At 44.2% G+C, this 72,089-nt stretch overlaps 2 protein-coding genes across 5 annotated transcripts; one reads left to right on the top strand and one right to left on the bottom strand.

Annotated features, from left to right (window-relative positions):
• Positions 1-43,103: 43,103 nt before the first annotated feature.
• LOC123061763 (60S ribosomal protein L28-1) lies at positions 43,104-45,020 on the top strand. 3 transcript variants are annotated; one of them, XM_044485017.1, is made up of 4 exons: positions 43,104-43,264; positions 43,672-43,829; positions 43,930-44,096; positions 44,679-45,020. In XM_044485017.1, exons 2-4 carry the CDS (start codon positions 43,682-43,684, stop codon positions 44,793-44,795), a joined length of 432 nt encoding a protein of 143 aa, XP_044340952.1. In that variant the 5' UTR covers positions 43,104-43,264; positions 43,672-43,681; the 3' UTR covers positions 44,796-45,020. The 3 variants fall into 3 exon arrangements, with proteins under 3 accessions (XP_044340952.1, XP_044340953.1, XP_044340954.1); XM_044485018.1 differs by having other exon boundaries at positions 43,118-43,264; positions 43,677-43,829; XM_044485019.1 differs by having other exon boundaries at positions 43,217-43,264; positions 43,664-43,829.
• Positions 45,021-48,930: 3,910 nt separating this feature from the next.
• LOC123061761 (anoctamin-like protein Os01g0706700) lies at positions 48,931-58,193 on the bottom strand. Of its 2 annotated transcripts, none has more exons than XM_044485015.1 (16): positions 57,601-58,193; positions 57,382-57,451; positions 57,179-57,294; positions 56,164-56,290; positions 55,990-56,090; positions 55,780-55,871; positions 55,577-55,681; positions 55,208-55,477; positions 50,691-50,823; positions 50,507-50,620; positions 50,332-50,402; positions 50,105-50,235; positions 49,871-49,953; positions 49,667-49,774; positions 49,428-49,586; positions 48,931-49,306 (listed from the first exon to the last, which is right to left on the bottom strand). In XM_044485015.1, exons 1-16 carry the CDS (start codon positions 57,811-57,813, stop codon positions 49,196-49,198), a joined length of 2,004 nt encoding a protein of 667 aa, XP_044340950.1. In that variant the 5' UTR covers positions 57,814-58,193; the 3' UTR covers positions 48,931-49,195. The 2 variants fall into 2 exon arrangements, with proteins under 2 accessions (XP_044340950.1, XP_044340951.1); XM_044485016.1 differs by having other exon boundaries at positions 57,382-57,479; positions 57,601-57,743.
• Between the last annotated feature and the right edge of the window lie 13,896 nt (positions 58,194-72,089).

Below are 72,089 nucleotides of genomic sequence, written 5' to 3'. Positions count from 1 at the left end.
AATAACTCCAAGTGGAACGTGGTAGCAGCCTCTACGATATGACATAAAGTTTTTTGAAATACATAGGGATCTGAATATTGCAGACCCGTTGACTACAACCTCTCTCACAAGCATAACATGATCAAACCCAGAACTCATTGAGTGTTAATCACATAGTGATGTGAACTAGATTATTGAGTCTAGTAAACTCTTTGGATGTTGGTCACATGGCGATGTGACCTGTGAGTGTTAATCACATGGCGATGTGAACTAGATTATTGACTCTAGTGCAAGTGGGAGACTGTTGGAAATATGCCCTAGAGGCAATAATAAATTATTTATTATTATATTATATTTAATTGTTCATGATAATCATTTATTATCCATGCTAGAATTGTATTGATAGGAAACTCAGATACATGTGTGGATACATAGACAACACCATGTCCCTAGTAAGCCTCTAGTTGACTAGCTCGTTGATCAATAGATGGTTACGGTTTCCTGACCATGGACATTGGATGTCGTTGATAACGGGATCACATCATTAGGAGAATGATGTGATGGACAAGACCCAATCCTAAGCCTAGCACAAGATCGTGTAGTTCGTATGCTAAAGCTTTTCTAATGTCAAGTATCATTTCCTTAGACCATGAGATTGTGCAACTCCCGGATACCGTAGGAGTGCTTTGGGTGTGCCAAACGTCACAACGTAACTGGGTGGCTATAAAGGTTGCACTACGGGTATCTCCGAAAGTGTCTGTTGGGTTGGCACGAATCGAGACTGGGATTTGTCACTCCGTGTAACGGAGAGGTATCTCTGGGCCCACTCGGTAGGACATCATCATAATGTGCACAATGTGACCAAGGAGTTGATCACGGGATGATGTGTTACGGAACGAGTAAAGAGACTTGCCGGTAACGAGATTGAACAAGGTATCGGGATACCGACGATCGAATCTCGGGCAAGTATCGTACCGATAGACAAAGGGAATTGTATACGGGATTGATTGAATCCTTGACATCGTGGTTCATCCGATGAGATCATCGTGGAGCATGTGGGAGCCAACATGGGTATCCAGATCCCGCTGTTGGTTATTGACCGGAGAGTTGTCTCGGCCATGTCTGCATGACTCCCGAACCCGTAGGGTCTACACACTTAAGGTTCGATGACGCTAGGGTTATAGGGAAAGTATGTACGCGGTTACCGAATGTTGTTCGGAGTCCCGGATGAGATCCCGGACGTCACGAGGAGTTCCGGAATGGTCCGGAGGTAAAGATTGATATATAGGAAGTATGGTTTTGGCCACCGGAAGTGTTCCGGGCATCACCGGTAGTGTACCGGGACCACCGGAGGGGTCCGGGGGTCCACCGGGAGGGGCCACGGGCCCCGGAGGCATACATGGGCCAAGTGTGAGAAGGGACCAGCCCCTAGGTGGGCTGGGGCGCCTCCCCACCAAGGCCCATGCGCCTAGAGAGAAGAGGGGGCAAACCCTAAGGGCAGATGGGCCCTAAGGCCCATGCCTGGTGCGCCTCCCTCTCCCCCCACTTGGCCGCCACCCCAGATGGGGATTGGGGCTGCCGCCACCCCTAGGGTGGAAACCCTAGGTGTGGGCGCAGCCCTCCCTCTCCCCCTATATATAGTGGAGGCAAAGGGGCATCCCATAACACGAAGTTCTTCCCCTGTTGGCGCAGCCTTACCTCTCTCCCTCCTCGTCTCTCGTAGTGCTTGGCGAAGCCCTGCTGGAGTTCCGCGCTCCTCCACCACCACCACGCCGTCGTGCTGCTGCTAGACGGAGTCTTCCCCAACCTCTCCTTCTCCCCTTTCTGGATCAAGGCGTAGGAGACGTCACCGGGCTGCACGTGTGTTGAACGCGGAGGCGCCGTTGTTCGGTGCTTAGATTGGAATCAACCGCGATCTGAATCGCTACGAGTACGACTCCTTCATCCGCGTTCTTGCAACACTTCCGCTTAGCGATCTACAAGGGTATGTAGATGCACTCCCCTTCCCCTTGTTGCTAGATTACTCCATAGATTGATCTTGGTGATGCGTAGAAATTTTTTAATTTCTGCTACGATCCCCAACAAAATAAACCCGGGGGCCATAGGTTTCACTAGTGGCTTCTCTCAAGAGCATAAGTATTTACGGTGGGTGAACAAATTATTGTTGAGCAATTGACAGAATTGAGCATAGTTATGAGAATATCTAGGTATGATCATGTATATAGGCATCACGTCCGAGACAAGTAGACCGACTCCTGCCTGCATCTACTACTATTACTCCACACATCGACCGCTATCCAGCATGCATCTAGAGTATTAAGTTCATAAGAACAAAGTAACGCTTTAAGCAAGATGACATGATGTAGAGGGATAAATTCATGCAATATGATATAAACCCCATCTTGTTATCCTCGATGGCGACAATACAATACGTGCCTTGCTTCCCCTACTGTCACTGGGAAAGGACACCGCAAGATTGAACCCAAAGCTAAGCGCTTCTCCCATTGCAAGAAAGATCAATCTAGTAGGCCAAACCAAACTAATAATTCGAAGAGACTTGCAAAGATAGCCAATCATACATAAAAGAATTCAGAAGATTCAAATATTTTTCATAGATAAACTTGATCATAAACCCACAATTCATCGGTCTCAACAAACACACCGCAAAATAAGATTACATCGAATAGATCTCCACGAGAGAGGGGGAGAACATTGTATTGAGATCCAAAAAGAGAGAAGAAGCCATCTAGCTAATAACTATGGACCCTAAGGTCTGAGGTAAACTACTCACACATCATCGGAGAGGCTACGGTGTTGATGTAGAAGCCCTCCGTGATCGATGCCCCCTCCGACGATGCTCCGGAACAGGCCCCAAGATGGGATCTCACGGATACAGAAGGTTGCGGCGGTGGAATTAGGTTTTTGGCTCCGTATCTGGTAGTTTGGGGGTACGTAGGTATATATAGGAGGAAGGAGTACGTCGGTGGAGCAATAGGGGGCCCACGAGGGCGAAGGGCGTGCCTGGGGGGGTAGACGCGCCCCCCTACCTCGTGCCCTCCTGGTTGATGTCTTGGCATAGGGTCCAAGTCCTCTGGATCACGTTCGTTCCGAAAATCACGTTCCCGAAGGTTTCATTCCGCTTGGATTCCGTTTGATATTCTTTTTCTGCGAAACTCTGAAATAGGCAAAAAAAGCAATTCTGGGCTAGGCCTCCGATTAATAGGTTAGTCCCAAAAATAATATAAAAGTGTATAATAAAGCCCAATAATGTCCAAAATGGAATATAATATAGCATGGAACAATCAAAAATTATAGATACGTTGGAGACGTATCAAGCATCCCCAAGCTTAATTCCTGCTCGTCCTCGAGTAGGTAAATGATAAAAATAGAATTTTTGATGTGGAATGCTACTTGGCATAATTTCAATATAATTCTTCTTATTGAGGCATGAATGTTCATATTTGATATGATTCAAGATAAAAGTTTAATGTTGACATAAAAACAATAATACTTCAAGCATACTATCTAAGAAATTATGTCTTATCAAAATAACATAGCCAAAGCAAGTTATCCCTACAAAATCATATAGTCTGGCTATGCTCCATCTTTCCCACACAAAATATTCATATCATGTACGACCCTGGTTTTGGCCAAGCATTTGGTTCATACTTTTAACGCGCTTCAGCCTTTTCAACTCTTACGCAATACATGAGCGCAAGCCATGGATATAGCACTATGGTGGAATAAGGTATAATGGTAGGGGTTGTGTGGGAAGACAAAAAAGGAGAAAGTCTCACATCAACGAGGCTAATCAACGGGCTATGGAGATGCCCATCAATTGATGTTAATGTGAGGAGTAGGGATTGCCATGCAACGGATGCACTAGAGCTATAAGTGTCTGAAAGCTCAAAAAGAAACTAAGTGGGTGCGCATCCAACTTGCTTGCTCATGAAGACCTCGGGCATTTGAGGAAGCCCATCATTGGAATATACAAGCCAAGTTCTATAATGAAATTTCCACTAGTATATGAAAGTGACAATATGAGAGACTCTCTATTAGGAAGATCACGGTGCTACTTTGAAGCACAAATGTGGTAAAAGGATAGTAACATTGTCCCTTCTCTCTTTTTCTCTCATTTTTTTATTTGGGCCTTTTCTCTCTTTTTTTGGCCTCTTTTTTTTAGTCCGGAGTCTCATCTTGACTTGTGGGGGAATCATAGTCTCCATCATACTTTCCTCACTTGGGACAATGCTCTAATAATGATGGTCATCACACTTTTATTTACTTACAACTCATGAATTACAACTCAATACTTAGAACAAAATATGACTCTATATGAATGCCTCCGGCGGTGTACCGGGATATGCAATGAATCAAGAGCGACATGTATGAAAGAATTATGAACAGTGGCTTTGCCACAAATACTATGTCAACTACATGATCATGCAAAGCAATATCACAATAATGGAGTATGTCATGATAAATGAAACGGTGGAAAGTTGCATGGCAATGTATCTCGGAATGGCTATGGAAATGCCATGATAGGTAGGTATGGTGGCTGTTTTGAGGAAGATATAAGGAGGTTTATGTGTGATAGAGCATATCATATCACGGGGTTTGGATGCACCGGCGAAGTTTGCACCGACTCTCAAGGTGAGAAAGGGCAATGCACGGTACCGAAGAGGCTAGAAAATTGCGGAAAGGTAAGTGTGCGTATAATCCATGGAGTCACATTAGTCATAAAGAAATCATATACTTATTGCAAAAATTTATTAGCCCTCGAAGCAAAGTACTACTACGCATGCTCCTAGGGGAAGGGTTGGTAGGAGTTAACCATCGCGCGATCCCGACCGCCACACAAAGGAAGACAATCAACAAATACTTCATGCTCCGACTTTGTTACATAACGGTTCACCATACGTGCATGCTACGGGAATCACAAACTCCAACACATGTATTCTTCAATTCCACAATTACTCAACTAGCACAACTATGATATTACTACCTTTATATCTCAAAACAATTATCAAGCATCAAATTTCTCATGATATTAATTAAAGCAAATTGCCATGCTATTTTAAGACTCTCAAAATAATATAAGTGAAGCATGAGAGATCAATAGTTTCTATAAAACAAATCCACCACCGAGCTCTAAAAGATATAAGTGAAGCACTAGAGCAAAAACTATAAAGCTCAAAAAATATAAGTGAAGCACATAGAGTATTCTAATAAATTCTGAATCAAGTGTGACTCTCTCAAAAGGTGTGTACATCAAGGATGATTGTGGTAAACTAACAAATAAATACTCAAATAATACAAGACGCTCCTAGCAAAACACATATCATGTGGTGAATAAAAATATAGCTCCAAGTAAAGTTACCGATGGAAGTAGACGAAAGAGGGGATGCCTTCTAGGGCATCCCCAAGCTTTGGCTTTTAGGTGTACTTAGATTATCTTGGGGTGAAATGGGCATCCCCAAGCTTAGGCTCTTTCCACTCCTTGTTCCATGATCCATCAAATCTTTCACCCAAAACTTGAAAACTTCACAACACAAAACTCAGCAGAAAATCTCGTGAGCTCCGTTAGCGAAAGAAAACAAAAGACCACTTCAAGGTACTGTAATTAACTCATTCTTTATTTATATTGGTGTTAAACCTACTGTATTCCAACTTCTCTATGGTTTATAAACTATTTTACTAGCCATAGATTCATCAAAATAAGCAAACAACACACGAAAAACAGAATCTGTCAAAAACAGAACAGTCTGTAGTAATCTGTAGCTAACGCAAGATCTGGAACCCGAAAAATTCTAAAATAAATTGCTGGACTTTAGAAATTTATCTATTAATCATATTAAAAAATAATTATCTAAATTTCACTTTCCAAATAAAAATGGAAGCAGTTCTCGTGAGCGCTAAAGTTTCTGTTTTTTACAGCAAGATTAAAAAGACTTTCCCCAAGTCTTCCCAGCGGTTCTACTTGGCACAGACACTAATTTAACACAAAAAACACAACCAAAACAGAATATAGATAAATTATTTATTATTAAACAGGAGCAAAAAGCAAGGAATAAAAATAAAATTGGGTTGCCTCCCAACAAGCGCTATCGTTTAACGCCCCTAGCTTGGCATAAAAGCGAAGATAGATCTAGGTATTGCCATCTTTGGTAGGCAGTTCTTCAATAAGACATTTATCATCCTTAGGAGTTTCTTTATTTTTATTAAATATCAAACTTCTAGCCACATAACCGAAAAATTAATTTGTAGCAAATGGTTCCTTAATGATAGCAAAAAGATTGGGGTGAATACTTATAGATTTGAGATCCGCAGTTTCCTTACTAGAGGATTCACCCTTATTTTTAGGAACATACATAAGCTTGGAAATTTTAGTTGGAGGACTTGGAGTATTCTTTACAGAATAAAAAGCGGTTCCCAAGTTGGTAATCATACCCTCAATTTTATCGATTCTAGTGGAATCATGATTTATTCTTTCGTTAACTATGGGTTCCTTCTCCTTAATATTTTTCAAGGTGACTCCTACTTTAGATCCATATTGGGTAATTTGGTTGTGGATCTTTTTATCCAAATTTTCAATTAACTCTACGGTATCAACTTTATTTTCAATAATTTCAAGTCTTTGCATTACATGCTCCAAAGTTAATATAGTTCCATTAACCAAAAGAGGTGGTGAGCCAAACAAATCTATCATAGCATTATAAGAATCAAAATTATGGCTACCTAAGAAATTCCCTCCGGTAATGGTATCAAGGATATATCTGTACCAAGGACTAGCGCCTACATAAAAATTGTGGAGAAGAACGGAAGTAGATTGCTTCCTGGTAGATCTATTTTGAGCATTGCAAATTCTATACCAAGCATCTTTTAGATTTTCTCCCTCCCTTTGCTTAAAATTAAGAACTTCATTCTTGGGAGACAACAGAGAAGATAAGGAACTAGCCATAACGACAAGGCAAGCAAAAAAGAGAGGGCAAATAAAACGGCAAGGGTGAAGTGGGGGAGAGGAAAATGAGAGGCAAATGGCAAATAATGTAATGCGGGAGATAAGGGTTTGTGATGGGTACTTGGTATGTTGGCTTTTGCGTAGACTCCCCGGCAACGACGCCAGAAATCCTTCTTGCTACCTCTTGAGCACTGCGTTGGTTTTCCCTTGAAGAGGAAAGGGTGATGCAGCAAAGTAGCGTAAGTATTTCCCTCAGTTTTTGAGAAGCAAGGTATCAATCCAGTAGGAGGCCACGCACGAGTCCCTCGCACCTACACAAACAAATAAATCCTCGAAACCAACGCGATAAGGGGTTGTCAATCCCGCCACGGTCACTTACGAGAGTGAGATATGATGGATATGATAAGATAATATTTTTGGTATTTTTATGATAAAGATGCAAAGTAAAATAAAGGCAACGGAAATAGCTAAGTGTTGGAAGATTAATATGATGGAAAATAAACCCGGGGGCCATAGGTTTCACTAGTGACTTCTCTCGAGAGCATAAGTATTTATGGTGGGTGAAAAAATTACTGTTGAGCAATTGACAGAATTGAGCATAGTTATGAGAATATCTAGGTATGATCATGTATATAGGCATCACGTCAGAGACAAGTAGACCGACTCCTGCCTGCATCTACTACTATCACTCCACACATCGACCGCTATCCAGCATGCATCTAGAGTATTAAGTTCATAAGAAAAGAGTAACGCTTTAAGCAAGATGACATGATGTAGAGGGATAAATTCATGCAATATGATATAAACCCCATCGTGTTATCCTCGATGGCAACAATACAATACGTGCCTTGCTACCCCTACTGTCACTGGGAAAGGACACCGCAAGACTGAATCCAAATCTAAGAACTTCTCCCATTGCAAGAAAGATCAATCTAGTAGGCCAAACCAAACTAATAATTCAAAGAGACTTGCAAAGATAACCAATCATACATAAAAGAATTCAGAAGATTCAAATACTGTTCATAGATAAACTTGATCATAAACCCACAATTCATCAGTCTCAACAAACAAACCGCAAAAGAAGATTACATCGAATAGATCTCCACGAGAGAGGGGGAGAACATTGTATTGAGATCCAAAAAGAGAGAAGAAGCCCTCTAGCTAATAACTATGGACCCGAAGGTCTGAGGTAAACTACTCACACATCATCGAAGAGGCTATGGTGTTGATGTAGAAGCCCTCCGTGATCGATGCCCCCTCCGGCGGAGCTCCGGAACAGGCCCCAAGATGGGATCTCATGGATACAGAAGGTTGCGGCGGTGGAATTAGGTTTTTGGCTTCGTATCTGGTAGTTTGGGGGTACGCAGGTATATATAGGAGGAACGAGTACGTTGGTGGAGCAACAGGGGGCCCACGAGGGTGGAGGGTGCGCCTGGGGGGTAGGCACGCCCTCCTACCTCGTGCCCTCCTGGTTGATGTCTTGACGTAGGGTCCAAGTCCTTTGGATCACGTTCGTTCCGAAAATCACGTTCCCGAAGGTTTCATTCCGTTTGGACTCCGTTTGATATTCTTTTTCTGTGAAACTCTGAAATAGGCAAAAAATAGCAATTCTGGGTTGGGCCTCCGGTTAATAGGTTAGTCCCAAAAATAATATAAAAGTGTATAATAAAGCCCAATAATGTCCAAAACAGAATATAATATAGCATGGAACAATCAAAAATTATAGATACGTTGGAGACGTATCACCAGCGTTGAGCATGAACATTATATCTGGATCTTGTTTAGTGCGAGACGGATATTCATTTAAATCAGAGAATAATGGTTATTCTATTTATATGAGTAATATCTTTTATGGTCATGCACCCTTGATGAGTGGTCTATTTTTACTAAATCTTGATAGTAGTGATACACATGTTCATATTACTGAAGCCAAAAGATGCAGAGTTGATAATGATAGTGCAACTTATTTGTGGCACTGTCGTTTAGGTCATATTGGTGTAAAGCGCATGAAGAAACTCCATTCTGATGGACTTCTGGAATCACTTGGTACTTGCGAACCATGCCTCGTGGGCAAGATGACTAAACTCTGTTCTCCGGAACAATGGAGCGAGCAACAAAGTTATTAGAAATCATACATACTGATGTATGTGGTCCAATGAACATTGAAGCTCGTGGTGCATATCGTTATTTTCTCACCTTCATAGATGATTTGAGCAGATATGGGTATATCTACTTGATGAAACATAAGTCTGAAACATTTGAAAAGTTCAAAGAATTTCATAGTGAAGTGGAAAATCATCATAACAAGAAAATCAAGTTTCTGCGATCTGATCGTGGAGGTGAGTATTTGAGTTATGAGTTTGGACTTCATTTGAAACAATGCGGAATAGTTTCTCAACTCACGCCACCTGGAACACCACAACGTAATGGTGTGTCAGAACATCGTAACCGCACTTTATTAGATATGGTGCGATCTATGATGTCTCTCACTGATTTACCGCTATCGTTTTGGGGTTATGCTTTAGAGACGGATGCATTCACGTTAAATAGGGCACCATCTAAATCCGTCGAGACGACACCTTATGAACTGTGGTTTGGCAAGAAACCCAAGTTGTCGTTTCTTAAAGTTTGGGGTTGCGATGCTTACGTGAAAAAGCTTCAACCTGATAAGCTCGAACCCAAATTGGAGAAATGTGTCTTCATAGGATACCCAAAGGAGACTGTTGGGTACACCTTCTATCACAGATCCGAAGGCAAGATATTCATTGCTAAGAATGGAACCTTTGTAGAGAAGGAGTTTCTCTTGAAAGAAGTGAGTGGGAGGAAAGTAGAACTTGACGAGGTAATTGTACCTTCTCCCTTATTGGAAAGTAGTTCATCATTGAAATCAGTTCCAGTGATTCCTACACCAGTAAGTGAGGAAGCTAATGATGATGATCATGAAACTTCTGATCAAGTTACTACCGAACCTCGTAGGTCAACCAGAGTAAGATCCACACCAGAGTGGTACGGTAATCCTGTTCTGGAAGTCATGTTACTTGACCATGACGAACCTACGAACTATGAGGAAGCGATGATGAGCCCAGATTTTGCAAAATGGCTTAAGGCCATGAAATCTGAGATGGGATCCATGTATGAGAACAAAGTATGGACTTTGGTTGACTTGCTCGATGATCGGCAGGCCATAGAGAATAAATGGATCTTCAAGAAGAAGACTGACGTTGATGGTAATATTACTGTCTACAAAGCTCGACTTGTTGCAAAAGGTTTTCGACAAGTTCAAGGAGTTGACTACGACGAGACCTTCTCACCCGTAGCGATGCTTAAGTCCATCCGAATCATGTTAGCAATTGCCGCATTTTATGATTATGAAATCTGGCAAATGGATGTCAAAATTGCATTCCTTAATGGATACCTCAAAGAAGAGTTGTATATGATGCAACTAGAAGGTTTTGTCGATCCAAAAGGTGCTAACAAATTGTGCAAGCTCCAACGATCCATTTATGAACTGGTGCAAGCCTCTCGGAATTGGAATACACGCTTTGATAGTGTGATCAAAGCATATGGTTTTGTACAGACTTTTGGAGAAGCCTGTATTTACAAGAAAGTGAGTGGGAGCACCGTAGCATTTCTGATATTATATGTAGATGACATATTGTTGATCGGAAATGATACTGAATTTCTGAATAGCATAAAAGGATACTTGAATAAGAATTTTTCAATGAAAGACCTCGGTGAAGCTGCTTATATATTGGGCATCAAGATCTATAGAGATAGATCAAGACGCTTGAATGGACTTTCACAAAGCACATACCTTGATAAACTTTTGAAGAAGTTCAAAATGGATCAGGGAAAGAAAGGGTTCTTGTCTGTATTACAAGGTGTGAAGTTGAGTCAGACTCAATGCCCGACCACTGCAGAAGATAGAGAGAAAATGAAAGGTGCTCCCTATGCTTCAGCCATAGGCTCTATCATGTATGCAATGTTGTGTACTATACCTGATGTGTGCCTTGCTATAAGTTTAGCAGGGAGGTACCAAAGTAATCCAGGGGTGGATCACTGGACAGCGGTCAAGAACATCCTAAAATACCTGAAAAGGACTAAGGATATGTTTCTCGTATATGGAGGTGACAAAGAGCTCGTCGTAAATGGTTACGTCGATGCAAGCTTTGACACTGATCTGGATGACTCTAAGTCACAAACCGGATACGTGTTTTTATTGAATAGTGGAGCTGTCAGTTGGTGCAGTTCCAAGCAGAGCGTCGTGGCGGGATCTACGTGTGAAGCGGAATACATAGCTGCTTCGGAAGCAGCAAATGAAGGAGTCTGGATGAAGGAGTTCATATCTGATCTAGGTGTCATACGTAGTGCATCGAGTCCAATGAAAATCTTTTATGACAATACTGGTGCAATTGCCTTGGCAAAGGAATCCATATTTCACAAGAGAACCAAGCACATCAAGAGACGCTTCAATTCCATCCGCAATCAAGTCAAGGAGGGAGACATAATGATTTGCAAGATACATACGGATCTGAATGTTGCAGACCCATTAACTAAGCCTCTCTCACGAGCAAAACATGATCAGCACCAAGACTCCATGGGTGTTAGAATCATTATAATGTAATCTAGATTATTGACTCTAGTGCAAGTGGGAGACTAAAGGAAATATGCCCTAGAGGCAATAATAAAGTTGTTATTTATATTTCCTTATATCATGATAAATATTTATTATTCATGCTAGAATTGTATTAACCGAAAACTTAGTACATGTGTGAATACATAGACAAACAGAGTGTCACTAGTTTGCCTATACTTAACTAGCTCGTTGAATCAATGATGGTTATGTTTCATAACCATGGACATGAGTTGTCATTCGATTAATGGTATCACATCATTAGAGAATGATGTGATTGACTTGACCCATCCGTTAGCTTAGCACGATGATCGTTTAGTTTGTTGCTATTGCTTTCTCCATAACTATACATGTTCCTATGACTATGAGATCATGCAACTCCTGAATACCGGAGGAACACTTTGTGTGCTACCAAACGTCACAACGTAACTGGGTGATTATAGAGGTGCTCTACAGGTTTCTCCGATGGTGTTTGTTGAGTTGGCATGGATCAAGATTAGGATTTGTCACTCCGACTGTCAGAGAGGTATCTCTGGGCCCTCTCGGTAATGTACATCACTATAAGCCTTGCAAGCAATGTAGCTAATGAGTTAGTTACGGGGTGTAGCATTACGAAACAAGTAAAGAGACTTGCCGGTAACGAGATTGAACTAGGTATTGAGATACCGACGATCGAATCTCGGGCAAGTAACATACCGATGACAAAGGGAACAACGTATATCGTTATGCGGTTTGACCGATAAAGATCTTCGTCGAATATGTAGGAGCCAATATGAGCATCTAGGTTCCGCTATTGGTTATTGACCGGAGATGTGTCTCGGTCATGTCTACATAGTTCTCGAACCCGTAGGGTCCGCACGCTTAACGTTCGATGACGATCGATATTACGAGTTTATGTGTTTTGATGTAGCAAAGGTAGTTCAGAGTCCCGGATTTGATCATGGACATGATGAGGAGTCTCGAAATGGTAGAGACGTAAAGATCGATATATTGGAAGCCTATGTTTGGACATCAAAATGGTTCTGGATGAAATCAGGAGTATACCGGAGCACCGGGAGGTTACCGGAACCCTCCGGGAGGTATATGGGCCTTAGTGGAAGAGAGGGAAAAGAAGCAAAGGAGGGGGAACCCCCCCAAGCCCAATCTGAATTGGGAGGGGGCCCCCTTTCCTTCCTTCTTCCTCCTCCTTCCTTCTCTCCTATACCCAACAATGGGAAGGGGGAATCCTACTCCCGGTGGGAGTAGGACTCTCTTGCGGCGCGCCTAGAGAGGCCGGGCCCCTCCCCCTCCTCCACTCCTTTATATACGGGGGAGGGGGCACCCCATGGACACACAAGTTGATCATTGATCTTTAGCCATGTGCGGTGCCCCCCTCCACCATAATCCACCTCGGTAATATCGTAGCGGTGCTTAGGCGAAGCCCTGTTTCGGTAGCAACATCATCACCATCGTCACGCCGTCGTGCTGACAAATCTCTCCCTCGAAGCTCTACTGGATCGTGAGTTCGCGGGACGTCACCGAGCCGAACGTCTGCAGATCGTGGAGGTGCCGTATCTTTGGTACTAGATCAGTCGATCGTGAAGACGTACGACTACAACAACCGTGTTGTCATAATGCTTCCGCTTACATACTTAGACGATACTCTCCCCTCTCGTTGCTATGCATCACCATGATCTTGCGTGTGCGTATGAATTTTTTTGAAATTACCGCGTTCCCCAACAGTAGGAACCAATATGGGCATCCAGGTTCTGCTGTTGGTTATTGACCGCAGATGTGTCTCGGTCATGTCTACATAGTTCTCGAACCCATAGGGTCCGCACGCTTAACGTTCGATGACGATTTGTATTATGAGTTATGTGTTTTGGTGACCGAAGATTTTTTTGAAGTCCCGGATGAGATCACGGACATGATGAGGAGTCTTGCAATGGTCAAGAGGTAAAGATTGATATATTGGACGATAGTATTTGGACACCGGAATGGTTCCGGAATGTTTCAGGTATTTTTCGGAGTACCAGGAGGTTACCGGACCCCCCTGGGGAAGTAATGGGCCTACATGTGCCATAGGGGAGAGAGAGGGGAGCCCGCAAGGGGTGGCGCCCCCCATGGGAGTCAAAATTGGACAAGGGGGAGGGGCGCGACCCCCTTTCCTTCTCCCTCTCCTTCCCCCCCTCCGAATGAAAGGAAAGGGGGGCAACTAGGACTAGGAGTCCTAGTTGTTTTCCTGCCCCCCATGGCGCGCCCCCTGTGGCCGGCCTCCTCCCTCTCCTCCTTTATATACGGGGGTAGGGGCACCCCAAAGCACAATAGTTGTTTCTTAGCCGTGTGCGGTGCCCCCTCCACAGTTTACGCCTCCGGTCATATTGTCGTAGTGCTTAGGCGAAGCCCTGCGCGGATCACTTCACCATCACTGTCACCACGCCGTCGTGCTGATGAAACTCTCCCTCGACACTTTGTTGGATCAAGAGTTCGAGGGACGTCATTGAGCTGAACATGTCCAGAACTCGGAGGTGTCGTACGTTCGGTGCTTGATCGGTCGGAACGAGAAGAAGTTCGACTACATCAACCGTGTTGTCAAACGCGCTTTTGGTTTACGAGGGTACGTTGACACACTCTCCCCCTCTCATTCCTATGCATCTCCTAGATAGATCTTGCTTGTTTGTAGCAATTTTTTTTGAAATTGCATGCTACGTTCCCTAACAATAACATAAGTCTTTTTTAAAGATTTCAATATGTATTACGTACGAATGAATATAGACATATTTTAGAGTGCATTAGCGCATCTGTTTTCTTGCTTGATTTTTATACGATTTTCTGAAGTGATTTGTCCAACTAAGTAGAAAAGGACACTAGAGTGTGGCTACACATGGTATAGGGCTGCTCGTCCCCCCTGGTGTTGAGGGAGCTAAAGTGGAACTCTCGCATACATGTTCCTTAAGTTTTTAGCTCGCTAAATGATACAGTCCTCGCTGATGGATCGAGAAGAGGCACCAGTGGGAACATCTCTACTGACGAACCATTTCAATAGTACGAGTGCTGCCGTGCCACGGGGCACGACCATGGAAGTAATGAAAAAGAAAAAGTTCTGTAGTTGGACCATCTGCTCTATCCGTCCGGGTGTCGGCAGCTTATTCAAGTGCCCCCGAACCGTGCGAAATGGTCGCCTATTACACGGCTCACAAACTCTGCTTGGGGTGGGTGACGGTGTCCTGGACTAGGGGTACTCACCACGTCATCTCCCGATCTGTTAGATTGGGCCGAGGACCCCCATGGCCGTATACTCATGGGCCAGTTTGGACAGCTACCGCATACAAGGAAGATTCCACAAGACTTGGCGATCAAGACAAGGACTCCTCCCCACCGGCGTATTCGGCTAGGACTCTTGCTATCCTAGGCCTCTGGTGCATTATATAAACCGAGGCCAGGCTAGTCGATAGATCATATACAACAACAATCATACCATAGGCTAGCTTCTAGGGTTTAGCCTATGCGATCTCGTGGTAGATCAACTCTTATAATACTCATATCATCAATATCAATCAAGCAGGACGTAGGGTTTTACCTCCATCAAGAGGGCCCGAACCTGGGTAAAATATCGTGTCTCCTGCCTCCTGTTACCATCCGCCTTAGACGCACAGTTCGGGACCCCTTACCCGAGATCCGCCAGTTTTGACACCGACATTGGTGCTTTCATTGAGAGTTCCGCTGTGTGTTCGACAAAAGGTTGATGGCTCGCGTGCAGATCAACTGCGACTTCGACATCTTCGTCACCAGCTCGACTGGTCACCTTGGTTTGACCAAGGACCGCGCCCTACCTCCGATCGTCATGTTCGAATGAGGGCCTTTATAAACATCAACTCCGATCTCTATCAAGATCATGGAGGAATCATCCATGGAGCCCGGGGGCTCAACGTCAACATTGCCCTCGGGCGACCGTGTTGTTTTTCTGGACAGTAAACTTGTGTCCGCCGCCATCGCCTCCTCAAGTGTCTTTTTAACGATCGCTTTGATGGAATTGTGCGGAATTGAGTCTACAACAACCCTGGAAAATTTCGTCGAGTTCCGATGGAGAAATCTCTGGCAATCCACGATATACCGGAGCCCTGTCAAATCTGGATGGGAATCTGGATGAGTTTAGGGCGTGGTGTCCAGCTTCTAGCTCGGACGTCCTTTGGAAGATCCAACCGTTGATCGGCTGCGGAATTCCTATATCTACCACCTCTCAAAATTTCAGCTCGATCCGACCGTCCAAACTCCGGGAACCTTCCGATTAGTGCATCACTTTTTGGATCTGTTTTCTGCGTGAAAACGAATCCGACCCGAGTTCGTCTTTTTTATGAATGGGATTTCGGACATCCCTTTTGAAGGAAGTTTTGTATGGGGTATTGTGTTTTGTTCCCGAACACATCCCACTAACTTTAAGATCTTTTGAACATGATCTTCAACATCATGCTAGTGTCAAACCAGTCCGGCAATATTGCTCCACGGCAGCCGACCTACGCTAGACACGTCGTCACTTTGTTGAGCCGAGCTCAACTTCTTCGGATCATCATCTCGGCAAGCCGAACAAGAGTCCGGCATCGCGAAGGATAAATCATCACCAACATCGCCGCCCCACGGATTACACGGAGTGAGCATACCGGAATCGCCACACGGTCACTTCATCAAGCCGGCATCGGCCACGTCACGACCTGCATCGGCAGGGCCGCACTATTGCTTCTTCAAGCTGGTGTCCATCACGCCGACCTACTTCGACTCATCGGCTGACATCGAGGCTTCGACATCCCGGCTAGACCGGGGGCTTCGCCATCTCTTCATCAACCTACTCCGGACCGAGGGATTTGCCTCGGTGAGCCAACCTTTGCTAGCATTGTCGTGCCGTCGTTTTATCGCCCATAAGGCAATGGGTGTGCGGATCGAGTCCCAATTTTGGGAATCACCTTCCTTCGGATTGCTACAACAAATAAACCAGGTCCTATTAATCCCAGTATTTTTTGCTTGTTTGGTTCATTTTTCCCAAGGAATTATTACTCTGGTTTGTCCATCATATGCACACAGGTCTATCAAATGGTGGCCGCATTAACGACAGTCGCATGGTGGTTCGGTCAGTTTCCGTACATAGTCCGGCGAACGCCGCATTCGGAGCTCGGACCGACCTGTGAATTCAGGCTTTGTCACGCCTTCACCGCATCATGCCGACGCCCTGCACCGACATTGACTTCGGCGCCAGGCCATATTTATTTTATTACTCACTTTGCATAAATTATTTATTATGCAATATTTTTTTAATTATCATTATTACTATTATCTCCGGTTTGCACTATTTTTGTGCACAGAAAAATGATTCGGGGACTTCGGCGTCACTCTGCTGGTCTGCATTGACCGTGCTATGTCACCACTTCGACGTGTCGAGCTCTCCGCTCCGCCACCTTGGGACCGGCTTTGGGGATGGAACCTTACCCCGCATCAAGCTCGGACCGCGTCATCAATACCGAACACACTAACCAGCTAAGTCGCTTTCATGCTCAAAGCTTTAATTTCTAACTTACGTTCGGTTCGACCAAGCTGTAACGCCCTCGATGCGGCTATATCTCTCACGTGTCGAAGCACGACTTAGAGGCATAACAGCATTGAAAGCAATGTCGCAAGTGAGGTAATCTTCACACAACCCATGTAATACATAAGGGAAAGAGATACATAGTTGGCTTACAAACGCCACTTCACACAAAACATGAATAAAGCATTACATCACCCAGATACAATCAAGGTCCGACTACGGAACCAAAATAAAATAAGACTACCCCAAATGCTACACAGATCCCCGATCGACCCCAACTGGGCTCCACTACTGATCAACTAGAACGAAACAACACCAAGGGCAAGATCTTCATCAAGCTCCTCCTTGAGCTTGGTTGCGTCATCTGCACAGTTCAACGGCACCTGCAAGATGGTTTTGGAAGTATCTGTGAGTCACGGGGACTCAGCAATCTCGCACCCTCGCGATCAAGACTATTTAAGCTTATAGGTAAGGCAAAGGTATGATGTGGAGCTGCAGCAAGCGACTAGCATATATGGTGGCTAACTTACGCAAATGAGAGCGAGAAGAGAAGGCAAGGCGCGGTCGATAAAACTATGATCAAGAAGTGATCCTAGAACAACCTACGTCAAACATAACTCCAACACCGTGTTCACTTCCCGGACTCCGCCGAGAAGAGACCATCGCGGTTACACACGCGGTTGGTGCATTTTAATTAAGATCAACTTCAGGTTTCCATAACCGCGGGAACGGCTTTCGAAAGTTCAAATCCCTGCAGGGGTGTCCCAACTTAGCCCATCACAAGCTCTCACGGTCAACGAAGGATATTCCTTCTAGCGGGAAGACCCGATCAGACTCGGAATCCCGGTTACAAGACATTTCAACAATGGTAAAACAAGACCAGCAAAGCCGCCCGATGCACCGACAAATCCCGATAGGAGCTGCACATATCTTGTTCTCAGGGCACACCGGATAGGTCAAGCTACGAGTAAAACCAACCCTCGAGTTGCCCCGAGGTGGCCCTGTAGGCTGCCCGTTTTGGACCAACACTCAGAGGAGCACTGGCCCGGGGGGGTTTAAAATAAAGATGACCCTCGGGCTCGCAAAAACCCAAGGGAAGGTTATAGGTTGTTAGTGCAAATGGTAAAACCAAGGTTGGGCCTTGCTGGAGGAGTTTTATTCAAGGCGAACTGTCAAGGGGTTCCCATTATAATCCAACCGCGTAAGGAACGCAAAATCCGGGAACATAACACTGGTATGACAGAAACTAGGGCGGCAAGAGTGGAACAAAACACCAGGCATAAGGCCGAGCCTTCCACCCTTTACCAAGTATATAGATGCATTAATTAAATAAGAGATATTGTGATATCCCAACAAGTAAACATGTTCCAACAAGGAACAACATCTCCATGTTCCAACAAGGAACAAACTTCGATCTTCACCTGCACTAACAACGCTATAAGAGGGGCTGAGCAAAGCAGTAACATAGCCAAACAACGGTTTGCTAGGACAAGGTGGGTTAGAGGCTTGGTTCAACAAAATGGGAGGCATGATAAGCAAGTGGTAGGTATCGCAGCATAGGCATAGCAAAAGAGCGAGCATCTAGCAAGCAAAGATAGAAGTGATTTCGAGGGTATGGTCATCTTGCCTGAAATCCCGCAAGGAAGAAGAACGAGTCCATGAAGAAGACAAACGGATGTAGTTGAACGGATCCTCACAAACGCGACGTTATCGGAACCAAGCCGAAGAAGCAACACCGGAAAGAAGCAAACAACATAGTAAACAACCAACACATCAACATGGCATGATGCACAATCGAGTATGATGCATGTCCGGTTTAATGAAGCATGGCATGGCAAAGTGCACAAACAATCCTACAAATTAAGTGAAGCTCATTATGCAACGGAGTTGCATATTGAAGAAAACACCACATGACTTATTTAGTTCTCTCTCGTTTATGTACCCAACAATATTAAATGTTGTTAGCATGGCAAGAGGTGAAGCATGATGAAACTATCTAATCTCGGCAAGTTTAAATGTGGCCGGAAGCAACGAACAACAATTCCGGAAACTCCTCATGAGCATATTATAGAGTTGGTACTGTTCTGCCCTAAACATAATTTTAGATTTGTTAAACATGCTATATGAGTGCATCATGTTAAACTAGGCATTTTTCTACCCCATTTACATATAAAGTTTATTAAATTCCGAGTTACGGTTATTTAGTTATGAAATAAAACATTTTAACATGACATATGAGCAAAATTTAATCAAACAACAATTTAAACATTTCAAACATGGATGAAAGTTGCAAATTATGAAACTAGACAAAATTCTATACATATTACATATAAAGTTTGTTTTAATCCATGCACGGTTACTAAGTTATTATATGCATGAAGTTGAGGGACCTTTCTGTAAAACAGGTAAACTCAGGAAAAAGGAAAATCGTAGATCTGGAAAAAAACATGAATGGGCCAGATCAGAGGCCCGCCCAACAGTGGAAGGAAAAAAAGGAGGGGTGCTGGATCTGCCGCCCACCATGGGCTTCGGCCTAGCTGGAAGCAGAGGAGGCCGGCGATAGCGTTGCTGGGACCCGGGCCGTGAGCTAGGATGGATGAAGCTGGGGCGGTGTTGGGCCTTGGCGCCTGTCCATGCTGGCGGGATCGAACGAGGTGGAGGGGCGTGATCAACGAAGCAGGGGACTTGGCGAGCGAAGCGCTCGTCCTCCTCCCAGAACAGAAGCAGGGGAGGCCGAGGCTTCATGGCCGGAGAACGGCAGCGCGGACGAGAACTTGGGGCGCCGGCAGCGCCAAGAACGGCGAAGGCGGGTGGATCCGGTCGGTCGACACCGGATCCGGGCAAACGGCAGCACGGAAGGAGGAGTTCTTGGGCAGAGCTGCTTGTGGTTCCCCATGGCGGCTCCTGCGAGGAAAAACAACAAGAGGGAGCGAGATGTGAGAGGAGAAGTATGGAACCGGGAAAGAAAAGGGAATGGAGAGGGAGAGATTGCGCGACGGAGCGGCTCGGGGTCGCCAGAGAGGCGGCTGGAGCCGGTGTGACGAGACATCGGCGAGGAGGACTTCAGGCGAGGAGGCATGCGGCTGTGGGGTGTGCACGGGAGGCCTCTGGTGGCTGCAGGGGCTCGGGCTCTCGATCTAGATGGAGGCAGGGAGGGGGCTATGCTCTAGATTGGCTAGTTGGTGAAAAATAGGAGATTAGCTGGGTGAGATCCCGATGAGGAGGAGACGGGAAGAGTGGCGTCGGCAGCTAGGGGATCCCTAGAAACTAGGGATTTGGTCTCAGGTTAGACTAATATATATAACGAGTAGGTAAGGTTAGGGGCTATCTCGTCCCTCCGATCAAAATCGGACGGTCAGGAAAAATAGGCTAGGGAGGCCAAATAAGAAAATGGTGATGTTTTGTAGATGTTTGGGGATGATCCGGATTTAACGATGATGACTGTCCGGGTTGGGTCCGGGACAGTTTCGGACGCGCACGTGAAGGGTTCGATGCACTGTGCAGAGAGGGTTTCGGGGCCTGGCGGTTGTCAGCAGACTGTGCAGAAGGGCTCGAGCTGAGATAAGAGAAGAGAGAGAGACCCGGCGGCTGTTTCCGGAGATCGAAAACGTCCGACGTTTTGACCAGCTATAATGTCGCTATAGTTTAACGGTTGGGCTATCAAACAAACACCGAAAACGATGAAACTTGACAGGCGGTCTATCTACACTATAATAAGACCACACGCCAACTTTCAACCCATTCCGAGAACATTTTCCGGACACTTGTAAAATAATATTTTGGACATGCCGCGGGCGCGTGCAAGTGTGTCTGGGCTCAGGACGGACAACGGGAAGAACGAGGAGACCGGGACGGATGCCAGTTTTGAAAACATGATGATGCAATGCACATGAAGACATGATGAAATGCAACACGCAAGCAAATGACATGGCAACGTCGGCGAATAACAGGAAGACACCTGGCACATCGGTCTCGAGGCGTCACAACACTCCACCACTACGAGAGGATCTCGTCCCGAGATCTAGGATGGCACCAGAGGGAAAAGGAAGAGGAAGATAAGAGGTAAAACTAAGTTGCTTCTTTGACAAACGAGTGAAACCAAAGAACCTAGAAAAGGTTAAGCCACTTTGAGAAAAGAATACAAAGAAGATGAACAAGGTGAGACACTCCGTTGGGAAAGAGGAACGAAGAAGAACAAATTCGGGTAGTACACCGGTTGAAAAGAGATGAAAGTCTTGATAAAATGAAAGCACTTGAGCAGCGGGCACACACACCGGTTAAAAGGATAAGCATGAAAAGATTCTGATCTTCACAATTCGAGATGAATACTGAAAAGAGCAATATCGCAAAGCCTCCGGAAGAAATGGAAGAATGGAATGGAATGGAATGGACGGAGGGGAACAAGATCTTGAGAGATCATGCTTACAACAAAAGATGGAATGGAGATGTTGGATTACCAACAACGAAAAGAATAATCTTGTAGTGGGCTTATGGAGAACAACTCAAAACTATGAGGTGAGATTCTGCCATTCACGGGAAAATAATAGATTGGCTTGATATCAAGAAGGAGACGAGAAACTTATTCACCGGGAGGATAGATGAAGAACTTGGATCATTTATAAGCACCATAGATAGCAACATCCTTAGGGAAGGCTTTAGGTGAAATATACCCCAAGATAATCCCAATGACGAGATTGATGGATTTCAAATACCTCACTCTTAACAACATGTGAATCATGAAACATGAACTCAAATTATGAAGAATGACATAATACCACCTCCAATGATACGGAAGAAAGAATTGCACTTCGGAATGCGAGATGAAGAATGCTTGAGCTCCTTTGAAAAGAATTTCAATGAAAAACTTCGAGAAGGAATTAAATCCTTTATGAACCAACATGTAGAACCTACATGAAGAACTCCGGTAAACAAAAGGATAATGAAAAGAAAGAGAAATTGAAAACACAAGGTGAAACCTTGTAATGATTTAGATGGATCTTGGTGATGCTGTAATTGCGCGAGCCTGGGACTCCGGGAAAGAAAGATGAACAAATGAAATCAAGAATTTATTCAACATGATCAACTTCCAAAAAAGAAAAGATGAAGCATCTCGAACCGAGAATGTGATACGATGAACCACTCCGGAAGGCAAGAATTGAATTTACTCGATGAAACAAGAATAAGAATTATGTTATGCGTATCCTTCACCAATTTTAAATTGATGACAAGCAACGGATTTGGCATACTACTTATTCTCGTAGAAAGGATTAAGATAGATATAGCGTCAACTTGAGAAAGGTCTTCAACGAAACACCGGTGGAATGGAAACAACGAATGAATTGATATGATAACGAAAGAAGAGGAATCTTGCACGAACCACCGTAAGAATTAAAATGACCGAAAGGAAGATAAAGGAACACCGGTTAGAATTATGAGATGAATGAGGATACTTGAGAGAATTTAGATACAAGTGAACGAAGAGATTCCGAGATGATTAGAAAATACTTGAATGAAGCACCGATAAGATTTAGAGAAAGAGAACTGAAAGCTGAGAATGAATAAATCTGAGATGATGGACTCCGGATGATCAAACTGAAAAGACTCCTGAATTGCTCCGGATAGGTGAAAAGAATTCTCACAACCAAAAAAAATTATGAGAGGATGGCAACAAGCTAGAATCACGAATCTTGAAGAGAACGGACAAGAAATAGAGGTAAAACTCTTCTTCAGTCTTCAAATTTTGAGAATGACGACGAGAAGCACCACCATGAATTATTTAGACACTCCGGAAGAATCAAAAGCGAAGAGGTTGAGCCAACGATGAAAAAATTTGACAGATCTTGGAGAAATACATATGACTGATGATAACTCATTCTTACGTCAAACTTCAAAAGAATTTAGGATAGCTCCGGGAAAATAGAAGAGACAGGTAAGATCCTTGTAAAAACCTGTGGGTTAGGGCCCACTCAAAAGATACACCATTGAAAAGATTACTTGAAAAGAGAGATTGCACCGGTTGAATTAAAATGGCTTGAATGAGATACCCATCTCGAAAGAGCTTGAACGAATGCAGAGTGGAAACACGAATCTTCGAGATATCTTCAGCACTCCGGAACAACTGAATAGCGAGAGGTGAATGATTAAGAATTGCACCGGCATGAGAAAGCATTGGAATGAGGAAAGGGTATGATCAACACCAAAATCTTGAATATAATCCACCGGAGAAGAAAAAGAATGAAGAATGACGAACTTGAAGCTCCATTGGAATCTTCCTGAGAATCACCGGATAAGAACATTGACAGAAAAGGAATGGAGATACTTCACAAGAATATAAAGGATACTTGATTAAGACATCGGATTCCTTGAAGAAGAAAAAAAGGTGGGTGGGCGGGAAAACAAAGGCAACTTGGGGATGGATGACACAAACACCGTTGAGAAGAACTGATAATTGATCTTGCGGATGTTGAAATGATCGGATCCACTTGAAGAGAAAACACGCCGGTTGAAAAGGATTGACATGACAATCTCGATTATCATGAAGGATTGGTATTCCCATAGGAGTATGAGAACACCGGTTCGAAAAGGTATGGAATCAACACTTGACTTCGAAGCAACTCGAATACCACAACTCAAAACAAAACAAAGAATTGGCTTGCAGAATAAGCCGGAACAAACATATGATAGAGATTTCGCCCGAAGTTTTCGTGGTGGGGCCTAGACGGGCTCGATCGTACAGCACCATCATGTACAAGGCAGTGCACATGACATACAAAGCGTCCCCGAGTCGGCATAGCCAAGGACTCTTTAAGACACAACGAGACCACTGTAAACCAACCGTGGATAGGCGGACCACTAGACGATGAACCCCAATTTCATATCATACATGTGACGAAAAGATATCCTAAGAGCTACTTGAATTCCCACTTATAAACTCCCGAAATTTTCCGGTTATGCAATCAGGTGTTGGGGATACAGGGGAAGCATAATATCTCACCCAAAACTAGCAATTCCTACATCCAGCTGTATCCATCCTTCAACACATAACCAAGAAACCTTCGGAAATCATCTACCTCAACCTTCGAAAAGCATCCGTTATACGAGTTATGGCAATACTCCTGAACTCCCGCCCCAGTACTGGGTGGCATCGAGGTTATCTCACCAACAACTGCATAAAAGAGATTTTCAATGTCGGCGAAACTAATCTCAGGTATTCCAGAACTGCAACGATAAAATTGTGACGACAACACCTCGGAGCTCAACTCCCCGGGACACTGCCACAACCCCTAAATGACAGGAGGCACCAAGAACAATGTTCTCGTCACAAAACCATCAGAACGATTCCAAGATACCCGTGTGATCCCAAAAAAAATATTAGTGAAATTTGAGAAGAGAAGAGTCAAAACTCTACGTCCTGATGCCTCACCAGAGCGACGAAGGGACTGAGTAGTAAAAAGAATTCCTAACTCTCCGATATACATAATCCTAAATGACTCAAAACATTTTTCTAGACTCCACAACGCCAGCTATTCGATCAAGCAGGGGGCTCCTAAGGTCGGGGAAGGCTCTGATACCAACTTGTAACGCCCTCGATGCGGCTATATCTCTCACGTGTCGAAGCACGACTTAGAGGCATAACCGCATTGAAAGCAATGTCGCAAGTGAGGTAATCTTCACACAACCCATGTAATACATAAGGGAAAGAGATACATAGTTGGCTTACAAACGCCACTTCACACAAAACATGAATAAAGCATTACATCACCCAGATACAATCAAGGTCCGACTACAGAACCAAAATAAAATAAGACTACCCCAAATGCTACACAGATCCCCGATCGACCCCAACTGGGCTCCACTACTGATCAACTAGAACGAAACAACACAAAGGGCAAGATCTTCATCAAGCTCCTCCTTGAGCTTGGTTGCGTCATCTGCACGGTTCAACGGCACCTGCAAGCTGGTTTTGGAAGTATCTGTGAGTCATGGGGACTCAGCAATCTCGCACCCTCGCGATCAAGACTATTTAAGATTATAAGTAAGGCAAAGGTATGATGTGGAGCTGCAGCAAGCGACTAGCATATATGGTGGCTAACTTACGCAAATGAGAGCGAGAAGAGATGGCAAGGCACGGTCGATAAAACTATGATCAAGAAGTGATCCTAGAACAACCTACGTCAAACATAACTCCAACACCGTGTTCACTTCCCGGACTCCGCCGAGAAGAGACCATCACGGTTACACACGTGGTTGGTGCATTTTAATTAAGATCAACTTCAGGTTTTCTACAACCGGACATTAACAAATTCCCATCTGCCCATAACTACGGGCATGGCTTTTGAAAGTTCAAATCCCTGTAGGGGTGTCCCAACTTAGCCCATCACAAGCTCTCACGGTCAACGAAGGATATTCCTTCTAGCGGGAAGACGCGATCAGACTCGGAATCCCGGTTACAAGACATTTCGACAATGGTAAAGCAAGACCAGCAAAGCCGCCCGATGCGCCGACAAATCCCGATAGGAGCTGCACATATCTCGTTCTCAGGGCACACCGGATAGGTCAAGCTACAAGTAAAACCAACCCTCGAGTTGCCCCGAGGTGGCCCCGCAGGCTGCCCGTTTCGGACCAACACTCAGAGGAGCACTCGCCCGGGGGGGTTTAAAATAAAGATGACCCTCGGGCTCGTGAAAACCCAAGGGAAGGTTATAGGTTGTTAGTGCAAATGGTAAACCCAAGGTTGGGCCTTGCTGGAGGAGTTTTATTCAAGGCGAACTATCAAGGGGTTCCCATTATAACCCAACCGCGTAAGGAATGCAAAATCCGGGAACATAACACCGGTATGATGGAAACTAGGGCGGCAAGAGTGGAACAAAACACCAGGCATAAGGCCGAGCCTTCCACCCTTTACCAAGTATATAGATGCATTAATTAAATAAGAGATATTGTGATATCCCAACAAGTAAACATGTTCCAACAAGGAACAACATCTCCATGTTCCAACAAGGAACAAACTTCGATCTTCACCTGCACTAACAACGCTATAAGAGGGGCTGAGCAAAGCAGTAACATAGCCAAACAACGGTTTGCTAGGACAAGGTGGGTTAGAGGCTTGGTTCAACAAAATGGGAGGCATGATAAGCAAGTGGTAGGTATCGCAGCATAGGCATAGCAAAAGAGCGAGCATCTAGCAAGCAAAGGTAGAAGTGATTTCGAGGGTATGGTCATCTTGCCTGAAATCCCGCAAGGAAGAAGAATGAGTCCATGAAGAAGACAAACGGACGTAGTTGAACCAAACCGAAGAAGCAACACCGGAAAGAAGCAAACAACATAGTAAACATCCAACACATCAACATGGCATGATGCACAATCGAGTATGATGCATGTCCGGTTTAATGAAGCATGGCATGGCAAAGTGCACAAACAATCCTACAAATTAAGTGGAGCTCATTATGCAACGGAGTTGCATATTGAAGAAAACACCACATGACTTATTTAGTTCTCTCTCGTTTATGTACCCAACAATATTAAATTTTGTTAGCATGGCAAGAGGTGAAGCATGATGAAACTATCTAATCTAGGCAAGTTTAAATGAGGCTGGAAGCAACAAACAACAATTCCGGAAACTCCTCATGAGCATATTACAAAGTTGGTATTGTTCTGCCATAAACATAATTTTAGAGTTGTTAAACATGCTAGATGAGTGCATCATGTTAAACTAGGCATTTTTCTACCCCATTTACATCTAAAGTTTATTAAATTTCGAGTTACGGTTATTTAGCTATGAAATAAAACATTTTAACATGACATATGAGCAAAATTTAATCAAACAACAATTTAAACATTTCAAACATGGATGAAAGTTGCAAATTATTAAACTAGACAAAATTCTAGACATAATACATATAAAGTTTGTTTTAATCCGATGCATGGTTATTAAGTTATTATATGCATGAAGTTGAGGGACCTTTCTGTAAAACAGGTAAACTCAGGAAAAAGGAAAATCGTAGATCTGGAAAAAAACATGAATGGGCCAGATCAGAGGCCCGCCCAATAGTGGAAGGAAAAAAGGAGGGGCGCTGGATCTGCCGCCCACCATGGGCTTCGGCCCAGCTGGAAGCAGAGGAGGCCGGCGATAGCGTTGCTGGGACCCGAGCTGTGAGCTGGGATGGATGAAGCTGGGGCGGTGCTGGGCCTTGGCGCCTATCCACGCTGGCGGGATCGAACGAGGTGGAGGGGCGCGGTTAACGAAGCAGGGGACTTGGCGAGCGAAGCGCTCGTCCTCCTCCCGGAACAGAAGCAGGGGAGGCTGAGGCTTCATGGCCTGAGAACGGCAGCGCGGACGGGAACTTGGGGCGCCGGCAACGCCAAGAACAGCAAAGGCGGGTGGATCCAGTCGGTCGGCGCCGGATCCGGGCAAACGGAAGCGCGGAAGGAGGAGTTCTTGGGCGGAGCTGCTTGTGGTTCCCCATGGCGGCTCCTGCAAGGAAAAATAGCGAGAGGGAGCGAGATGTGAGAGGAGAAGTATGGAACCGGGAAAGAAAAAGGAATGGAGAGGGAGAGATGGCACGACGGAGCGGGGCAGGGTCGCCAGAGAGGCGGCTGGAGCCGGTGTGACGAGACATCGGTGTGGAGGACTTCAGGCGAGGAGGCATGCGACTGCGGGGTGTGCACGGGAGGCCTGTGGTGGCTGCAGGGGCTCGGGCTCTCGATCCAGATCGAGGCAAGGAGGGGGCTATGCTCTGGATTGGCTAGTTGGTGAAAAGAGGAGATTAGCTGGGTGAGATCCCGATGAGGAGGAGACAGGAAGAGTGGCGGCGGCAGCTAGGGGATCCCTAGAAACTAGGGATTTGGTCTCAGGTTAGACTAATATATATAACGAGTAGGTAAGGTTAGGGGCTATCTCGTCCCTCCGATCAAAATCGGACGGTCAGGAAAAATAGGCTAGGCCAAATAAGAAAACGGTGATGTTTTGTAGACGTTTGGGGATGATCCGGATTCAACGGTGACGACTGCCCGGGTTGGGTCCGGGGCAGTTTCGGACGCGCACGTGAGGGGTTCGATGCACTGTGCAGAGAGGGTTTCGGGGCCTGGCGGATGTCAGCAGATTGTGCAGAAGGGCTCGAGCTGAGAGAAGAGAAGAGAGAGAGACCCGGCGGCTGTTTCCGAAGACCGAAAACGTCCGACGTTTTGACCGGCTATAATGCCGCTATAGTTTAACGGTTGGGCTATCAAACGAACACCGAAAACAAAGAAACTTGACAGGCGGTCTATCTACACTATAATATGACCACGCGCCAACTTTCAAGCCATTCCGAGAACATTTTACGGCCACTTGTAAAATAATATTTCGGACATGCCGCGAGCGCGTGCAAGTGTGTCTGGGCTCAGGACTGACAACGGAAAGAACGAGGAGACCGGGACGGATGCCAGTTTTGAAAACATGATGATGCAATGCACATGAAGTGAAAGTGCAACTATCCCTAGGTGGTTTTGGTAATTCATAACAACATATAGCTCATTGAGCTAATACTATTCCAAGATGATTATTTCAGGAAAGCTCAATGATTGGCATGGCATGGATGGTGAAAGTGGAACCCTCAAAATGCTAAGGACAAAGGATTGGCTCAAGCTCAAAAGCTCAAGACTCTTCATTTTATATTTTAGTGATCCAAGATCACATTGAGTCTTTAGGAAAAGCCAATACTATCAAGGAGGGATGAGGTGTTGCTTAATGAGCCTCTTGCTTCATGTGCTTAGTGATATGCTCCAAAATCCTCAGCTACTTTCCCATATCCACATATGACCTAAACCCTAAGCCAAACTCGGTCATACCGATTCTTTCTATCCGGCGCCACCGAGTTTCACTTGTCATAAGCCACTGCCAAACCCTAGCAATTCGGTTCTACCGATAGGGATCTCGGTCTCACCGAGATGGGATTGCAAACTCTCTGTTTCCATTTCGTAACTTTTCGGTCTCACTGAAAGAGCGGATCGGTCCCACCGAGATTGCAATGTAAATTCAGTGTTTCCTTTTTGTAACTTTTCGGTCTCACCGAAAGAGGAAATCGGTCCCACCGAGTTTGCCTGACCAACTCTCTGGTTAGCTAATTACCAAATTCGGTCTCACCAAGTTTGTGTAATCGGTCTCACCGAGATTACGTTATGCCCAAACCCTAACCATATCGGTCCTACCGAGTTGCATGTCAGTCCCACCGAAAATCTCTAACGGTCACTAGGTTTACCGGTCCGACCGAGTTTGTTGATTCGGTCCCACCAAGATTGGAAAACTGTGTGTAACGATTGGATTTTGTGTGGAGGCTATATATACCCCTCCACCTCCTCTTCATTCGTAGAGAGAGCCATCAGAACACATACACAATTCCAACTCATATGTTCTGAGAGAGAACCACCTACTCATGTGTTGAGACCAAGATATTCCATTCCTACCATATGAATCTTGATCTCTAGCCTTCCCAAGTTGCTTTCCACTCAAATCTTCTTTCCACCAAATCCAAATCCTATGAGAGAGAGTTGAGTGTTGGGGAGACTATCATTTGAAGCACAAGAGCAAGGAGTTCATTACCTACACACCATTTGTTACTTCTTGGAGAGTGGTGTCTCCTAGATTGGCTAGGTGTCACTTGGGAGCCTCCGACAAGATTGTGGAGTTGAACCAAGGAGTTTGTAAGGGCAAGGAGATCGCCTACTTCTTGAAGATCTACCGCTAGTGAGGCAAGTCCTTCGTGGGCGATGGCCATGGTGGGATAGACAAGGTTGCTTCTTCGTGGACCCTTTGTGGGTGGTTGCTTCTTCGTGGACCCTTTGTGGGTGGATCCCTCCGTGGACTCGCGCAACCGTTACCCTTCGTGGGTGGAGCCCTCCGTGGACTCGCGCAACCGTTACCCTTCGTGGGTTGAAGTCTCCATCAACGTGGATGTAGGATAGCACCACCTATCCGAACCACGGGAAAAACATCCGTGTCTCCAATTGCGTTTGAATTCTCCAAACCCTTCCCTTGACATTCTTGCAAGTTACATGTTTTACTTTCCGCTGCCAATATACTCTTTGCATGCTTGCTTGAATTATGTGATGATTGCTTGACTTTTCCTACAATAGCTAAAATCTGCCAAGAACTAAAATTGGGAAAAGGTTAAGTTTTTATTTGGTCAAGTAGTCTAATCACCCCCCTCTAGACATACTTTTGATCCTACAAGTGGTATCAGAGCTTTGGTCTCCATTTGCTTTGATCTCCATAGCTTTTGGTGGTCATAGCCTTGGTTTCACAACCTAGGAGAGTATGGCGTCTAGCGAGGGAAATTATCACCGTAGAGGTCCTTACTTTGATGGTACTAATTTTGCTAGTTGGAAGCATAAAATGAAAATGCATATTCTTGGACATAACCCCGCCGTTTGGGCTATTGTGTGTGTTGGTTTGCAAGGTGACTTCTTTGATGGGAAAGAACCAAATCGTGAAGCTACCGCAGATGAGTTGAAGATGTTGCAATACAATGCTCAAGCTTGTGATATTCTCTTCAACGGATTGTGCCCCGAAGAATTCAACAAAATCAGCCGTCTTGAGAATGCAAAGGAAATTTGGGACACTTTGATTGATATGCACGAAGGTACCGACTCCGTCAAGGAATCCAAGTTGGATGTGCTTCAAAGTCAACTTGACAAGTTCAAAATGAAGGATGGTGAAGGTGTCGCTGAAATGTACTCTAGGCTTGCTCTCATCACAAATGAGATTGACGGCTTAGGAAGTGAAGAGATGACCGATAGATTCATCATCAAGAAGATTCTAAGAGCCTTGGATGGAAAATATGATACCATGTGCACATTGATCCAAATGATGCCCAATTACAAAGATCTCAAGCCAACAGAGGTTATTGGAAGAATTGTTGCTCATGAGATGTCACTTAAGGATAAAGAGGAACTTCACAACAAATCAAGTGGTGCCTACAAAGCCTCATGTGAAGCCCCTACATCATCAAGTGAGAAACAAAACTTCAATGAAGAATTGAGCTTAATGGTGAAGAACTTCAACAAGTTCTACAAGAGTAGAAGCAAAGATAGAAGCTTCAAGTCAAGGTCCTACAATGACAAAAGATCTTCTAGTCGAGAGCGAAACTGCTATAGTTGTGGAAGACCCAGACACTATTCCAATGAGTGTACAGCTCCCTACAATAGAAGAGAAGATTCTCCAAAAAGAAGAAGCAAAGAATCACCACCAAGAGAGAGAAGGAGTAGAGATGATCATTGTGAACGAAGATACTCACGGAGAAGCAAGGATTCGGAAAGGAAGGGAAAATCATCAAGGAGCTACACAAAACGAAGACATCAAGCTCATGTTGGTGAATGGGTATCCGGCTCCGACTCCGACAGCCACTCCGAGAGAAGTTATCACTCCGACTCCGAAGATACTCAAGATGAAGGTGTTGCCGGTCTAGCACTTGTGTCAACCAACTCCTACGACATATTTGACTCACCAAATGAAGGAATTGGAAGATGCTTCATGACCAAAGGTCCTAAGGTAACACACCCCGAGTATGTTGATTTCAATAGTGATGAAGATGACTTGTTAGGTGATGATTTACTTGTTGACAACTCTAGTGATGAATACTATGATGAAACGTCAATTAATCATGCTAATCAAGATAAAACGAATGACAATGATAAGGAGAAGATTGAGGCTCTAACTAAAGAACTAAACACTCTTAAGTTAGCTCATGAAACTATCTTCGAAGATCATCGAGAACTTTTAAGAGCTCATGAGAAATTACGCTTTGAAAAGCTCAATCTTGAGCAAGAGCATGAGTTCTTAAAAGCAATCAATGATGATCTCCGCAAGAAAAGTTCTCCTTACATTGCCAAGCATTTACTCTTATCCACTTACATGCCTCAAGTCAAGTCTAGTAATAAGAACAAGAAAGATTCTTCCTCTAGCAGTAACAATGATCATGCTAAATCCAATATTGTTGCTTCTAGTAGTTCTCTTGATTCCACTAATGATTCTCTTAGCCAAGTTACACTTGAGCAAGAAAATAGCTTATTGAAGGGAATCATAGAGAAAGGAGTGTACAAAAGCCTTGCCGGGAGTAAGCAATTCGAGGAAATTGTGCGCAAGCAAGGAATGCACCGGAAGAATCAAGGTGTTGGTTTTGAACAAAAGTTCAATGCCAATGGAGTTGAGTGGGAAGAAGATCAATACCCCAAGACAAAGTTTGTTCCTCAACAAGAGAAGTATGATACTTCTTTCAAGGGGACACAAGCTCAAGATGATCTTCCACCACAAGACTACAAGCAAAAAGGCAAGGACAAGCTTCAAGAGGAAATTGATGCATTTGAAGAAGCTCCTAAGACCTTAGTCAAGTGGATTCCCAAGACTACTTCAAGTTCCACTTCATCAAGTACGACTACAACTCCAAGGATTCCCATCAAGATGGTGTGGATCCAGAAGAAGAAGAACTAGAGAGTTCTTGAGGGTGACTCCGCCAACATACTTCACTCTTATCATTTTGGCAAGAACAAGTGCAATCAACTTCCACATCTTGCACTAGTTCAAGGAGTCACAAACCCTCTTGTTGGTAAGACAAGGGACAAGGTAACCTAAAAGTTTTCATGGACATCATCTTGTGTGTGCATCACTCTATGTCTATGGATATCCTTGTTTGTTCCTTGTGGGACTAACCCATGTAGGTATTGAAAGTGCAATTCACTCAAATGGATAGCTCCAAGTGATCTACATCAACATTGAGCATCCACATCTTCAACATCTACATGAAGTCATCATCGACACAACCCGAGGTTAGTTCAACCCTCTAAGGGGGGATATCACATCTAGGGGGAGCTTTACTCTAAGACTTGAGCTAAAGCAACTCTAAAGATGTGAACACAACAATGCTTTATGTAAAAGTGGTAACCCCACTTGAGCTTAAACGATGAGTATGACCTATGATCAAGTGTTCTCACTTGACTCCTAAGTCAATATACTCATATATAGATGACCTTGTCATCGCAAATTGCTTGATAGATGCTAGAATTGGTTGTGCATGCCTTGTCACATATTTCATTTGCCATCTTATTGTGTGAGCATGCTGGTTGCATATTTTACTCATTCGAGGACATCCACTTGTTGTTTTGATTGTTTGGTTTTACTTCCTTTTGCCAAGTGGATGGACAAGATTGCCTAAGAACCTCCTCTAGCTATCTATGCTTTTCTCGTCTCAAACTCTATTCATGCTACATCACAAAATTTGATCAAGTCAGATTCGAACCACTTTGTGTGAGGAGCGCTCGGAGTCCCCGATTCATCATAGACTTAAACTTCCAAAACCTCTTTATGATTCTTGGTCTGACCGATACCCCACTTTTGATCCTACCGAGATCATTAAGTTGATCTAGGTTTTCGATCTCGGTGCAACCGATTTCAACCTTTCGGTCACACCAGTTTCAGTAACTGCTTGCAGTCATGAATCTCGGTGCCACCGAGTCGTTCCACTCGGTCACACCGACAGGGTCGGGCTATATATAGTCACGGGCAAAAATTTGGAAATTTCTCCGAACCCCTTCGCCCGCGCGATAGCCTGCTCTGCCAACTTGGTCTCCGGATTGTCTCCTCGCCGCCAGCCGCCTCCAGTCGCTGGTCTCCATCGCTGTCAACGGAATTCAACCCCGCCGTTGCCGCCGTAGCGAATCTCCGCCGAACTAGGGTATGGACTCGATCACAGTGCTATTCCCCGTCCGATTCCTAGCACATTGTGTTCTTAATGATTCTTGCCATGATTGAAACACTCCTATCCAGTCAATGCGTTCGTAGATTATTTTTGATTCGAAAATTTTAGGGTTAGGTTTCCGCCGAAACCATCTCGGACCCACCGAGTTGAAAAACTTGGTCCCACCGATTTGGCTTATGCCATTGCACAAGTGAGACTCGGTCTGACCGAGAATTACTTATCGGTATGATCGATTTTGGAACTTTGTGAAACCCTAGCAGTCTCGGTGCCACCGAACTGTGACTCGGTCTGACCGAGTTCACTAGTTTAGGTTCCAAATCTGCTTCGGTATCACCAAGTTTAAAAATCGGTAGATCCGAGATGATTTCAGTGAGAAACTAAAACTAAGTTTTTGGATCATTCTTTTGCAAAAATCTCTGCATTTTGTGATGCTCATCTATTCTACCTCATCTATAAACTATTCACAGGGTCAGCAGACAGCTTGTTCATCATGTCAGATCAGAGTGACAGCCAGAACATGTCAGAACAGCAAGTGCAGATGAGTGAGGGCACTAGTCCCTCCAGTTCTTCTGATGAAGGCAGCAGGAGCACCCCTAGCAATTTGCCAAAAGCTGCCACCAGACAGAGGAAGAAGAGAACTTCAGATCCTGAGGATGAAGATTATGTGGCAGAGGAAGAGGAAGCCACATCAAAGAGAGTTGAGCCAGCACAGGGCACAAAGCCAGGCTTAAAGATCAAAAGGCCAGCAGGTAGGCAGCCTATGCCAAAGGCCAGAGTTTCAACTCAGATTCCTGAAAAGCCTGCACCCAAAGAGCCTCATAGTAGAGACTATCAAAAGGACTGCAGCAGACCAGAAGAGGAGCTGTGGATATGCCCCACAAATTCAGGAGCTCATTAACTCCAAGATGGGCACGAGCATATACTTATTGGACAAGGAACACCTGCCCATCCGTCCAGATTTTGAAGATAATCAAGTTGTTATGACTTAGAATGAACCATCGTCTGCACAAGCACAAGCAAAGAAGGAGAAGGCAAGGAAGGAGAAAGCTGCCAAGATGCCAACTCAAGAGGAGGCGTTTGAGTATTTCTTGAAAACCAAACAAGAGCAGCTTGGTTACCTGATTGCATCCACCCTACGGATTGAGAAAGGACTAGCCACCCTAACTCAGAACCAGGCAAGCCTAGAGAGAATCATGGAACAAAAGTTTTATGACCTAGATGTCAAGGTGACAGAGATTCAGACTGTAGTGGAGCAGCTCCAAGATGACATGCAGGAGAGGAGAGGAAGGACTACAACTGATGCCTTTGCCAAAGTGCCACGAGGTCCGAGGTCGTCTGCAGTGCCAGTTCCTGACACAAGAGCAACTGCCTCAGCTCCAACCATAGCACCAGCCCAACCTGCTCCAGCGTCTACTTCAGCTCCAACTCCAGTGTCTACTTCAGCTCCAACTCCAGCGTCTACTTCAGCGTCTACAGAAGCCTTCGTCCTTGGAGTGCTCCGGACTCCACCACCACCAGAAGATCAAGCCTAAGCGTCGATCTAGCACTATGCATTTTCTAGGAACTTTTTGGTAACTTGTTGCCAAAGGGGGAGAAAAATGTATAGATCATAGGCTTCGAGAGAGAGAGAGAGTTGCTTTTATTCTCTCTTGCTTTTATTTGGTGGTTTTTCGAACTTTGTTTGCTTTTGAGTGCTTGAGATACTATGCTTGTGAGACATCGATGATCATGTGTTTGATCATAAGCTACACTTAATGTTTGCTTAATATTATCATCTTGTCTATCTTATGTGATCATTCACTATTCTTGGTGATGAGTGCATGTATTTCATTCTTATCATTTTAAGCGCTCCACCAAGATGTATGTGACATGGAAGAGTAACCCATGACTCTAACTCTTTGTGCATTTGCAGTCCAAAGCAAATTTTAAATATGCACAAATTTAGGGGGAGCTCTTACTTATCACATACTTCTCAAAGTGACGATATATTTCATGCTTATTATCATTTGTCGAAGCTTTGATCTATATGTTGTCATCAATTACCAAAAAGGGGGAGATTGAAAGTGCAACCATCCCTAGGTGGTTTTGGTAATTCATAACAACATATAGCTCATTGAGCTAATACTATTCCAAGATGATTATTTCAGGAAAGCTCAATGATTGGCATGGCATGGATGGTGAAAGTGGAACCCTCAAAATGCTAAGGACAAAGGATTGGCTCAAGCTCAAAAGCTCAAGACTCTTCATTTTATATTTTAGTGATCCAAGATCACATTGAGTCTTTAGGAAAAGCCAATACGATCAAGGAGGGATGAGGTGTTGCTTAATGAGCCTCTTGCTTCATGTGCTTAGTGATATGCTCCAAAATCCTCAGCTACTTTCCCATATCCACATATGACCTAAACCCTAAGCCAAACTCGGTCATACCGATTCTTTCTATCCGGCGCCACCGAGTTTCACTTGTCATAAGCCACTGCCAAACCCTAGCAATTCGGTTCTACCGATAGGGATCTCGGTCTCACCGAGATGGGATTGCAAACTCTTTGTTTCCCTTTCATAACTTTTCGGTCTCACCGAAAGAGCGGATCGGTCCCACCGAGATTGCAATGTAAATTCAGTGTTTCCTTTTTGTAACTTTTCGGTCTCACCGAAAGAGGAAATCGGTCCCACCGAGTTTTCATGACCAACTCTCTGGTTAGCTAATACCAAATTCGGTCTCACCGAGTTTGTGTAATCGGTCTCACCGAGATTACGTTATGCCCAAACCCTAACCATATCGGTCCTACCGAGTTGCATGTCAGTCCCACTGAAAATATCTAACGGTCACTAGGTTTACCTTTTCGGTCCGACCGAGTTTGTTGATTCGGTCCCACCGAGATTGGAAAACTGTGTGTAACGGTTGGATTTTGTGTGGAGGCTATATATACCCCTCCACCTCCTCTTCATTCGTAGAGAGAGCCATCAGAACACATACACAATTCCAACTCATATGTTCTGAGAGAGAACCACCTACTCATGTGTTGAGACCAAGATATTCCATTCCTACCATATGAATCTTGATCTCTAGCCTTCCCAAGTTGCTTTCCACTCAAATCTTCTTTCCACCAAATCCAAATCCTATGAGAGAGAGTTGAGTGTTGGGGAGACTATCATTTGAAGCACAAGAGCAAGGAGTTCATTACCTACACACCATTTGTTACTTCTTGGAGAGTGGTATCTCCTAGATTGGCTAGGTGTCACTTGGGAGCCTCCGACAAGATTGTGGAGTTGAACCAAGGAGTTTGTAAGGGCAAGGAGATCGCCTACTTCGTGAAGATCTACCGCTAGTGAGGCAAGTCCTTCGTGGGCGATGGCCATGGTGGGATAGACAAGGTTGCTTCTTCGTGGACCCTTTGTGGGTGGTTGCTTCTTCGTGGACCCTTTGTGGGTGGAGCCCTCCGTGGACTCGCGCAACCGTTACCCTTCGTGGGTGGAGCCTTCCGTGGACTCGCGCAACCGTTACCCTTCGTGGGTTGAAGTCTCCATCAACGTGGATGTAGGATAGCACCACCTATCCAAACCACGGGAGAAACATCCGTGTCTCCAATTGCGTTTGAATTCTCCAAACCCTTCCCTTTACATTCTTGCAAGTTACATGTTTTACTTTCCGCTGCCAATATACTCTTTGCATGCTTGCTTGAATTGTGTGATGATTGCTTGACTTGTCCTACAATAGCTAAAATCTGCCAAGAACTAAAATTGGGAAAAGGTTAAGTTTTTATTTGGTCAAGTAGTCTAATCACCCCCCCCCCCTCTAGACATACTTTCGATCCTACATGAAGACATGATGAAATGCAACACGCAAGCAAATGACATGGCAACGTCGAGGAATAACAGGAAGACACATGGCACATCGGTCTCGGGGCGTCACACAAGCATTATACTTTTTTGGAAAAAAGTTGCTTGTAAAAAATTTCCTTGTCCAAACTTTGTTTGTGACGCATAAATTCAAATACCCAATTCATTTGGGGGCTTCCCTCATGAAGATTTTCCTCTTGCATATGATTATACTTGTACGGCTTCGTTCCATGTTCGTGTATTACGCCACAATATGCACCATATTGACTTAAGCGATTTGCATGTTGGGTTGCCTCGCTCCTGTGTTTACCCCTACGTTCCCGATTGTTGGCTAGGGACTAAAGGGAGCACCTCTGTGATTGTCACGATCGGGTCACCCGAGCCGGACCTTAGACTGGGTGAAGCCGAAAGCTAGCGCTCTTATTGTTTTCAATTATGGTCGGCACACAACGGAACTCATGAGTACAAAAATTCTATTGCACAAGTCTCATAATAACAATGAGCACCGAAGAAAGGTATCGATGGAGGTACTATTTTCTTCGAAGATGCTTCTTACACTTCGCAGTAATATAGCATAAGTTCCCTGAGCGCGCTTTGTCTGTTACAGCCTTATGGCCTGATTGCCTGGTTATTGGAAACGCCGTCGATATTCTCGACAGATGGAGTACATAACACTTTTCGGTCCTTGACCGAAGAGGGAGAAGCCGACGGTCGGTTAAGACACGTTTAAAGTTCGGTTGAACATAGATATGATATAAGTACTTCGGTACATGCAATCATTCTTTTACCCAAGTCACTTGAGGGCTCTTAAATTTATTTGAGCCGTTTTATAATAAGTGTTCTTCTTCTTAGTCGTTGCAAAGTTTTTATTATTATTATTATTATTATTATTATTATTATTATTATTTATCACTCCTTTTTTCGACACGAGTGTGTGGTCACTAGCCGGGGAGCCTAATTTCTCTCTCAAAGCTGCTAGAGTTTAGTTTGCTAAGCTGGCCTAACGAGAAGTACTCCGCCTTCGGGATAGGAGGTTGAAGCCATAGGCTGACCCGCTTGAAGTCTTGAGATAGGATGTGTCATGTTAAAGCACGACAGAAGCATTTTTTTCTAAGGCCAATTTTCGGATTGGCACCGAACACTTGATCTTGTTCGGACGTCAAGTTTTTACTAACGTTTTTTGGTTTTCCAAGCTTGTGGCACTTTTAGACTATTTGTGTATTTTCAGCACAAGTCTCGCAGTGCAACGCCGGACACCTTTAGAGATTCGGCAAAAACATTCTCGGATATTGCTATATATGCATCGGTTTCGAATTGTGTCTTTGATCAATAGTTGGGTTGCCCGGCTCCTGCGCTTGCCTCCTACGTTCCGCTTTGTTCGGCTAGGTGTGCAAAGGGAGAACCACTGCGATTGTGCTTCCAGCTCACATGGTTAAGCACCTCAGTGGAGAAAGCCGAAAACTGACTGTCACAATAAGCGTAAACTGGTCAGCGATCCAATGATGGTGTTAAATGACGGGCCATTCATAACAATGGCCGAAGTGTTTACGGCTTGACCTCGACTATTGTCGAACACTACCGGTGTCTATTAACTGGCCTCCCAAACTAAATCCTTGATATTTTGCTCTTACATTGGAGCTGAGGTTTCATGATCATGCTTAGCATGACAACCCAAAGAAAAGAACCGATAGCGGGACTATTTTCTTTGGAAGACATTTCTTCTGTTAAACAGTAATATAACATATCTCTCTGCGTACCTTTGTTTATAAAACCGTATGGCCAGATTGCCTTGTTTGTTGTAAATCTTTGCCCTCATAAAGGATTTATAAAGTAGGACAAACACTCCTCGACTATTGGCCGAGGAGGTGGAAGCCGATGGTCGGTCAACAAAGTTTTGTACAATGCGGATCCGAGCATTAATGACGTAAAGTACTTGGATACATAGAGTCGTTACACATATTTTGTGATTTTACTATGGATATCAATCCTTAATTCGGCCACCCGTGCCCGCATTAAGGCTTGGGGCTACTGGGCTTCGGGCTTATTATTTACAAATATTAAAGGGGCACATCGATCCCCTGATTTGGTGTTGCCACCCGACCAGTGTCTCGGGGGCTACTGCATTGCCTGTCCAATGCAGAAAATTTTAAGTGTAATACAGTTTCCGAGGAGATTTTGATCCTCAGGTTGGTCGGCCGCACCCAACCTGAATCTCGAGGACTGAGCACGCCGTTTTTTGTGTCCCGAAGTATTCTGCCGAGCTAGGACTTGATCCTCAGACCGATTTTGCAAATCAACCCGAGTCTCAGCGGCTACTGGGATCAGCGGTCTTATGTCATCCTTCATGTGCATCTCGGGTTTTAGACCGATACCCACCTTGAGGGCTACTGGCTATATATCTCGGCAGAGAATAAATTGCACCAATCGAAAATATTGACAAAAATCGGCCCACATTCGGGGTGGTGCACCACCTCGGAAGCAGTCCGGCATAAAGCTCGGGCGCTAGTGGTTGGCTCCATAGAGGGCATTTCCGGCATTAAGCTCGTCTAAACTCCTTCAAACTTCTTTGAACCAAGGTGATTTACGACACCTCAGATACATTCTGACGTTGGAGCTCGAATACATAGTCCGGCGTTGGAGCTCGGATACTGTCCGGCATTGGAGCTCGGATACATAGTCCGGCGTTGGAACTCGGATACAGTCCGGCGTTAGAGCTGGGAAGCGGTCCAGCATTGGTGCTCGGCTGCAAAAGATACCTCGAATGCAGTCCGGCGTTGGAGCTCGGACGCAAGAGGATGCTGCCGCCCGGGAACAATTTCAAACCCGAGGTGTGGCATAAAAATAAAGAGGCATTGATAAAGGCCGGAAACTTAAAGCTGCTCCTCGGATACCCGACGTGTAAACTCGTCGAATGCATTTCGGCGATCCTCAAGATCGAAGATGAGAAGATTTGCTGAACCAGTTTTCAAGACCGACGACCGAAGATGAAGAACAGTTCGGAAGAACCAAGGAGCGTCCCTAACTTGAAGACCGGTTCAGGGGGCTACTGACAGTGTCCTGGACTAGGGGGTACTCACCACGTCATCTCCCGATCTGTTAGATTGGGCCGAGGACCCCCATGGCCGTATACTCATGGGCCAGTTTGGACAGCTACCGCATACAAGGAAGATTCCACAAGACTTGGCGATCAAGACAAGGACTCCTCCCACCGGCGTATTCGGCTAGGACTCTTGTTATCCTAGGCCTCTGGTGCATTATATAAACCGAGGCCAGGCTAGTCGATAGATCATATACAACAACAATCATACCATAGGCTAGCTTCTAGGGTTTAGCCTCTACGATCTCGTGGTAGATCAACTCTTGTAATACTCATATCATCAATATCAATCAAGCAGGACCTAGGGTTTTACCTCCATCAAGAGGGCCCGAACCTGGGTAAAATATCATGTCTCCTGCCTCCTGTTACCATCCGCCTTAGACGCACAGTTCGGGACCCCTTACGCGAGATCCGCCGGTTTTGACACCGACAGTGGGGCTACCTATTATTCGTAGGCGGTACGTATGGTGCACGCGTAGATTCACTCATTTTGTTTGGTACGTTGTCTATATTGAAAAATCTAAAAGGACTTGTATTTAGAAACAGAGGATTTTATTTGGTATTGTTTATTAAGTCATCCTTGGCTTATTTTCATCTCTATTTTTTCGCATGGGCCAACAGATGTTATTGCTATTACCCACACTTTGGATATTCGTGTAAGGGTCGTGCTACACGTTGGCCGATGAATCTTTTTGAAAGATCTGCCGGTCTACGAGCCGTCCAGTCTGACGCTATCTTCGCGTCAAGTGTCGTTGTCACCTTTGCAACAGAAGTCGTGTTGCGAGAACCCTTTTGCAACACATGTCTTGTTGCAGAATTTTTTTTATAACAAAGGTTATGTTGTAGTTCTTTTGCAACAAATGTCTCGTTGCAGAATAGTTTTGAGATTTTTTTTGAAACAAATATCTTCTTGCAACAAATGTTTTGTTGCAGAAAGTCACCGTGTTGCATTGATTGCGGTCATGGCCTCGAGCAGAAGCTCGGTCTTGTTGGGGAAGGGAGGAGGGTGTTGCATATGCGATGATGGTGGTGGTGGAGGCGATGAAGCATGGGGCCGGAGCGTCATAGATCGACAATGGTGGCCGGAGCAGAGCTCCGCCGTGCGCGCTCGAGCATCCATGGCCACTGGTCGCGAGCGGACATGGGGAGACGGGGAGAGGTGAGCTCATCGGTGGCCTCGTCTGCGTGTTGCTGGCGGCGAGCAGCGGTGGCGGTGGTTGGAGCAACGCATGAAGGCCTCGGCTTGACAGGGAGCTCGGGAGAGCACGAGAGGATCCAGATTCAGATCCCACAACATATCTCTTATTGCGGTGAGGGAATTGCAACAACTGCTCAGTTGCAAAAACTGGTCTAGATAATACGTTACTCCCGAACCATTGGATTAAAATCGATCCGGCGGCCACGAAGCCGACGGACGTAGGCGTTGTTTGTTGGTCAGGTGATTTGAATCATTTCCATTCGTGTAATATCCAACAAAATTTTGATAGTTGCATGTTCAAACAAATCATATGATCTTTCAAAACTCAAACCCACATCCATGAAAATAAGCGTGAAAATCCAATCCCCATCTGGAGGCTATCTATATGGGCAGCTTGGCACAGTCTTTATAAGAAACACTAAGTAGAACGTAAACACACATACACTTCACCGCACATGCCCACTCACACAGAGTCTACTGAAGATTAGGTTTGGGGAGCATCATGATTCATGAAATCACCATGTATGCCTCGCCATCGAACGAAAATGTCACCTATGGCGAAAAAACATTCCGCCTAGTGAAAGGTCAAAACTGTGTGTTTGATCATTGGTGTGCTCGGGGTACAACTACCCTAATAATCCAACCACATGTTGGTTCATAGGAAAGCATTTCTGTCCAAACCTGATTTGATTTTATTTGGTCAAAGAACAGTCGGGAACAGTCGGTTATGTTTATAAATAGATACAATCCTAGAACAACACTGCATTTTTTCTTCCAATACTGACTTTGGTACAGTTTCTTAGTGCCATTGTAGATTCTGTTTTTCTTTTTTGAATTTTAGGAACATTTCTTATTTATTTTTACAGAACTGTTGTTTCTGTACCTTTCTTTAGGAGTTTAATGTAGCTACCTTTTCCATGAATAGAATCAGATTTTTAGGGGGAGAAATAGAAATATAGATTCAGATTTATTTTAGGCCCTCTTTTATAGAATCAGCTTCTTTTTCTGATAAAAAAAAGAATCAGCTTCTTTTTTAGAGAGAAAAACATAGAATAAGCTTTTTTATATATAACGAAAGTATAGAATCAGCTGTATGCCCAGGAGAACAGCTCAGCCCACTCCAATCCAGCCCAAAAAGCAGCCAGCCGGGCCTAGGGTTTACGAGCGCCGCAGTACTATAAAAGCTCGCCCCCAAAACTCGCCCCGCTACCGCAGCCGCCACACACGACGAACACCGGGACGAAGCAGATCGGCGGCGCGTCACTCCAATCACCGGTGAGAAGAAACCTTTCCCTCCTTTCCACAGTCTCCGCGCCTGCGAGGCCACTCTATAAGCTCCCAATTGTTCAATTTGCCCCCGCAGTCCCGACCCATTCGTGATTTGAGGCGCTAGCGATTTAGGTTAACGGGTGAAATCTCTAGCGTTCCTTGGTATGCTCTCGCATCGTATATGCCATACTGCTCGAATCGTTTGTACGGCGTAGTTGATTTGCTAGAAACCAGTCAGCTGATTTATTTTCAGATCAGTATATGTTCGTCTGCTCAGCTGTGTCTCGTCCGATAGTTCTCTAGATTAGCTAGGTGCAAGAAATCTGGCGTCTGTTGGGGTCGTTGATATGGCGATAGTATTCTAGATTTATGATCGGCTTCATATTCAGTGGTTGATATGTGAAGTTTTCTAGGTTAGGATAAATGGCGACGGTTTCGGATTCTCTGGTCTGGGAGCTCGTCAGGAAGAACAACTGCTTCCTGATCAAGCAGTTCGGCAACAGCAATGCCAAGGTCCAGTTCAGCAAGGAGCCCAACAACCTCTACAATGTCCACTCCTACAAGTACTCTGGTCAGTGGTTATTGCCCTCCCCCGATTGGTTGAATTTCGAATGCTATGGATGTCCCTTCGTCCACTGACTGAAGGCTTGGTGTTTGGTGTGATTTTTCAGGCCTGGCAAACAAGAAGACTGTGACTGTGCAGCCAGCTGCTGATAAGGAGATGACCGTGGTCCTCTCCACAACGAAGTCAAAGAAGCAGAACAAGCCTGCTGCCTTCACCCACAAGACTGTCATGCGCAAGGAGTTCCGCAAGATGGCCAAGGCTATCAAGAACCAGGTATTAGCATCAGAACAACCATATCGTTCTTTTATGATGAAAGTTGTGATGCTGGATGGTCTAGATTAAGTACTCTAGATGACAACTGGTATTGGAAATATAACCTGTAACAACCATTTCAGTGTTTCGGTCCTCGTAGGTGAAATGTAACTGTTGTGATTGGCTTCTTAGTTTAGTCTGATTTCTAATCATCTGTAGGGACTGTGTTATGAAATCTGCAGATGTAATACTTTTAATCAATAAACTGACACTAATGTTCTAAGAATACATATTTACTCTCAATTTGGTTGTATCTAGTATGTGAACTTTCACTTCCGACCTGTTCTGAGCCTTAATGTGGAAAAAGGTTTTATATCCAGTAAAGATTGGAATTTTCTGAGCAGTATGCATGTCTTGTAAACTGCCCCTGCCTGTCTGTACTTGGTTTTCTATGGTACTAGTTGATAATGAACATAAACATCAATGCTTCCTACCTTTGGTGGTTACAAATAGAGGAGAAATGCTGCTTAAGATGTCTTCCTGTTAAACCATGTCACCTTCATTTGTTTTCTTAATCTAATTGTTATTCTTCTTGCTTTCCAGGTCAGTGACAACTACTACAGGCCTGACTTGACCAAGCCTGCTCTTGCAAGACTGAGCGCTGTTTACCGCAGCCTCCAGGTTGCCAAGTCCGGTGTCAAGAAGAAGAACAGGCAGTAAGCACTGAGGGGCCAATGAGCTTGTTTTGTGGATCTGTTGGTTTATGTTTCCAGCTTTTTAGATTTGTTCTAAGAGTATGGAGATTGAATATGATGAATGGTGTGCTCCGCATACTGGCACAAGTTTTCTCAGTAGGTTCTATATCTGTACCCATGACTATGTTGTGAAGCCTCTTGAAATCATTTTCACAATTATTGGCTTTCCACATTAATTGTTTTTGCTGAATTGCTTGGAGTTTGAGTGCTGCTGATGCGTGTTTTTCTGTTACACACTAGCAAAAGGGTCCGTGCGTTGCAACGGAGTTAAAAAAAATCCTAAAGCATCAACTTAACGGTATTTCTATTATGAGCATGTGCACAAAGCTGATCGGTTTATCATATCACCACTAACGTCCTTGCATTCTGTTAAGCATGCCTATTTTATTTACTAAGACACCATTACCGCTGTTGAAAATTTAGGAAAATCACACGGTTACTAAAAAGTGCAATACATAAAAAAAACATACATAACTTTGTGTGACGGCCCGGCTTGGCTTCGTTCGGAACAACGTGTATAAGGACTGAGTCAATCAGGCCTTTCCCTTGAAGTTTTCTTATCACTGATACTTTACATTTTTCAAGTGCAACATGTCTAAGCATCTTAGGCTTTTGTTGCATCAGTACTACATCTACTAAACTACTCCCCGTTCCGAATTACTTGTCGCAGCTATGGATGTATCTAGATGTATTTTAGTTCTAGATACACTCATTTCTGCGACGAGTAATTTGGTACCGAGGGAGTCTAATGTTTGTTTCATGTTATTTACTTTGATTTGAATTGAGGTTTTTAAAAAACCCCTCACTTGAATTTTATTAAATTAACCAACCAAATAAAATTCAAATAAGTAATTTTATGGATCTTTGATCTATCTAAATTGAGGGAATTCACATGGTGGTTCTTTTTATTACTCATGAACATAGCCCCCCAAAAATATTAGGGAGCTAAAAATAACAATCCCATCCATTTCGAGTTAAGCATAACCCACTCTTAATTTGAACTTCTTAATTAAATATTTGGAATTATATTTGTAGCAATGTAAATATAAGTTCCACTTTGGATAATTCATGTGGAGTTGGCACAACCCCAAAAGGCCAAAAAAATAGTTTCAAGTTTCTTTAAACCCAATTGATTTTCAAATTCTTCTTTTAGGCAAGATTTTATAATTCTTAAACACCGCTCTCTCTTCCCTGTGTTTTTTTGCCCAACTCGTATAGCAGCAGCAACCCAGTTTGCATGCCATTTTTCCTTAGCAAACCCCAGCGGCAGCCTCCTCCCACTTTAACCCTACCGCCTCCCAATTCTTGGGGTCTCTGTCTCTTGACCCGGGGTGATGTGCCCCAAGCGCCTCGCTGCATGGCCTCGAGGTTGCACCCGATGACCGGCCGGCGAACCACCTTGGTTCCCACTCGCTCTCTTCCTCGCCGCACCTCTGTGTGCGCCTCCTCCCGCTGTGCATCATGCGCTACCATGGTCGAGCTGTGCGCCTTCGGCCATGGCGGCCGTTGCCAAGCTGCGCCCCTTCGCGTGCTGAACCACCTGACCGCCGTTGGACTCGCTCTTCCTCGCTGCACCTCGGTGCTCCTCCTCTCCCGTTGTGCACCTGGCGCGAGCTGCGTGCGCCTCCGGCCATGAACGGAGTCGCCCAGCTGCGCCCCCCTAGCGCTCTTGCACCTCCCGGCCTCCACTTGTTCTCCTCTCGTCGCCCGCGTCCCTCGCCCCTCAACAAGCTTTACTCTTTGCCTCGCCAAGCCTGTTCAATGGTACTGCATCGTCTTCTCCCATCGGCTCTCAGGGCTGCTTGTTGATTCCCAGTTGGCTTTGTGATATTTCAGCTAACTTGGGAACGTATATAAGACAACTCAACCTAACAGAATGAGGTGGGATTATTCAACACCCAAGCTAACTTTATCTAATTATTAAAAGCATGCATGTATCGATTGGAATTAACCTTGCTTCGTTCGGCACAGAGGGCCAGGGTAATTGGGCCTGTCTCCGTATTCTCACTCCATCAGGCTACGTTCGGCTGGGTGGGCCAGAATATTTGGCCAGCTTTCGAACCAAGATTATTAAGAGCTAACCCAGTTTTATATTGAAACTTGGGTGCCAGCTCAACTGGTTGTTGTTGTAGCTTAAGAACGGAAGGTTGTGTAAGTTCGAATCTCAGGACAAATTACTTTTTGCTATTATAGAATAGATGGCGGGTTAATTAATAGAATTATTTTTCGCAGGTATATATGTAATAGATGGCAGCTTATAATTAATTACCTAATAATAAAGCAAATGTATTTTTAAAATATTGTTATTGAAGCAAACTTATAATTTATAGCGCAAGATCCTTTTTTTCATACCGGCGGCGATCCATATTGCAAATAAACATCCCACTATAACCATATAGGGAAAAGAAAACATCAATAACTACACATGCATACCTCTGAAAAATGTCGCAGGGGAAAACAACAGATTTCTCATCGCGCGCGCGCGAGAGAGAGAGAGGGAGGGAGGAGAGAGGGAGAGAGAGACACTTAGGATTAACCATATTCAACACACGTTTTTTGTTGTTTTGTGTGAACACCGAGGCCATCGCCGGCGAGGGTGAGAAGAAGGATAAGCAGCAACACAAATATGATGCCTCGCAAAAATAAAGGAGATGGGCCTATTATGATCTTGAGTGATGATTGTTGAGTTAAGAGCGTGTGTTATGTTTTCTATCCCGTTGCAACGCACGGGCTCTTTTGCTAGTTAACTAAAAACAGAAAACCGGATTAGTAAACGTACGTACCAAAAACTCATGGGTGGCATCGCTCCGGACAGAACAGTCGTGTGTGGCGGGCCACATGATCATATGAATAGTACCATCTCGGATGTAGAAAATAATATAGGTGGAAAAACTGAAACCGTAAATTCACGAAAAGAAGTGTATTGTGACGGTGAATCCGACAAAATCAATTCATGATTTATTATTATTAGGGAGGGATGTGCTCGTTGAAGTGCTAAACTTATATCAACTGGGTATTATGCGTGGTAACTTAAGTATGCAACTTGAATTTGTATTTTACTTTTTCTTCTGTCGATCATGCTACACGGTTTCTTCTTTCAACCTTTGAATTGGTTGGTTCAAGCATTCCGTGGGCATCCAAGGAAATTTAACGCCACGGAACAATTTAACAGTCAAAATCCACGCCGTATTGTAAGTCGATTCCTTGGACGCGAAACCTTGGGGCATCTTGGAAGGAACCATGGAGCCAAACCCACTCTTCACAAGCCGTGCGGGACACCCACATCTCTACCCGTAACGGTATAAAACCCGACTCCCACCTATAATCCACAATTTCACCGAAGAACCCAAGACCCCGAGGGCATGTCAGTCGGCCAGAAGTACGCCGAGGACGCGAGCGCCGGCTTGCCGAAATCGTCGTCCAGCGGTGCGCGGTATGACCGCCTCTTGTCTGGCCTTGCCGCCGGTGCGTTCGCAGACATAGAACCTGACAAGCTCAAGGGCGAAATCCAGCGATGGGCCAAGGCGGTCGGGGCGCTGCTGCGCCAGCTGAGCTTCGGCGCCTGGCCTGAGAAGAGCGACGGCTCGTCGGAGCACCGGAACGCGGGCGACGAAAGATGATTCGGCTTGGACTGGACAGCTGATGGCACTTCACAGGCGACGGCCGACAAGATGCTGCTGAAGATTTCATTAATTCATTCATTAGTTCGTTGTATGTACTCTGATCTACTCCATCCGTTTCTAAATATTTGTCTTTCTAGACATTTTAAATGGATTACCACACACGGATGTATATAGACATATTTTAGAGTGTAGATTCACTTATTTTGCTCCGTATGTAGTCACTTATTAAAATATCTAGAAAGACAAATATTTAGGAACTGAGGGAGTATGTCTCTCCCATAGTCCCATTCTTAACAAATAGAATAAAATTTGGGCAGCAAATATGATACTCCCCCAAAATAAATGTCGCTGATTTAGTACAAAACGGAGGGAGTAGTAACCTGTGAATAACAATAAACAGCAGCAAGCACGGTCTTTTTTCCTCAGCAAATTGGCGGGCTAATTTTGCACTGTTGTGAACCATGGTCCTCAAAATAATACTCACACCACAGATGTATCTCGCTTGCAAGGAAACCACCCGTAACATCTTCACAATGATGGGCAACATGCCCCCACCCAATCTCCTATAAATTATCTCGTAGCAATATATACATTTACCAATGGGAACAGTTAGCAACACCAGGACGTCAGTAATTAGAGCACTAAAATTTCTACACTGCCTACACGAGATTGACAAATCTCTGCTCTATCCTAGTTTACAAAACTAGCTTTGCCTTCTAAATACTGAAGGTGGTAATGCTCCTCACTCCCATTTCCTATCAAGTTTTGAAATGCTCCTCAATAGTTGTTGAGAGCAGACAGTCTGTGCCTGAGCTACATACCGCACTCGATTTGCTCTCACCCATGCAGGCTCCTAATTGAACAAAAAGAGGAAAAGCCCACATTCAGTTTCTAAGATAAATTTGTGCCGCAAACAAAGGCATTGATATAAATACCACTACATATGCACAAAGCATAACGGTGAAGAAAATCACCTCAGGGACAAAGTGCGAGAAGCCAAACTTGACTAAGAGGAGAGCATGCTCCATTATAAGGATTGCCGCGAGTCCTGGCTCAATCCGCCATTTACCCTCCTCATCATATAGACAAACAAGAAGCAAGCAGTTGGTGCAGATTGCCATTACGATCAGGAACTGAAAAGAGTAATATTACAATGAACATCAAGACGTGCATGTGCCGTTAGCAGTAGTGCAAAACAGTAGTGTTAATGAACCTGGAATATGTTCAACCACGCTCCAATTGTAGCTGCAGCACGGGGAACAGGTCTTTTCAACATGACTAACAACTTCAATGCGTCCGCTCTTATTTCAGTTGCATTGTTCTGTCATGAAGATAGTTTTTTTAAGAATTAAAACATGTGCAACTAAGCATATCAAGCATGAGTACATGACTGTAAACTGTCGTCGTAACCACATACCAGAGCAGCAAAGCAGAATATCAATGGAAAGGCGCAAGCAAACATCATGATCATCCCAAACTGAAGAGCTAGCTCAAGAAAATCTGCAATGGATTCAACAACGGAAGCAAAAATGACAGTCTTTCAAGAATACAAATGCCATTGTTAGATCAGCAAAAGTGGTACAGACTTATAAACCAAATACTATGCAAACTACCATAGCAACTGAGCACAGCAACTACTTATCATTATTACCATCAAACAGACCATCTTCGAGCTCTTCTCCAATGCTTGCAGTATAAGAGGGTTTTAAATATTCTTTCTCCACTCTTGTTGATAATCGAACTGACTTCCCTGATGGTGATTCTCTCTCTTGTCTTTTCTTGCTACAAAATGAGAGGGGTTTCTTACATTCTTCTATTGGCCTGGAAATAAGAATAGCAGGACTGCAGGGCAAAGACTATACAGGCAACAAAACTTACTGAACAGCACTGTACTTCTTGTAGCTGTATTTGAGATAAGGAATAGAATTCTCAATCAGATTTTCCAACACCTAGAAATTTAAATATATCATCATAGTGTACGGCATCATCATACCCGATAATGAAACCTACATTTAAGAACAGAGGGTGTACTTGCATTGCAGAGTGCAAATACCTGAGACACGACTAGACGTTGAATAAGGACTTTCCGGAGTGTCAAAATATCACGATAAAGGGATGCATGGTAAAATAACCCAATATATGATTGCATAAAGTATAGACCGAAAACCTGCACATGCACAAGGAGTAAGAAGCTTAACTTAAAGCATGAACCAGCTTTGTTGTGTCATAATGTTTACCTTATAAATCAAACTATCAGCACTAGACTGTTCTCCTTGGTTGTTTTCATACTTTATTAGAATGACAGACACCTTTCCACCAATCCTTGTATAATACTGAATTGCAACAAGATATAGTGCAGTCAAGACATACCTAAAAATGGAAAAAAATCATAGCAGATCAAATTGGCATAGTCAATAGAGTAACATGAGAAATACTAGCTAGCAAGTTACTAGCACAGTTTGATGATTGTTGAGAGATAATTGTGCGTGTCCCAAGTGTACACGTACATGTATTAGGTGTAGTTGTCCCGCTTGTTTCCCAAGTCTATAATCTGTAATTTAGGGTCATAGCAGTGGACGGAACTACCCACATATGTGCTATATATGGGCACCCCATGATGTGAATACAATTGTCATGCATCAAATCCTATTCTACATGGTATCAGCCTACCTCTCGATTCTCTCCCTTCACCTCCAGCTGCTGACGCTTTCCTCCTCTCCACCCCCTACCCAACGCCGCTGTCGCTGCCATCTTCGGCCGCTGCCGCCTCCACCTTCCAACCCTACCGCCGCCGCTGCCTCCCTCCTCCCTCCGCAGCCGCCCTAACCCTAGTCCCAACCTTCACGCTTCTCACTCCTCCAACTTTTGAGGAATGACCAGCCGTGCCAACCGTGCACCAACACGACCGCGCCACCCTGCCAGGTGCCCCAGTCGCAGCCTACACCGTGGTGGAGCGGCGGGTACAACCCTTGGACAGGGGTTGTCCATGCCCGTGCTGACTCCCGGCCTTCTAGGCCCCCGTCGGACGGGGGCCTCGGGCGTTTTTCGCCGTGCCAGTTCGATGGCTACCCTGCTCCACCGCCACAACTGTCGTCCCACCATGGGACCCGATGCTCCTCACTGCCCTGCAAACGGCTCTTACTCCGACCAACTATGACAGTGGTGGTGATTAGTTCATGGGCTCCGGAGCTACCTCTCACATGGAGCCTAACCCTGGTAATCTCATCACTTCCAGACCCACCGTCACCTCCGCCCGTATCATTGTCGGGGTCTTCTCTTCCTATTACACATATTGGTTGTACTTCCTTTCCATCATCATCCACTTCATTATCTCTTAACAACATTGTCATTTCTCCACACTTTATTAAAAACATTGTCATTGTCTCTTAACAACATTGTCATTTCTCCACAACCATGTCACTGTTGAATTTGACGAATTCAGTTTTTCTGTTAAGGATGCCCGAACCCGGATGGTTCTACACCGATATGACAACCCTGGTGATCTCTACCCTGCCCAGTTGTCATCCTCTACCACGCTCCAATCGCCCTCTCTGTCAGCATTGATCATTGGCGTGCCCGTCTTGGTCATCCCAGCTCCGCTGCACTTAGTCATCTCCTTAAGGGATTTTCCTTTTCATGTAATAAAACCGATGCTCACACGTGTCATGCTTGTCGTGTGGGTAAACATGTTCGGCTTCCGTTTAGCTCGTCATCCACCATAGCTTTGTTTCCTTTCCAGTTAATTCATAGTGATGTTTGGACCTCACCTATCTCAAGTAATATTGGCTACCTATACTATCTTGTGACTTGGATGATTTTTCTCACTGTGTGTGGACATTTCCTTGACGCCATAAGTCTGATGTTGCACGCTCCCTCGTTGCGTTCTACTCCTTGTGTCCACCCAGTTTGGTCGCTCCATCCGTGCTATCCAAACTGACAACGGAAAGGAATTCGACAACCTCGCCATTCGCACGCTTCTTAGCTCCCATGGCACCATTTTCCGTCTCACGTGTCCATACACTTCGCAACAAAACGGTCGTGCCGAATGCATCCTACCAACTCTCAATGATTGCGTCCGCACTCTTCTATTTCATGTTAATATCCCTGCTCGGTTTTGGCCCGACGCCCTCGCCACAGCATCTTTGCTACTCAACATTCGCCCACGTTGTGTTCGTTGGAACTATGCGCCGCCCCACCTCCTCTTCAGTTCACCACCTTCATATGATGAGTTACGGGTCTTCAGATGCCTTTGCTATCCTAGTATTGCTTCTACTACACATCATAAGTTGGCTCCTCGGTCTCTCGCCTGCATAATCCTTGGTTATCCGGCTAACACAAAGGGATATCACTGCTACGATTCGGTCTCTCATCGTGTGATCACCTCATGACATGTTCACTTTGATGAAAGGTATTTTCCGTTTCAGCATGTCATCAGATGTGGACATCACCGACGGGACCTCGCCAGCTCTCTGTTCGACCGGCTCGGCTACTGGCACGCCGATGCTCGCCCGGCCCATGGCCCTATGGTGTCCGAGTCTGCTATGGCAGCCTCAACCCCGACCGCGCCTTCTCAAGCTGCCAACGCAGTGCCCAAACCGTCTGCCATCGCCGCAGGCTCGACTGGCCCCGGCTCGGCCGCGTCCGGTACGGTTGACTCGGTTGGCTCTTCGGCGCCTTCATCGACAGATGCTGCACCGCCACCTCCGGCTCCTGTGATAACTCATGCTCGTGCGGGTATCACTAGGCCGAGCCGGCATTATCCCGACAATGAGTATGTCTGCACTGCATCGACTTCCGCATTGTCGCCGCTTCCTACCTCAGCATGTGTCGCTCTCCGCGATCCTAAGTGGCTTGCAGATATGTTGGAGGAGTTCGACGCCTTATTGTGGAACCAGACGTGGAAGCTTGTCCCTCATCCCACACATGCCGATGTCATTAGCGGGAAGTGAGTGTTACGTCATAAGCTCCGCCCCGATGGCACACTCGAGCTTATAAGGCTCGTTGGGTGGTGCGAGGCTTCAGGCAGCATGCGGGCGTTGACTTCACCGACACCTTCCCTCCGGTTGTAAAACCAGGCACGATCCGCACCGTCCTCCAGCTCGGGGTGTCTCGAGCATGGCCAGTTCACCAGATGGACGTTTCTAACGACTTTCTTCATGGACATCTTGATGAACATGTGTACTGCCAGCAGCCCACCGGCTTTGTCGACGACACGCATCCCGACCACATCTGCTTGTTCTCGCGCTCCTTGTATGGGCTCAAACAGGCGTCGTGTGCCTTGTACCAGCGCATCGCGGCCTTTCTTCATCAGCTCAGGTTTCGCTCCACTCGCTCGGATGCCTCATTGTCCGTACACAACCAGGCGCTACAACCACCTACCTGCTCCTCTATGTCGATGACATCATCCAAACAGCCTACACCACCGATCTTCTTCGCCGGCTCACTGAACGTCTTTGCGTCGAGTTTGCCATCAAGGACTTGGGGCCACTCCACTACTTCCTTGGCATCGAGGTGGTACGTCATCCGGACGGCTTCTTCCCAAGGTTTACAAGTCGACGAGTCGTTCCGAGGTTGAGACTCATAGACTAAGCGTGACTAATCGACACTAGTCGATAGCGAAGTTACGACTCATAGACTAGTCGACACTGAAGTGTAGTCGGCCTTGGAATTGAGACTCATAGACTAGTCCTAGGACTCATAATCCATGCTTCTTCCTCCATCGACAGAAGTACGTTCATGAGTTACTTGACTGTGTTGGCATGCTTAATTGCAAGCCCACGGCCACACCGGTGTATATAAAGGCCAAGCTCTCCACCACTGACGGATCTCTAGCCCAAATGCCTCCTACTACAGGTTCATTGTTGGTGCCTTGCAGTACTTGATGCTCACTCGTCCCGAGTTGCAGTGCATCAGCAGGTGTGCCTTCATATGCACGCTCCTCGCGGTGCTCATTGGTCCTTAGTGAGGTGGATTCTCCGGTACATCTGTGGTCACATAGATCTTGGCATCACCTTGCGTGTGTTGCCTTCCATCGACATCGTTGCTTACTAGGATGCTGATTGGGTTGGCTGTCCCGACACTCGCCGCTCTACGTCTGGATACTGTGTGTTTCTTGGACCTTCACATCGTGGTCGTCCAAGCGAAGGCCGACGGTTTCGCGATCCAATGCTGAGGCAGAGTATCGTGGCGTGGCCAACGCCGTTGTTTAGTGTACGTGGCTTCGACAGCTTCTCCATGAGCTTTGTCATCCCATCCACAAAGCCACCGTCTATTGCGATAACGTCTCCGCCGTCTACCTCTCCGCCAATCCAGTCCATCACCGTCGAACCAAGAACATCAAGCTGGATATTCATTTTGTTCGCGAACACATGGCTCTTGGGAAGGTTCGAGTTCTTCACGTTCCCACGACCCAACAATTCGCGGATACAATGACGAAAGGCTTGCCAATATCTACCTTTGAGGAGTTCCAGTCCAGTCTTTGCATCGCCAAACACGACGCTTCGACTGTGCGAGGGGGGGGGGGGGGTTGAGAGATAATTGTGCGTGTCCCAAGTGTACACGTACGTGTATTAGGTGTAGTTGTCCCGCTTCTTTCCCAAGTCTATAATCTGTAATTAGGGTCACAGTAGTGAACGGAACTACCCCTTTACATGCTACATATGGGCACTCCATGATGTCAATACAATTGTCTTGCATCAAATCCTATTCTACAATGATAAATGAACTACTACATAGATCATGGTGACATTCTTACCTCAGCGCCTCAGTTTCAGTTTTTTCATACAAATGAGCATAGGCCAACTCAAATGGCAGCTGAAGACAAATAATACCCAGAACAATAATCGCATTGTTCCTAATTCTTAGAAGGACACCAGACCACTCATTTCTTTGCAATCTCCTTTTCTCAGCAGGCGCATCATCAAAATTCTTTTCGTCCACACGCTCAATAGAAAGATAATGCCTTATTGGTTCCAGTTCGTTGGCCGAAGCTTTGTATTCAGCAAATGAATAATTAATGCCCCATCTGCTTTCAGGCAACATATGGAAGAAAGAAAAGTTGTGGTCAGGAATTTAATCAACAAGAGCTTGAATAACAACTGCATATCCTGGAATTGGATGGTACCTAGCAAGAAGTGCTGAATTCTTCCTTTTCCAAAATTGCAAAAAGAAGACAGCCCAAGAAATCACGAAGATAAAGAAAGCAGGAAGAACCAGCCACTGGAATGACCTGAGTTCAAAGAGCAGAGGGGAATACTTACTACTTAGCTGACTGTATTAGTTATATTTGTACCATGTTTTAAAAAAGAGCCATGGTAAAATGCATACCCAAAATCTATAAGCTGAGTGGCCAATCCAGATACGGCTGGAAAGAATAGCCAACGCGTATACATTCCTAGGAAAGCAAAGTATGTTGCAATCTGCAGTTCAAAAGTGGGGGAGTTATGGTCTCGAAAGGAATTCATTTATTGATTTGCTTTTGATAAATGGTCCAGAAACAAGATACAGTAGCTGCAACGTGCTGTCATGTTGTTCTACCTTGGTTCCAAAATAGGAGTAAACTTCATCAATAGGTTGCCATGTGAAGTCATGCCAGTTAAGTGCCCAATTTCTCAGGAGCTGTTTCCTTTTAACTTCCTCTACAAGCAAGTAGTGTTAGCTAATGCTACGAATTTTACAAATATTTTTATTATCTTAGGTTAATATATGTACCATGCAAAGGGAAGACTAGCTTTACAACTCCTTCATCTTCAAGCCTACGCAATAGTGACTCGTTTTGTTTCCAATAGAACTCTTTATCGTCAAATTTGAGAGATATTTCAGAGTTGGTCTTGTTCACCTGCATGGTTCAATAACAATGTGCTATCACACAAGGAAATCTGAGATTCCGTATCACAAAAACTAAAATGCTATTCAGATTGGGTATATGCTTTACTATTCACACATCATATTAAACAAATGAAAATTTAAGTAGAAAATCCCACTTTCTATAGCTCATATATCAAACGTGCATATATTGTTGCCCCTTTCAGGTCCTCTGATAATCTATGCATCGGTTACTATATCATTTAGAAGAGATAAATATGCATATATTGTTGCCCCTTTCAGGTCCTCTGATAATCTATGCATCGGTTACTATATCATTTAGAAGAGACAAATATGCATATATTGTTGCCCTTTTCAGGTCCTCTGATAATCTATGCATCGGTTACTATATCATTTAGAAGAGACAAATATCAAATGCAGAAACCAGACAATAGAAACAAATTATTTTGCTTCAAATCAGGGCACACAATGCTATAGACAAGAAAATTTCATTATTATAAGAAAATAAATGTTTCCTATCCAAAGAATCAGGTCACAAAAATAAAAGTATGCTAGAATGCATCCATATGTAAGATGTAGATATAATTTAAAATAAATATGGTTCCTCATATTAAAGTGTACTCCCTCCGTTCTTTTTAACTCTGCATATTAGGGCAAATGTTTGGAAGTTTGACCAAGTTTTAATAGAAAAAAACATCAAACATACACAAAACCAAATCAATATCATTATATCCATCATGAATACATTTTCATATTGTAGATAATTATATATATTTGGTTAAATTATAGTAAGTTTGACTTAAGAGAAACCTAATATGCGGAGTAAAACGAAACGGAGGGAGTATAACTACAATTTGGCATAACTAGGAAAGGCAGCAGCTATAAAAGAGGTTATACTCACAATGCCATATATCAAGTAGCGGAAACAGGTAAACCGCTCTCGCCAGCTAAAGAGGGAACCATCAGGCTGCCTGACGAATGCTGCCACCTGTTCCCATTCAAACTGCAGCTCCATTCCTGAAGGAAGATTAACAATGAGCACACGAACACATTACTGACGGTCTGACGCCACATCTCAAACACTTAGTGCATTAGTTGAGTTACCGATGTAGGTAAGCTTCTTCATCTGCATCTCAGAAGCGGCTCTGCCCAGAATCCCCATGGGCGCGGACAGCTAAATTGGAACAGCAAAACCACATGCACTATAAATCAATTTGAGGAGTTCTTTAATCTCTGGGCTTTCTCTCGGAAACCGCCTCATTACTTGGAATTAGGGTACCATGGCAAAACAAATTGAAAAAGGAAAAAGACAGCCGCACTGACCTTGATGAACTCGGCGGGGACGCCGCGGACGCGCTCGACGAGCAGGCCGGCGCCCTCAAGCTCACGCACCAGGCTCGCCACGCAGTCCTCTCCCGCCGCGGAGCGCGAGAGCTTGGGCACGACGATGCCAACCTCGAAGTCCGTGGCCTCCTCCATTCCCCCTCCATCCCCACCATCTCCTCCCCCTCCCCCTCCCCCTCCCCCTCTCCGCATGTCCACCGATCAGGCGCGGGCGTGGTGGCGAATGGCGATGGGCACAAGGAGACGGATCCGCATACGGGAAGGGAAAAAAGGGCGAATGATGGCGGCGAAGGGGAGGAATAAACAACCAATCGAAAGGGGAAAAATGGCGTTGGGAACGGCGGAGAGAGAGAGGACGCGGGGGGTAACGGATTAGGAGGAGCGCCGGTTTCTTGCGCTTAATTCGATTTAGAACTTGGTTAACAAGCGTTAGAAAAACTTAAAAATGAGAAAAAAAATATAATAACTTGATTAGCAAGTTATTTAAAATTAACCAACGCGCCGGGGCCTGTGGGCGTTAATTAAGTGGCGATTTGGGGGGTGGGGTTTGAACGGACGGGAGAGAGAGAGAGAGAGCGCCATTGGAAGGCGTGCGTGCCACTGACTGGCACCAGCGCAGAGGAAGTGATTTTCGAAAGCTGTGGGTGTGTGGGGCCGGTGAGTAGTAGGAAAGCGCATGACAGGTGGGCCTTGTTTGCCAGCGGTCCACGTGACATGTCACATGTGAGCATCGGGCGCGTGCAGGAGAGACCTTTTTTCCCTGCGCGGAGGTTTCGACGGAACGGGAGCTGGTTTAGCCAAGAGACGGTGCGGCTGAAAGTGGGCCTGCTGGCCGTTTCGGCATGTCCGCCTCCGCGGGGAGTGGCAGTGTCGACGTGTCGGCAACAACTTTCCGTACGGTAATCATGGTACTGCACTGCTATGCGAACGCTTTGCTTTCAGACGAATCGCTGTCTGTGTTGTCCGAACGGGCCTGGCATGATGTCTCCGCACAGCTTGCTGGTTGCTGGGCATATTTCGCACCAAGGCAAGAGCACTAGACACCCAGAAATTTACGTTGGATATGATGGTTTAGTTCATAAACTTGCAAAAGGTGATTAACTAGTCCACAAACTTGCAAACTATGTGATCAACTAGTCCACAACCAATCAGAGAGGAACAATTGGCGCCTAGCTGGCTGCTTCGTGGCTGCTTCGTGGCACACCTGGCCGGACTGACTCTTTTGCGGAAAACCCCTTAATGTTTCAGGAAATCACGCCCGCAGTCCTTGTTTCCATTGTCTCCTTTATCCCTGTCCAAATCCCTAACTCTCTCCTATTTTCCCCTTTCCCCTGTCCAAATCCTGACGGCGAGAGAATGAGAGTGTTCGGTGACGGCGGCGGGAGAAGAAGAGTGGTGGCTTCCGATCCCATGGAGTAGGCGCCGACGGGTTCCTGGGTGGCGGCGGGCCTGGAGAACCTAGCGCCAGGGTCACTGCAGTTCTTGACTTCGGTGGTAAGAAGGTAAGTACAGAAATCATGAATCCCTAGGAATAGTGAACTGCGGTTCTTGACTTAGTACAAGGCCTTGACTTGAATTGCTCATCATTTTTTCAGGAGTGGGCTGGGGAAGGGATGGCAGAGCCAAGTCAGTGATTAAGGATCTAGCCATGAAGAACATGGAGTTGGAGGCCAGGATTAAAGTACTTGAAGTAGAAACTAAAAGGAATGAGAAAGAAAAAAGAGCAATTGTGAAGATGCAGAAGGAAAGAGAGCAATTTAGAGATAAGATTTTTTGTTTTGGAGCTCTTCTGTATGTTGGCCTGTTTGCCATTCTGATAACTGTCATTGTTAGCAAGTAGGGTGTTTTTACTGTGCTAAGAAATGTTGATGTAGTAGTGACCAAATGAAGAAATGATGAAATGAAATTGTTTTTTAGAGAACTGAAATTGTGATGATGATGAAATTGTTTTTCAGAGAACTGAAATTGCTCTTGCCTCATGAAGAAATGATGATGAAATTGTTTTTTTAGAGAACTGAAATTGTGCATTGTACCAAAATTCAGATAGTTGCAGCAAAATTTAGATAATGCAAGCAAATTTCAGTTAACTTGACTGTAAGCAAAATTCAGATAAAGCAAATTTTAGTTAACCTAATAGTGCAAAAAAATCAAATAATGCAAGCAAATTTCAGTTAAGTTAAATTCAGGTAATTGTAAGCAAAATTCAGACCACTTTATTTGGAAGGGGCCCAGGGATCTTCGGGTAGTAAAGTTTGGAATGTTGCATGTTTGGCAGAATGTGAGCACCTGGTACATTCTATTTTTGGATGTGTGCACATGGGCACAACATGGGCAGAAAAAAGGCAAGACACAACTTGATAGCAAGACACAACAAGCAACACTGCAACATAGGCCATAAACTACATCTTCAGTTCAACATAGCAACATAACTTAGGCCAACATCTTCAGTTCAACATAGCAACATAGGCCATAACTTATAACAACAGTTCAACATAGATAACAACAGTTCAACATAGATAGATAGATCAGTAGCAGCTCAAAATAGTTGTTAACTTATATGCCAATATATAGATCAACATACCTAACTACATCTTCTTCACTTCTCCCTTCTTCAGCTGCAGACATCTTTAGTGCCCCTTCTTCACTTCTTTAGTTGTTGCAGGCGGATGGAGCGACGCACTGGCTCCTTCTTCACTACTCCCTTCTTCTTCTTCTTTTGCACTGGCTCCTTCACCTCTTCTGCTTCTTCGACCTTCACCTCTTCTGGCGGGAGCTCGACGTCGATGGGCATGTTTCTGCCACCCTCAACAGCGACCGGCGCAACGAGCACAACCTTGTCCTCATCCATGTCGTCGTCAGGGATGACAACAACCTCTGTCAGGTCGTCATCAGAGTCATCATCCGCAGGGTCGACTGGAGCAAGCAGCACGAGTATGACGCCGACGACGTCCGCAGGGTCGCCGTCGAGGGGGGCCGGGGCCAGAGAGGTGGTGGAGCGGTACATCCACCACCTAGCTCGCTGGTATGGATCCACGCTGAGCGTGGCCTCCCGCATTACCCAGACGAGGAAGGACGGTGGCGGCACTGTGAGGCCTCTAGGGAAGGCACGCGCCTTCTCGCTGTCCGTCAACACCTTGGCCAACGCGCGCGCGTGATTGAGCATGAGCTTTGCGCTCAGGAACCAGGTGCACACCTCTTTGATCTGCGCATGGAACGACTAGTCGTTGCTGGCCAGATCCTCCAGTGCTCTCTTCCAGCCCTCGATGTTCGCCATGGTGGCGGTGGCCGGCGGTGGTGAGTGGGGAGTGGAGTGGGGAGTGGAGGTGACGCGGTCGGTGAGTGGGGAGTGGTGGTCGGTGGGTGGGGAGTGGGGAGCGGTGGGTGGGTGGTTTTATTGATGCGATGGGTGGGAACGCGAACCGTCCAGAGGAGTAGAGTAGGGAGTAGGCGAGTGGGAGTTGGCCTCTCTATTATGAGTACAACTAACTTTCTGCGTCTATCCCTAACAAGTTCCTACTCTTATCGCACTGGCATTGCACTCTACTTCTCTAACCATAGGTCCTGGGTTCGAGACCCAGGCCTAAGAGGTGCAAATTCAGTAAAGAAATTCAGTAAAATGGAGGTGCTTCATCAGTGAATTCAGTAAAGCGGAGGTGCAAACATTCAGCAAATTCAGTAAAGTGGCAAAATTCAGCAAATGCACATGTGCTGCATCCCATTAACTCATAGCGAAATTTAGTAAAATCAACAAGTTACAAGATGCCTCAGGTGCAAAATTCAGCAAATTCAACAAGTTACAAGTTTATGCCCCTAAAAAGTTCACCCATGAACTCATACCAAGATACAGTTCATCACTGAACTTGCAACAAAAAATGTAACATGACAAAATTCATGCATCAAGTGCTGCATTCAGATCTAGAATCTGTGTAGGTCTGTCATTGTAACATCCCAAAATTCTAAATTTTGGAATGTTATAATAAATAGATAGATTTGATTGATTGCTTAATTGATTGTGTGAAGTTGAGTGAAATTTGAAACTTTTTGAAAGTTAAATGAGAGGGAATAAAAGGACTTTCCCAAACTTTCATTTTCTTTTATGATCTCCATGAATTCAAATTCTTTTCAAATACAAAACTCTAGAGAGAAAATGACATGACCTCTTCCAATTAAATAAATGAAAAGAGTTTTTGAAAATATATAAATTACATTCGGAAATATTTCCAATTCATAAACTTCATGCAACTCAATGATTTTCATGAGAGAAGATAAAATGACTTCTACAAAATGTATGAAATATGAGTTGAAAGTTTAAAAGGATCAAATTCAAAGTCCTTTTGAAATTATTTTCAATTTGGAGTTATTTGAGTTTTTTATTATTTTTCTCCAAAAATAAAATATACAGAAATTAGAGTAAAATGATTCCCTACATCAGAAAATTGGAGAGAAATAATTTTGAAATCATCTTGGTGTTTTTAAAATGATTTTTATTGGATTTTATTAGAGCTGTAGCACTCTTTGCTTTATTTGAATTTGTGTGGATTTTATTTGATGTTAGAAAAATGTTCAGGTTGTAGAAAATCTTTTTCTGAAAATTTTGATATATTATATGCCTATATAATAATTTTACTTTATTTTCTTTTTCTTTCTTTTCTCTCTGTTAAAAAAATGTTTATATATAAAAATACTTCTTCTTCGCCGACTGGGCCGGCCCAGCACCCAACCGGGCGAGGCCACGACCCAGCCCAGCCAGCGCCCCGTCCGCCTTGTCCCCGACGGGACGACTCCCGCCGCCGCACGCCGCCGAGTCTGCCTCGGCTACGCTCCGCCGTTGACTTGCCCCTCCTCCACGAAGCCGCCTCCCCCGCCTTTATATAGCGCGCCCGGGACCGCGGGATCCCGTTTTCGCCGCCGCTGCTCCTCGTCCCGATCTCACCGGAACCGCGCCGCCGCCTCGCCTTCCGTCGCCGCCACCGAGCTTCCTCGCCGTCGCCTGCGCCTTCCCCGCTGCCGCTTGGAGCCGCCGCACCGAACCCCGCCGCCCGAGGCCGGAATCGCCGCCGCCGCCGTTCGCCTCGACGCCGGAGCCGCCGCTGCCATCCGCCGTCGTTGACCCGAACCACCACCTAAACCGGTACAAAACCGCCCGGTCCGGTTTTTTTTAGGGTTTAGGTTTATTTTGGTTTTTCTTAAAAACGGTTTATTATTTAGTTTAGTTTATTTTGCGAGCGTTCATTAGTTAGGGTTTTGTAACCAACGGTTTTCTTCGCATATGCTTCTGTAGCGAACGTTCGCTCGATAGGATTTTTATTTTTAGTTTTAGTTTTCAGCCAGGGGCCTATCTGTGAATATCTTTCTTACAAATTAGTCTCTCTGTTTCAAACGATCACTACTTTTTACTCGTTTGTCCAAATCCAACGAAACCGATGCCCACTTGTTCGTTATGATTCCCTCTTTCCAGTAAAACGCCTTAAACATATTTTTGAAAGCTTTAAAATTTGAATTCAAACAAATTTGTATTTGAACTTCATTGGATCATAACATGAGTTTCATAACTCCGATTTGGTTGATTCTTTTTGCAAATCGAAGCTCTTGACCTAAACTTTCTGATAAGGCCAAATTCACATAATTTTGGTACTGTTAGAAATTGTTTTATGTTGCAAGAGTTATTTGCTTGGTTTTGATGCGAGACTATACTCCTTTCCCCTTTTGACCACGAAGATTCAACTGATGAGACCACTCCAAGAGGTACAAGATATCGGATAACTAAGACCACTTCGGAATGAAGAGGATTTTTACCGTGCATTATAATGATGGAAACTACAACGGTTGAAGACTCCGAAGACTAGGAGAATTTGAAGGCTCCGAAGATTTTCCGGATTGGTATGAACTAGGAAGGCAACCCTTATGGAATTTGTCAGACTATTGAAAGCTGTCAATACTCGAGATCAAGGTGTATCAAAGGAAGACTGGAACATGGAGCATTAGAACTCAAAGTTTTGTCAAGAGAACCCTAAGGCAGGAGATATCAACTATGGAATGATATCTCATGGCAATGACATGGGCATAAACACGGCTATCCATGATGTTATCGCCCGCTTATGCTATTATCATCGTGTTGAGTTAAGCATGCATAGAAGGATTGGATGGTAGAAGGCTGATGGAGCATCTGTCAGCAAAGGATGTAGTTTCAACCTAGGTTGGTGTATCACCAGGATCGAGAGAATTACATCAGAAGTTTTAAGATGGACCTGCAGGAAACCGTATTTTGACAAAGAAGCATTTCGTGAAGGACTTAGGACCCAGAAGCTGAAGTAGCCAAACTAGAGGAACAAAACCTCAAGATACCGGAGATCCGTCGGGAACTGAAGGACAGTGGGACCAAGGTTCATGCCAAGGATGTTGAAACCCAGAAGTTTGGAACACAACTCCAGAAATATTAAAGGGTGTCATGAGAGACTTCGCGTCAACAAAGATGATATGGCAAAAGAACTTGAGAAGGACAAGCACGATCGGAAGAAGCCATCGGAGACATGAACAAGACTTGAAGAGTTTGGAGACTTTAAAGATTTAATGACCTTTAGAAGACCAAACCCCTGTTATATACCTACGTTAGAGGCGACGTTTGTGGGCTGTCATTTTGTTTGATGTTTTTTCGACAGCCACAAATAAAATATGTCTTTTCAAAACTTTTATTTGTATTGTGTGAATCCCTCTCTATCTCTCCTATCTCACCCCAAAACCCATGGACCCAATAGAGGACGAATGGAGATGAACTCATGTTACCTAGACCGATAAGTCAATTGGAGACGGACCGATGGATTTAGAACATGGAGGATCACATGAAGAATAACCCTATAGTCGAAAAGGATATGACCCAACATGCTCTTCAGTGCTTTGAAAGAGGTGCTGCTACTTGGTGGAGGTTGTACCAAACCATCAATGGATGGCAAGGAGTAACCACTTGGAAATAATTGAAGTCGAATTTACCAAAGTCTCTGGTTGTGTCCCAGAAATTGAATCCCTATGGAAGTGATATGAAGAAGCCTTGTTCATGCAAGATTTGTGGAGAAATAGGACACACCCATGAGGAACACAATGATGGATGTCCTCATTGTGAAGAAAGTCACCCAGCTGAAGAATGCCCCACTATGCACGTGACTTGTTTCCTGTGTGAAGGGACTACCCACTACCCTGCTCAGTGTCACATTTACCCTATGGTAGAACGAACCATCCAGCAGAAGAATGAAGCAATGAAAGAAGCCCTTCGGGAAGGTTTTGAGGAACCTGTGAAGAAGGAAGTTGTTGAAGACCCCGATGGAGAAGGCCTAAACAGATTTTACTCCCATGCTTGTTATTCATGTGGGGAAGAAGGACATTTATCACTGTATTGCACAAAAGGAAAGCCAAGCTAGTACCTGGAGGACTTCCCGATGGAAGAAGTGGAGTTTGATCCACAAGAAATGGAAGTATTGATCAGAACAAAGAAATCCAGGATGAAGAAGAGAAAGTTTACCAGGAAGAACCAAATCTCTACAGAGAAGGACCTAAGTTACATCACCTGTTTCAAGTGCAGAACCTTGGGTCACTATGCCAACATGTGCCCAGGAAAGGAGCCAAGAAACCAAGGAGTAGGCACAATCACAAATAAGCCACGAGATTTGTCGAAAGTCATTTGTTTATGTTGCAAAGAAGTAGGACATGGTGCTAGGGAATGTCCAGAACACAAGGAAGCATGAGCAGAGTACTTCAGTATTTTGATACTGGAGTAAGGAATGTAATAAATAGAGTAGTAAGCACCCTTATTTTCAAGAGAAGTTAAATTATGTAAAGGAAATGCAGGGGATTGTAATAAATTGAGAATCAATAAAGCATCGTTGGTACTGATTTGGATTTTTATGAGTTGTTACTCTATGAAGAGAGATTTTGACCATTTTCGAGGATATGAGAAATATGGTCTATGGATGAGTTTGTGCATTTTAAGGGTGGTAGTAACTGTGAGGACCCTTGACCCTAATGATATTCCACGGAGTGGATTTCGGACAAAATAAGTATGAATTTTGTCTCGATATGTGGGATACCCCAAGAGTATGAAGAGATGAAGTACTATTGGATATAAAGGAGGAAGAATGTTGGTAATAAGGAGCAGTTGTAACTCCATGATGAGTCTGAGTAATCACGTCTTAGTTTCGTACCAATAGAAGGAAGAAGGAAAGTACAATTGGATGGATTTTAAGTATGCTAGGAAGCTAGAAGTTGGATGTTGGATTAAAGATCAGTTGCCCTGAGGATGAGTTCAAGGTTTGAAAGTGATGAGATGGGCCATAACCCACAGGCCCTAGGACCTGCCAAGAAGTAAGCACATTCTTGCTGAAGGAAAAAACCTGGAAGAGGATATGCCTTTATCAACAGACGGCCTTATAGGAGTACGCAAAACCTGAGAGTTGTGAAGGAACGATAGATGTTTCTTTGGCTTGCAGAATCAATGGATTTATCCGAACTTGGTTCGTCGACAAGAGAAATTCTGCAATGCTTGTGAGGATGACCGAGTGTTAGAATGCGAGATTTGCTAAACCATATACACGGTAATGATTTGGGTGCAGGATGGATTGATCACCATACCGACTTACTCTTATTATTCGCCTTGCTATGTGGGATGGCAAATCTGAGTGACTTGCCTATAGTAGAGAGACGGCGATATTAAACCATGTTTGAACCTTAGAATGGTATAGCAATTTTCCCTTGTACAAGGCAGTTGTTGCTAATCGTAGGTTATACTGTGAGGTTCAACCCAGACCCATTTCCTGCAGGAGAAACCATAAATTGTTGACCACCATGAGATATCGATAGTTGATTAGTATTGGCACCAGACCCGTCAGCCAAGAAGACCCAGTCTCGGAATAACCTTACCAAGAGGAAAGGATAGAAGAATTGAGGAAAAGGTTATGCCACTACCGGAAGAGCCCAGAGAAGGAATTATCCTGAAGATCTAAGAAGACTGACACTGTCAACAATAAGGATGGAGTATATGAGTTTTGATGGAACCGTAACCATGCTTCTAAGGGTGGTAGCACCCGAGACCCCGGAGATGATCGATGAATTTTGAGAAGACCCCCCGAACCTAACCTATTTCTTTCTAGCCTCTCCCAATCTCGAGGACGAGATTCATTTTAAGGGTGGTAGGTTTGTAACATCCCAAAATTCTAAATTTTGGAATGTTATAATAAATAGATAGATTTGATTGATTGTTTGATTGATTGTGTGAAGTTGAGTGAAATTTGAAACTTTTTAAAAGTTAAATGAGAGGGAATAAAAGGACTTTCCCAAACTTTCATTTTCTTTTATGATCTCCGTGAATTCAAGTTCTTTTCAAATACAAAACTCTAGAGAGAAGATGACATGACTTCTTCCAATTAAATAAATGAAAAGAGTTTTTGAAAATATATGAATTTCACTCGGAAATATTTCCAATTCATAAACTTCATGCAACTCAATAATTTTCATGAGAGAATATAAAATGACTTCTTCAAAACATATGAAATATTAGTTGGAAGTTTAAAAGGATCAAATTCAAAGACCTTTTGAAATTATTTTCAATTTGGAGTTATTTGGGTTTTTTAAATTATTTTTCTCCAAAATAAAATATACAGAAATTAGGGTAAAATGATTCTCTACATCAGAAAATTGGAGAGAAATAATTTTGAAATCATTTTGGTGTTTTTAAAATGATTTTTATTGGATTTTATTAGAGCTGTAGCACTCTTTGCTTTACTTGAATTTGTGTGGATTTTATTTGAGGCTAGAAAAATGTTCAAGTTGTAGAAAATCTTTTTCTGAAAATTTTGATATATTATATGCCTATATAATATTTTTACTTTATTTTCTTTTTCTTTCTTTTCTCTCTGTTAAAAAAATATTTATATAAAAAAACTTCTTCTTCGCCGACTGGGCCGGCCCAGCACCCAACCGGGCCAAGCCACGGCCCAGCCCAGCCCGCGCCCCGTCCGCCTCATCCCCGACGCGGGACGATGATACGTCTCCAACATATTTATAATTTTTGATTTCTCCATGCTATATTATCTACTGTTTTGGACTATATTGGGCTTTATTTTCCACTTTTATATTATTTTTGGGACTAACCTATTAACCGAAGGCCCAGTCCAGAATTGTTGTTTTTTGCCTATTTCAGTGTTTCGGAGAAACAGAATATCAAACGGAGTCCAAACAGAATAAAATCTTCGGAAACGTGATTTTCTCATCAGATAAGATCCAGGAGACTTGGACCCCCCGTCAAGAAAGCCACGAGGTGGTCACGAGGGTGGGGGGCGCCCCCCTAGGGCACGCCCCCTACCTCGTGGGCCCCTCGGAGCTCCACCGACGTACTTCTTCCTCCTATATATATCCACGTACCCCCAAACGATAGGGGACGGAGCCAAAAACCTAATTCCACCGCCGCAACTTTCTGTATTACACGAGATCCCATCTTGGGGCCTATTCCGGAGCTCCGTCGGAGGGGGCATCGATCACGGAGGGTTTCTACATCATCATCGAAGCCTCTCCGATGAAGTGTGAGTAGTTTACTTCAGACCTACGGGTCCATAGCTAGTAGCTAGATGGCTTCTTCTCTCTTTTTGGATCTCAATACAATGTTCTCCCCCTCTCTTGTGGAGATCTATTCGATGTAATCTTCTTTTTGCGGTGTGTTTGTTGAGACCGATGTATTGTGGGTTTATGATCCAGTTTATCTATGAATAATATTTGAATCTTCTCTGAATTCTTTTATGTATGATTGGTTATCTTTGCAAGTCTCTTTGAATTATCAGTTTGGTTTGGCCTACTAGATTGGTTGTTCTTGCCATGGGAGAAGTGCTTAGCTTTGGGTTCGATCTTGCGGTGTCCTTTCCCAGTGACAGAAGGGGCAGCAAGGCACGTATTGTATCGTTTCCATCGAGGATAACAAGATGGTTTTTTATCATATTGCATGAAACTATCCCTCTACATCATGTCATCTTGCTTAAGGCGTTACTCTATTTTTAACTTAATACTCTAGATGCATGTTGGATAGCGGTCGATGAGTGGAGTAATAGTAGTAGATGCAGAATCGTTTCGGTCTACTTGTCTCGGACGTGATGCCTATATACATGATCATACCTAGATATTCTCATAACTATGCTCAATCCTGTCAATTGCTCAACAGTAATTTGTTCACCCACCGTAGAATACTTATGCTCTTGGGAGAAGCCACTAGTGAAACCTATGGCCCCGGGTCTCGTTCTTATCATATCAATCTCCATCACTTTATTATTGTTTTGCTTTTACTTTTTACTTTGCATCTTTATACCAAAAATACCAAAAATATTATTTATCATCTCTATGAGATCTCACTTTCATAAGTGACCGTGAAGGGATTGACAACCCCTAAGAGCGTTGGTTGCGTTGAGCTATTGTTTTGCGTAGGTACAAGGGACTTGAAGCATAGCCTCCTACTGGATTGATACCTTGGTTCTCAAAAACTGAGGGAAATACTTACGCTACTTTGCTGCATCATCCTCTCCTCTTCGGGGAAATCCAACGTAGTGCTCAAGAGGTAGCAAGAAGAATTTCTGGCGCCGTTGCCGGGGAGTCTACGCAAAAGTCAACATACCAAGTACCCATCACAATCCCTATCTCCCGCATTACATTATTTGCCATTTACCTCTCATTTTCCTCTCCCCCACTTCACCCTTGCCGTTTTATTCGCCCTCTCTCTCTATTCTCCCTCTCTTTACCTCGCCTTTCTTTCACCATGTCTGAATCCAAAAGGATTGGGGGTTCCCTCCGGAGTTTTAGTACTTTGGACAACCCTTCTGTTCTAGCTAAGCTCATAAATAAAAATACTATGGAAAAACCTACCGGAGTTATTGATGAGAATCTTAATAATTTTGATGAAGATGATTCTGGAATTTTTCATTATTTAATTGATGAATCTTTGAAAGATGCTTGGTATAGACTACTAAGAATAAGGGCTATTTATGTGCCTCAATATCAAATTGAAGTCTACTTAAAAAGCTTTTATATTGCCCTTACTTCCTCTTTTAAGCATGTCTTAGATTCTATATTTGAGGAAGGTTTTATTGAAGGGGATTCCATAGACACTTATGAAAAAATGAAAACCATATTTGGTCACCCCATGAATGAGAAAGTTGAATCTACATCTCTTTTGCTCTCTTACCAAAATGAATCTATTAAAGAGATGAAGGCTAGTCTAGATACAAATTTCCGTAATTTACTTAATCTTTCTTATACTATTAATAGCCATGCTATTTATCAAAATAGAAGGATTAATTCTATAGATAGCAAGTTTTCTCTTTTCTTTCCTAATACCAAAGATGGCAATACCTAGATCTATTCTTGCTCGTTATGCCTAGCTAGGGGCGTTAAACGATAGCGCTTGTTGGGAGGCAACCCAATTTTATTTTTATTCCTTGCTTTTTGCTCCTGTTTAGTAATAAATAATTTATCTATCCTATGTTTTGGTTGTGTTTTTTGTGTTTAATTAGTGTTTGTGCCAAGTAGAACCGTTGGGAAGACTTGGGGAAAGTCTTGTTGAACTTGCTGTAAAAAACAGAAACTTTAGCGCTCATGAGAACTGATGTCATTTTTATTTGGAAAGTGATATTTAGTTAATTCTTTTTGCATATGTTTAATAGATAAATTCCTCACGTCCATAAATTTATTTTCGAATTTTTGGGGTTCCGGATCTTGCGCTAGCTACAGATTACTACAGACTATTCTGTTTTTGACAGATTCTGTTTTTCGTGTGTTGTTTGCTTATTTTGATGAATCTATGGCTAGTAAAATAGTTTATAATCCATAGAGAAGTTGGAATACAGTAGGTATATCACCAATATAAATAAAGAATGAGTTCATTACAGTACCTTGAAGTGGTCTTTTGTTTTCTTTCGCTAACGGAGCTCACGAGATTTTCTACTTTAAGTTTTGTGTTGTGAAGTTTTCAAGTTTTGGGTAAAGATTTGATGGATTATGGAACAAGGAGTGGCAAGAGACTAAGCTTGGGGATGCCATGGCACCCCCAAGATAATCTAAGGACACCTAAAAGCCAAAGCACGGGGATGCCCCGGAAGGCATCCCCTCTTTCGTCTACTTCTATCGGTAACTTTACTTGGAGCTATATTTTTATTCACCACATGATATGTGTTTTGCTTGGAGCGTCTTTTATGATTTGAGTCTTTGTTTGTTAGTCTACCACAACCATCCTTGCTATACACACCTTTTTAGAGAGCCATACATGATTTGAAATTTGATAGAATACTCTATGTGCTTCACTTATATCTTTTGAGCTTTATAGTTTTGCTCTAGTGCTTCACTTATATCTTTTAGAGCATGGTGGTGGATTTGTTTTATAGAAACTATTGATCTCTCATGCTTCACTTAGATTATTTTTAGAGTCTTAACAGCATGGTAATTTGCTTAAAATCATAATATGCTTGGTATGCAAGATTAATAATAAAACTTTCTTATGAGTGTGTTGAATACTAAGAAAAGTTTGATGCTTGATGATTGTTTTGAGATATGGAGGTAATAATATCAAAGTCATGCTAGTTGAGTAGTTATGAAATTGAGAAATACTTGTGTTGAAGTTTGCAAGTCCCGTAGCATGCACGTATGGTAAACGTTATGCAACAAATTTGAAACATGAGGTGTTATTTGATTGTCTTCCTTATGAGTGGCGGTCGGGGACGAGCGATGGTCTTTTCCTACCAATCTATCCCTCTAGGAGCATGCGCGTAGTGCCGAGGTTTTTGATGACTTGTAGATTTGTGCAATAAGTATGTGAGTTCTTTATGACTAATGTTGAGTCCATGGATTATATGAACTCTCACTCTTCCATCCTTACTAGCCTCTTCGGTACCGTGCATTGCCCTTTCTCACATTGAGAGTTGGCGCAAACTTCGCCGGTGCATCCAAACCCCGTGATATGATACGCTCTTTCACACATAAACCTCCTTATATCTTCCTCAAAACAGCCACCATACCTACCTATCATGGAATTTCCATAGCCATTCCGAGATATATTGCCATGCAACTTTCCACCGTTCCGTTTATTATGACACGGATCATCATTGTCATATTGCTTTGCATGATCATGTAGTTGACATCGTATTTGTGGCAAAGCCACCATTCATAATTCTTTCATACATGTCACTCTTGATTCATTGCATATCCTGGTACACCGCCGGAGGCATTCATATAGAGTCATCTTTGTTCTAGTGTCGAGTTGTAATCATTGAGTTGTAAATAAATAAAAGTGTGATGATCATCATTATTAGAGCATTGTCCCAAGTGAGGAATAAAAAAAGAGAGAAAGGCCATAAAAAAAGAGAAGGCCAAAAAAAGAAAGTCCATAAAAAAGACAAAAGGCCCAATAAAATGAGAGAAAAGAGAGAAGGGACAATGTTACTATCCTTTTA

This window comes from Triticum aestivum, chromosome 3A, assembly GCF_018294505.1.
Source record: "Triticum aestivum cultivar Chinese Spring chromosome 3A, IWGSC CS RefSeq v2.1, whole genome shotgun sequence".
NCBI classification, from domain to species: Eukaryota; Viridiplantae; Streptophyta; class Magnoliopsida; order Poales; family Poaceae; genus Triticum; species Triticum aestivum.
The sequence above is the reverse complement of the archived record's forward strand: the minus strand, read 5'-3'. Positions and strand labels throughout refer to the sequence as shown.

Excerpts from the sequence above, each read along its gene's own strand:
- LOC123061761 (XM_044485015.1), bottom strand. The coding sequence starts at position 57,813 with ATGCGGAGAGGGGGAGGGGGAGGGGGAGGGGGAGGAGATGGTGGGGAT. Across the intron at positions 50,824-55,207 it reads ACTGAAACTGAGGCGCTGAG|GTATGTCTTGACTGCACTAT; the intron begins GTAAGAATGTCA and ends TTCCATTTTTAG. Across the intron at positions 49,307-49,427 it reads TCTCGCACTTTGTCCCTGAG|GAGCCTGCATGGGTGAGAGC; the intron begins GTGATTTTCTTC and ends TTGTTCAATTAG.
- LOC123061763 (XM_044485017.1), top strand. The coding sequence starts at position 43,682 with ATGGCGACGGTTTCGGATTCTCTGGTCTGGGAGCTCGTCAGGAAGAAC. Across the intron at positions 43,830-43,929 it reads CCACTCCTACAAGTACTCTG|GCCTGGCAAACAAGAAGACT; the intron begins GTCAGTGGTTAT and ends GTGATTTTTCAG. Across the intron at positions 44,097-44,678 it reads CCAAGGCTATCAAGAACCAG|GTCAGTGACAACTACTACAG; the intron begins GTATTAGCATCA and ends CTTGCTTTCCAG.